At 39.2% G+C, this 72,089-nt stretch overlaps 1 protein-coding gene across 5 annotated transcripts; it reads right to left on the bottom strand.

Annotated features, from left to right (window-relative positions):
* Positions 1–16,899: 16,899 nt before the first annotated feature.
* Positions 16,900–54,618, bottom strand: LOC113092614 (deleted in malignant brain tumors 1 protein-like). Of its 5 annotated transcripts, XM_026258279.1 has the most exons (25): positions 54,509–54,618; positions 54,169–54,241; positions 52,467–52,493; positions 43,058–43,363; positions 39,750–40,055; positions 38,854–38,886; positions 38,636–38,695; positions 36,721–36,753; positions 36,515–36,559; positions 36,082–36,387; positions 35,186–35,218; positions 34,968–35,027; positions 32,653–32,685; positions 32,435–32,494; positions 30,121–30,153; positions 29,915–29,959; positions 29,482–29,787; positions 20,817–20,855; positions 19,969–20,088; positions 19,679–19,863; positions 19,252–19,412; positions 18,825–19,070; positions 18,511–18,673; positions 17,540–17,642; positions 16,900–17,413 (listed from the first exon to the last, which is right to left on the bottom strand). In XM_026258279.1, exons 2-25 carry the CDS (start codon positions 54,215–54,217, stop codon positions 17,406–17,408), a joined length of 2,760 nt encoding a protein of 919 aa, XP_026114064.1. In that variant the 5' UTR covers positions 54,218–54,241; positions 54,509–54,618; the 3' UTR covers positions 16,900–17,405. The 5 variants fall into 5 exon arrangements, with proteins under 5 accessions (XP_026114064.1, XP_026114065.1, XP_026114067.1 ...); XM_026258280.1 differs by lacking the exon at positions 20,817–20,855; XM_026258282.1 differs by lacking the exon at positions 39,750–40,055.
* Between the last annotated feature and the right edge of the window lie 17,471 nt (positions 54,619–72,089).

The raw sequence follows: 72,089 nt of genomic DNA, 5'->3' as shown, positions 1-72,089 counted from the left end.
AGTGTGAAAGTTGTTTGGTTTGATGAGTTATATATATGTACCACGTTTCATATGTATACGTGCAAGTATGCATGATATATGGCCCTCAGTACTACAGGGGGCGCTGTAGAGCCCCTGTGCCACGCCCGTGTATCAGACTCTGCCCGGCCCTAATGGCCGCAGGTTCCAAGGTGTGTGCCAATTTTCAAGAGTTTTTGAGTATGTTAAGGACCCCAAAAGCCCCCGAAACCTTGGAAAAAAATTAGAAGAATAAAGAAAAAAAAAAAATATATAGTTGCAAGCAGCGATGGCGGGCTCAAGCCACCAATGCCATCGCCACCCCGGTGGCATCAGGTAAACTGTGCCCAGCGGGCACATGCCTTCACAATATCCCTCTGGCAGTGAAGTTTTAAAGGAAAAGGCGATTAAAGGGTTAATCCGAATCATCTAGACTTTAAAATTGCATTCACAGAACAATATATATATATATATATATATATATATATATATATATATATATATATATATATATATATATATATATATATAGTAACACTTTACAATAAGATTTCATGTATAAACATTATGTTAACATGAACAATATTTATATAGCATTCATTCATGTCAGTTAATATTCCAAACTTAAACATTAAAACATTGTTTTATTGTGATTTTTTTCCAAGCACATTTTACCAATTCCAAACCATATCAATCTTAATAACTACCATTTTTTTTTTTTTTATCATTTATGAGTGCTATACAATAGTCCAGGAAAGCCGGAAGAGAAAAACTCCTTATATTCATGTGCAGAAATATTAGGCATGTTTTCTTTTACAGATGAAATGCGCTAAAAAAGAGTTTTAACTCAAACTGTTTTAACTCAAAGTTGAAAATTATGAAATACCCATGAGAAATATCAAACACAAATGCAATACAGAAATGGATAAGTTAAGACTTGACCATTGTACAAAAATGCTGACTGGGTCATGAGGTCAGAAAAGAAGAAGAAAAAAAAAAAACAGGTCAAGAAGAACTGACAAAAATAATTGCAAAATAATTAGGAATTAATGTGAAGATTAATTTTTAGTCAATTCTGCAAGACAGACTTTCAGGAAAGGAGGTGGAATAAAAATGAGCTCCTAAATCTTAATCCTGGATTATGGAAGATATATTCCTCAAACCATCGGACAAGAGGAGGTGGTGCTGGTCCTTCACGAGTCACTCTAATCTGTTCATAAAGCCTATATATAAAGTCTTAATATATAGTATTTCACAATACTTCATGGTATTCTAATTAAATAATTTTTTGGAATCTTTGATTTCTCAGAACCTGACACATTGTAATTCTGAGACTCCAGGAAAGTGGCAGTTCTGTAAAATGTTGGCACTGGAGACTAAATGCTCCCTGATAGTTTCACACCTAATTCACTTAACACACACACACACACACACACACACACACACACACACACACATTACCCACAGTGACAGAGGGACAGAGTGACATCAGATGTATGATAGTTTTTTAATTTTCTATCATCCATATAGTGTTGTATAGTCATGAAACTATGCATATTTCCTTAGAATGACTTGTCTTCTATGTGTACATTTTTTTGAAGTGTTTAGAAGCTGCACTTAAAAAAATAAAAGACATTTACTGGTTACTTTTTTACTGTTATTTAAAAAAATCACCACGACAAAACCATTCAAGCTATTCAAAATTCATTCGTACCTGTACTGTAAGATACATTCTTTAAACAGTGGTAAAAGAGGATGTGGTGCTGATCCTTCAAGTCACTCAAAACGTATCTGTCCATAAAGCCTATAAAGAATTATTCTTAATATACGGTTCACAATACTTCAGCTTGTTATTCTAATTAAGTGAGGGTCATTTTATCAGTAAAATACATAAAATTCATATTATTTTTCTTTGAAAGATTTCTATAAATGATTTAAATCATACTTGTTTCTACAATCATTATTTAAAAGTAATCCTATATCTCCATCTGGTGGCCATTATTGGTACTAAGAATTGCAAGCTTGATTTATATGTTATGATAGTTTTAATTTTATGCTGGCTCTTGAAAATGATAAAGCTATGAAACTTAGTGTACTTCCTTCAAATGATGACTTCTACGTATATAAAAAAATATTAAGAGTTGGAATTAAAATTTTTAAATATATAGTAAAATAACTATTGTATTTTTTTTTTTTTTTTTTACTTTAATAAATTGCTATGGCCACACCATTTAAGGTGTCCTAAACCCATTCGAAATGTAACATCTTCAGTATATGGCTTCATGTTAAAAAAAGTTTGGTGTGAACTACTTGTGTTTTCTTGGAGGAGAATGAATTCATTTACAGGCTGAGTTTATCATAAATCCACAATAAAATTTCTGAGTTCTGTATCAATCTGTGTTGTTGTTTGTTTATTTTTATTTTTTTATTTTTCATAGGAAGATAACTGACCCTTTACTCTCCTTTTTAATAAATGTGCTTATAAAACCAAGAACAAGCTATTTATAGCTGTATTTATAAACTGCTTACTACTGACTATTAATATTGGGACAAGGCTTTATGAAGCATGAACTGACTATTTACTAATGAGTGCAGTTATTATAAAGTGTTATCAATGCATTTGCTAATGTTAACAAATTAGATATTATTTTACAGTGTTATCAAATCCCTTAAATGATTTGTAAGTGTTTTGTAATGATTTTATTGACCTACAAGCATTTGTGAAAGTTCTGCTTGCATTAGAGCTTAGTCTTGATCTGTGAGCTGAACAGATTTACTGTTACATCCATGAGATTATGTAAATTCAAATAAATATCATGTCACAGGATGTCAGAGGTCAGTATCAAATTAGTTTGAAATTATTATTTGCAGCACAAATAAGGTTTTTTAGGATTTTTAAAAATCCCTGAAACTGTCAGAAAAGGATAAGGCCTAAGATTTCTAAATTTATTTGTTTTTATAACTATAATGCATAAACTATGAAATTATACAAAATGTATAAAAAAAGTACAACAGTTATTCTTTTCCAATGTTTTTTATTTATTTAATTTTCTTTTCTTTTTTCTTTTTTTTTTTTTTGGATTTACATTTTTAAAAATTAGACTACGGCAATCATTCTAAACAGCTTGAATAAAACCTGTCAATGTTTATTATAGACCACTGTAACTGTGTATAATCTAACAAACAAGTTTATTATGAAAATAAAAGTGTGTACACCAGATAAATTGGACGATAAAGAAATTGCTAACAATAGTATAATAGAGCATGTTTTAGGTTTTTAGGCGTTTAGATGCAGAAATGGACAAATCAAATGTAAAATAAAATGTAATTGATTTAATTAAATATAGATTAAGTCTTGTTAGAGCAAAATAATAAATAAATACGTACACACATTAAAAAAGCAGCCAAGATGAATGAGTTTAATTTTTTATATAGATTAAAATTGAAGACCGAAGCAGCTGATATATGCGGTTACTTAATATTAATATCCAGTAGATCCACTTCAGATTTATTTCTCAACAGTTTATGTTCACGTGGCTGTTTTCGTTTATATTAGCCAAGCTATTATGTATTTTGAAATAATCTTGTCCGTGATGTGTTCGTTCGTACGACGAAAGGCGGAATCCTGCAGCTCGAGAGATCAATGTTATTCTGCCAGTCGCGCTTTCAAATAGCCTTGCGCACATAAACGGGTCACAAACACCTGCATTTAGCTCTTGGTGTGTTATAATGGATGTATTGTGTGCATTTATGGCAATCATTTATTTTAAAAAGCTCTTAAACAAGAATAAATTCGTTTGTTTTGAACTTGTAACACTGTGCGCGCTGATCGGAGGCAGTGATTTCAGATAGGCAGCCGCAAATATTTCATTTTCACACAAACAATTCAAAAACATCTTAATTTAGCTCTTGGTGTGTTCTAATTGGTGAATTGTGTGATATCGCTGCAAAACTTTATTTTTAATAGCTATAAAACAAGAATAAACTCGTTTTTTTCTGAGCTCATCATTCCACACGCTCCTGCTCAGAGCAGTGATTCATCTCTCATGTTTCTCACGTATCACTGACCACACATCAATTATTAATGAGCCCTGACCTGATAATAATCATATATGTTAGTTTAGCTTGTCAGTGTGAATTAAATCCAAGTATTTATTTGTATTTTAACCGATTTAAAAGTGAAACCAAAAGAGAGTCTCCTCCCTTTTTTAGTCCGGGAATTGAACCTGTAGGGGCGCATTTTCTCTCATACAAAGGAAGTCTAAGCACACACACTCAAACAGAGGGACAGAGTGATATGAGATGTCTGACAGTTTTTTTAATTTTCTGTTATCCATACAGTGTTGTAAAGTCATGAAACTATGCATATTTATTCAGAATAACTTTTTTTTCTGTATGAAAAAAGGTTTTGAAGTGTTTGGAATTGAAAAATGCAGGAAAATTAATAATTCCATCTTTACTGTAATTTAAAAAAATCACCAGGACAAAACCATCCAAGCTATCCAAAACCCATTCACAATTTAAGTTCCTCAATGTTTTTTCAACATTTAGACAAAGTTTGGTGTGTATAGTGTTACTCTCCTCTGAGCAGTATGCATTAATTCACAGCTAAATGTAAAAAACAATCCAGATTCAAATCAAAATAGCCGACTTCCTGTTGATCGTAGCTGATGACTGTGAATTAGAAAGTTGTCCGTCTTGATAAGAACAATTTTTGTACTGAGTTTGGTGTCTGTAACTAAAACTAACCCCCCCACTTTTGACAAAAGGTGGCGCTATAGAGTGCCTCTTCCACGCCCTCTTATGAACTTTTGCCATTGTCTAGCTATCACTAATACTGATATGTGTTTTGAGTTTCATGTAAATCTGAGGTTGTTATCTGCTTCAAACTCACCATAACAGAACATTCAAGTTTGACACGTTGCCATGGCAACACTATATCAGATATCAATATCCCCACAGCAGATTTACATCGGCCGTGTTTTGTCATTATTCTGATGAAGTTTGAAGCAAATCGAGTAAAAATAAGATGCTGAATTCAAAGCATTTGGAAAATGACACACTTCCTGCTGCCAGTTGGTGGCGCTATAACGTTGACTCTTAATAGTCACATATATACGATCGGTATCATACATCAAACAAACAAATGAAGTTTGATCAAATTCAGGAAATGTATGTGGATGTTATTAGACATTTCCCGTTTCTCATTTCTCGCCATAATTTCCACACCTCGCCACGGGCAAACCGTTCAAGATATCAAAAATCCCCTCGCAATTTTTCATACTCAATGTCTTGAGATCATGTTCACTGAGTTTCTTGGCGAATGGGATGAAAACCTCAGAGGAGTATTTCAAATTCCAGAGCATGCTTTTTTTAAACAGCCCTGAATAGCTGACTTCCTGTTGGGCGGAGCCTATGACATAAAGTGTGAAAGTTGTTCGGCTCAATGAGATCTATAAGTGTAGTGAGTTTCATATAAATATATGCAAGTGTGTGTGAGCTATGGTTCAAGATTTCTGACGGTGTTCCAGGGGGCGCTGTAGAGCCCCTGTGCCACGCCCGGGTCCCAGCCTCTGCAGCGTCCTGATGGCCGCAGATTCCAATGTGTGTGCCAATTTTCAAGAGTTTTTGAGCATGTTAAGGTCCCCAAAAATGCCCGGAAGGTTTAAAAAAAAATAAAAAAATAATAATAATTAAAGCTGCAAGCAGCGATGAACGGGCCCTCGCACCCGGGCTCACCGCCATCGTGTGGCTTTAGTAAAAAGGTGAACGTTGAGAAATATGCATTTAAACTCATAAACATAAGTGCAATATATCAAAGTTTATTCCATAAGTGTGCCAATCTTCCTGTTGCCAGCAGGTGGCGCTATCGTTATAATGGAATATTGGCCTTCAGATGTGTTCAAGCCAGGACCCTTATCACACATGTGAAGTTTGGGCAAGATCGGACATTTTATGCCTGAGTTATAACATCTTTTATTCCCATGGCGAGACATCGAACTTCGTCATGGCGCCATGGACACACCTTTTAACAAAAACTCAAGATCTTCACAACTAAACATCACACAGGTCTTTAGATTAGACTGACCACAAAAAAGACATTAATGTCATAAAATTTCTAGGAGTAGTTTGTCACAGTGTAAAATATGTCACTTCCTGTTGCCAATAGGTGGCGCTATGACTATAACTGAATATTGGCATGTAGATCTGTTCAGGTCAAGAGTCTTATCAAACATGTGAAGTTTGGGGCAGATTGGACATTGTATGTCTGAGTTATGGCACCATCATTTTTCATGGCGAATCATCGAAATTTGTCAGGCCGCCATGGACACGCCCTTTAACGAAACCTCAATTCCTTCGCAATTTAACATCGCAAAGGGCTTTAGATTACACTGACCAAGTTTGGTGTTGATCTGAATAAATCTCTAGGAGGAGTTCGTTAAAATACAACCCCTGAAAATGACAAAAACAACACCAATTTTGCAGGGAAAATTAAAAATAACCGACTTCCTGTTGGGATTCGGATTTCGTACCAAGAGACTTTTTTGTAGCTATTGGTGTGTTACATATGTTTACCGATTTTCGTACATGTACATGACATGTAGCTCGAGGCGCACTCCATTGAAAAGGTATAGGTGGCGCTATCGAGCCATTTTGCCACACCCAATGGAATATTAGCCTCCAGATGTGTGCAGGTCAGTACTCTTATCACACATGTGAAGTTTGGGCAAGATCTGATATTTTATGCCTGAGTTACAACAACTTCTACTCCCATGGCGAGACATCGAACTTTGACATGACGCCATGGACACGCCCTTTAACGAAAACTCAAGATCTTCACAATTTAACATCGTACAGGCCTTTAGATTAGACTGAACACAAAAAAGACATTGATGTCATAAAATTTCTAGGAGTAGTTCTTCGCAGCGTAAAATATGACACTTCCTGTTGCCAATAGGTGGCGCTATGAATATAACTAAATATGGGCATGTCAATCTATTCAGTTTCAGAGTCTTATCAACCATGTGAAGTTTGGGGCAGTTTGGACATTGTATGTCTGAGTTATAGCAACTTCATTTTTCATGGCGAATCATCGAAATTCGCCAGGCCGCCACTGACACGCCCTTCGACGAAAACTCAAAATCTTCGCAATTTAACATCGCAAAGGCCTTTAGATTAGGCATACCAAACTTGGTGTTGATCTGAATAAGTCTGTAGGAGGAGTTCGTTAAAATACAACGCATGGAAATGGCAAAAATGACACAAAATTTGCTCATAATATTAAAAATAACCAACTTCCTGTTGGGTTTAGAATTTTGTTCTAAGAGACTTTTTTGTAGGTGCTGGAGAGTTACACATGTGTACCGATTTTCATACATGTACGTGAAACATAGCTCGAGGCGCACACCGTTGAACGTGTATAGGTGGCGCTGTCGAGCCATTTTGCCACACCCACTTCTGAAACCCATATCAGATGTAAATTTTCGCCAGTTCTGAAGTGTGTGCAAAGTTTCATGACTTTTTGAGTATGTTTAGGCCCTCAAAAATGCGATTCATTTTGGAGAAGTATAATAATAATAATAATTAAAGCTGCAAGCAGCGATGAACGGGCCCTCGCACCCGGGCTCACCACCAGCGAGTTGCTTTAGTAAAAAGGTGAAAGGTGAGAGAATGCATTTAATGTCAAAAATATAAGTGGAATATATCAAAGTATATCCCATATAGGTGCCAATCTTACCGTTGCCAGCAGGTGGCGCTATCATTATAATGGAATATTGGCTTTCAGATGTGTTCAGGCCAGGACTCTTATCAAACATGTGAAGTTTGGGGAAGATTGAACATTTTATGCTTGAGTTACAACAACTTCTCTTGCTGTGGCAAGACATCAAATTTTGTCATGGCGCCATGGAAACGCCCTTTAACAAAAACTCAAGATCTCCAAAAGTTAACATTGCACAGGCCTTTAGATTAGACTGACCACAAAATATATGTTAATCTCAAAAAAATTATAGGAGTAGTTTGTCGCAGCGTAAAACATGTCACTTCCTGTTGCCAATAGGTGGCGCTATGATTATAACTGAACGTGGGCATGTAGATCTGTTAAGGGCAGAAGTTTTATCTAACATGTGAAGTTTGGGGCAGATTGGACATTGTATGTCTGAGTTACAGCAACTTCCTTTTTCATGGCGAAACATCGAAATTTGTCAGGCCGCCATGGACACGCCCTTTAACGAAATCTAAAGATCTTCGCAATTTAACATCGCAAAGGGCTTAAGATTACACTGACCAAGTTTGTTGTTGATTTGAATAAATCTCTAGGAGGAGTTCGTTAAAGTACAACCCCTGAAAATGGCAAAAACAACGCCAATTTTGCAGAGAAAATTCTAAATAACCGACTTCCTGTTGGGATTCGGATTTTGTGCCAAGAGACTTTTTTGTAGGTATTGCTGTGTTACATGTGTATACCGATTTTTGTACATGTACGTGAAACATAGCTCGAGGCGCACTCTGTTGAAAGTGTATAGGTGGCGCTATCGAGCCATTTTGCCACACCTGATGGAATTTTGGCCTTCAGATGTGTTCAGGCCAGGACTCTTATCACACATGTGCAGTTTGGGGAAGATCGGACATTTTATGCCTGAGTTATAACATCTTTTATTCCCATGGCGAGACATCGAACTTCGTGACGGCGCCATGGACACGCCTTTTAACGAAAACTCAAGATCTTCACAACTTAACATCGCACAGGCCTTTAGATTAGACTGACCACAAAAAATACATTGATGTCATAAAATTTCTAGGAGTAGTTCTTCGCAGCATAAAATATGAAACTTCCTGTTGCCAATAGGTGGCGCTATGACTATAACTGCATATGGGCATGTCAATCTATTCTGATCCAGAGTCTTATCAACCATGTGAAGTTTGAGGCGGATTGGACATTGTATGTCTGAGTTATAGCAACTTCATTTTTCATGGCGAGTCATCGAAATTCGCCAGGCCGCCACGGACACGCCCTTCAACGAAAACTCAAATTCTTCGCAATTTAACATCGCAAAGGCCTATAGATTAGGCATACCAAATTTGGAGTTGATTTGAAGAAATCTCTAGGAGGAGTTCGTTAAAATACAACGCATGGAAATGGCAAAAATGACACAAAATTTGCTAATAATATTAAAAATAACCGACTTCCTGTTGGGTTTAGAATTTTGCTCCAAGAGTCTTTTTTGTAGGTATTGATGTGTTATATGTGTGTACCGATTTTCATACATGTACGTGAAATGTAGCTCGAGGCGCACACCGCTGAACGTGCATAGGTGGCGCTGTCGAGCCATTTTACCATGCCCACTTCTGAAACCCATATCAGACGTAAATTTTCGCCAGTTCGGAGGCGTGTGCAAAATTTGGTGACTTTTTGAGCATGTTTAGGCCCTCAAAAATGCGATTCATTTTGGAGAAGCGGAATAATAATAATAATAAACGGAGCAATTCCAATAGGGTCCTCACACCATCGGTGCTCGGGCCCTAATAATAATAAACGGAGCAATTCCAAGAGGGTCCTCACACCATCGGTGCTCGGGCCCTAATAATAATAAGAATAATCCTTAGGGGAACAATAGGGCTCTTCGCCCCTTCGGGCTTGAGCCCTAATAATAATAATCCTAAGGAAAACAATAGGGCTCTCGCCCTCCAGGCTTGAGCCCTAATAATAATAATAACAAATAATCCTAAGGAAAACAATAGGGCTCTCGCCCTCCAGGCTTGAGCCCTAATAATAATAATAATAATAACAAATAATCCTAAGGAAAACAATAGGGCTCTCGCCCTCCAGGCTTGAGCCCTAATAAAAAATAATCCTAAGGAAAACAATAGGGCTCTCGCCCTCCAGGCTTGAGCCCTAATAATAATAATAATAATAATAAATAATCCTAAGGAAAACAATAGGGCTCTCGCCCTCCAGGCTTGAGCCCTAATAATAATAATCCTAAGGAAAACAATAGGGCTCTCGCCCTCCAGGCTTGAGCCCTAATAATCCTTAGAAGAACAATAGGGCTCTTCGCCCCATCGGGCTTGAGCCCTAATAATCCTTAGAAGAACAATAGGGCTCTTCGCCCCTTCGGGCTTGAGCCCTAATAATAAAAAATAATCCTAAAGAAAACAATAGGGCTCTCGCCCTCCAGGCTTGAGCCCTAATAATAATAATAATAATAATAATAATAATAAACGGAGCAATTCCAAGAGGGTCCTCACACCATCGGTGCTCGGGCCCTAATAAGTTGTTAATTAGGGCGATCCAATCTTCATTGTCAATTTCATGACCTAAGTCCTTTTCCCAAACGTTCTTCAAACTATCTAATGAGGAAGTACATGTATCAGAAAGGGCATCATATATCACTGAGATTATTCCCTTGGAAAAATTGTTTGTCACAATTTGTTCAATGGCAGTAAGTTTGAGTCTTAGTTTACAATTATCTTATAAAGGTTTTATAAAGTGACGCAACTGGAGATATTTGAAAAAGTTTGCTTGTGGTATATTATATTGACATGAAAGTTGTTGGAAAGATTTTAATGTATTCTCTAAAAAAAGGCAAGATATAGTTGAGATCCCTAATTTAAACCAGTCTGAAAGACCTATATTATGTAATGAAATAGGAAAATCTGGATTATAGGCAATAGGGGAAAGCAAAGAAAGGTTGGCTGGAATTTTAAGATATGTTCTGACATCTCTCCATACCAAAAGAGTGTTTAGAATAATAGGGTTTGTTGAAATGTTTTTGATTTTTCTAAAATTTTTAATGAAAGGCAGAAATTTTATTGGAAGGGGGGCACAAACCGTTGCTTCTATATTAACCCACATGGAGCCAGTCCGTTCATTATACCAACTGACCATATGTTTCACTTGTGCTGACCAATAATAAAATTGTAAATTTGGTAAAGCGATGCCTCCCTTCTCTTTTGGTTTTGTCAACTTATTAAAATTAATACGGGGCATTTTATTGTTCCAAATGAATTTAGATAAGTGTTTGTTAATGTCTTTGAAAAAAGGATTAGCTAAGTAACAGGGGAGGGACTGAAATAAATATAAAAACTTTGGAAGAATATTCATTCTAATTACATTTATTCTGCCTAAGAAGGATATAGGGAGAGAATGCCAAGTAATAAGATCTTTTTTAATTCTGCCAACAAGAGGCGTATAGTTTATATTAAATAAATCATCCAATTTTGGTGAAATGAAAATACCTAGGTATTTAAAACCAGATGTTGTTATTTTGAAAGGTGAAAGAGGCAAAAGGTCAGAGATATTAGAAATATTAATAGGGAGCGCCACGGATTTGGTAAGATTAATCTTGTATCCAGATAACATGCTGTAATCTGAAATACATTTTAATAATGCAGGGATTGATTTTACGGGTTCTGAAGAATACAGCAATACATCGTCTGCATACAGGGATATGCGCTGTTCATCATTTCCCACTTTTATTCCAAAAAAGTTTTGGCACTGTCTAACAGATTCAGCAAGAGGTTCAATTATGAGGGCAAAGAGCAGGGGTGAAAGGGGACAGCCCTGCCTCGTACCTCTTTGAATATCAAAAGGTTTTGAAATCAAACCATTTGTAGTCACTGTAGCTTGGGGATTAGAGTAAAGTAATTTTATTAATTTGATCAATTTTGAGCCCAAATTGAATTTCTTAAGGGTGGCAAATAGAAATTTCCATTCCACCCTGTCAAACGCTTTTTCTGCGTCCAGGGAAATAATAAGGGCGGGGAGTTTATGTTCGTAAATTACATTTATCAAATTTAGGAGCCGACGTATGTTATCTGTACCAAAGCGTGCTTTTATGAATCCCGTCTGGTCTGGTTTAATAATATGTGGTAAAACAGTTTCAAGTCTACGAGCAAGAATTTTAGCAAGAATTTTGTAATCTGTATTCAGAAGACTTATTGGCCGATAGGAAGCACACTCCTGGGGATCTTTGTCTTTTTTGGGTATTAAAAAAATTGATGCTGTTCTCCATGATTCAGGGGCTACTCCATTATCTAATAAATTTTGAAGGGCAGGCATTAGAATATGAGAAATTTCTGGCCAAAATGACTTATAAAACTCGCAGGGAAAACCGTCCGGACCTGGAGATTTGTTAGAAGGCATGGATTGAATAGCATTAAAGACTTCTTCTGGTGACAAAGGCAAATCTAAAAATATCTTGTCTTCTTCAGAGATGGCTGTAAGTGGAAGTTTATCTAAGAATTCAATGATATCCGATTGTTCAGCAGTGATTTGAGATTTATATAGTTCTTTATAAAAAAAATTAAATATGTTATTAATCAAATCAAGATTATACGTGACTGAGCCATCTGGAGTGCTTATTACTTCTAAAGCCCTGAATGGTTTAGCACCTCAGTATTTGAATGAGCTCCTTTTACATTATAATCCTCTACGTCCGCTACGTTCTCAAAACTCAGGCAATTTGATAATACCTAGAATATCAAAATCAACTGTGGGCGGCAGATCCTTTTCCTATTTGTCTGGTCAGAGGAGAACTGGCCCCCCAACTGAGCCTGGTTTCTCCCAAGGTTTTTTTCTCCATTCTGTCACCGATGGAGTTTCGGTTCCTTGCCGCTGTCGCCTCTGGCTTGCTTAGTTGGGGTCACTTCATCTACAGCGATATCGTTGACTTGATTGCAAATAAATGCACAGACACTATTTAACTGAACAGAGATGGCATCACTGAATTCAATGATGAAATGCCTTTAACTATCATTTTGCATTATTGACACACTGTTTTCCTAATGAAAGTTGTTCAGTTGCTTTGACACAATATATTTTGTTTAAAGCGCTATATAAATAAAGGTGACTTGACTTGACCTGACTTGCAGAGCGCAAACTTCTGGAGGACACATAAGATTTAACCAGTGAGCTTAGGTATGTTGGTGCCGTGTCAGTGGTCATCTTGTATGCAATCATCAGTACCTTGAATTTAATGCGAGCGGCTACTGGTAGCCAGTGGAACCTGATGAGGAGAGAGGTAACGTGTGCTTTTTTTGGCTCATTGAAGACAATCCTCACTGCTGCATTCTGGATCAATTGCAGATGCTTGACAGTACATGCAGGAAGGTCCGCCAAGAGAGCATTACAATAGTCCAGTCTGGAGAGAACAAGAGCTTGGACAAGAAGTTGGGTGGCTTGCTCTGACAGGAAGGGTCTAATCTTCCTAATGTTGTATAAGGCAAATCTGCAGGACCGGGTCATTGTAGTAATGTGGTCTGTGAAGCTTAACTGATGATCCATCACAACTCCTAGGTTTCTGGCTGTCCTCGAAGTAGTAATGGTTGAAGAACCCAGCTGTATAGAGAAGTTGTGATGAAGCAAAGGGTTAGCTGAAATCACCAGGAATTCTGTCTTTGTAAGGTTAAGCTGAAGGTGATGGTCATTCATCCAGTTCACCAGCACAATGGCAATTTGTTCCCAGAGAACTTAACCCAGCAGACCACGGATCTAGATCTGTACCTGCAGCTTTCTTAGGTTCCACTTCGTGGCTCACAGGCCCACGCTTCTTGCATAATTCCCAGTTTCGGTCTGAATCACAGGATTCATTTGAGCTTGTGGATCCAGTCTTAGATTCTGAGATACGCCCACAAGTGTGAACAAACCTTACTAAAGTTCCCAAGTTCACATGGAACTCTGAGAGATTCAGCAGATTGTCTAGCTTTAACACTCTCAGTAGATCGATAGCACGTCTGATTCACATTGCCAGTTCTTTCTCCTAATGCTCAAAAGATGATAGTTGTAGAGGGTGGCATATCCGCTGTAAAGGTCCTACTGAAGAAGAGCTGGAAAAAGCAAAAATTATTGTGTTGAAAAGTGCTCAAAATGAGAGTTATCCAACAGAGAATCATTGCCACCCATAATCATCCTTGTAAGAGTGTGTTGAGGAAACCTCCTGTCCTTGACGATAATGGCTTACTTCGTGTAGGTGGACGTATTGTGAGGTCAGATCTGGGAACTTGTGAAGTCAATCCTATCATCATCAAAGGTACACATCATGTGGCAACATGTAGCTTATTGTACGGCATTATCATGAGGCTGTGAAACGTCAGGGCAGACACTTCACGGAGGGTACTGTCAGAGCTGCTGGATTTTGGCTAATAGGAGGTAAGTGCATGCAAAAAGCTGCGAGGGATGACTGGACATTAGCAGATGTCTGATCTGCCTGTAGAACGGTTGACAATAGCTCCACCCTTTACCTATGTGGGTGTTGATGTTTTTGGACCATGGGAAGTGATTGCTCTTAAGACTGAATGTACAAGCAGTCTGACAACGGCAAAATGAATGTTTGGAAATGTAAACGGATATTTTTTACTGACACACTCTAGCAAAATATATAAATAACTGGCCAAACACCATTCTTTTGGGTGAAAATACTAATGTGACTAAGACTTTTGCACAGTAGTGTATGTATAAAGTAAACTGTATTTATGACAAAGAACTGCACAGATACAGATATTCTAACAATCTATCGATAAACACATACCTTGTGTCCTCTGTGTTTAAGTGCACTTGCGCTGCTCCGCCATGGTCTGCGGATTGAAGAGTGCGCTGTAACACGGAGAGGAGACAGGTCTGACGCCAGTTTCATATGAAATTTAAGGGGACTGACTCTGAGGCGATCGGATATCGGTTCCATACCCAACCCTACTAAAAAGTCAGCTAAAAAAAATTACTCGAATAAAGTATAGATACTCCAAATTTCTACTTAAGTAAGGTAACAAAGTATTTTGCTTGTGAAAGAGTCAGTCTTTTGTTTGTTATCTGGCTCGGCTCGGTGTTCATCTTCAGTTCTCTCTTCACAGCAGTTCAGTCCGTGTACTGTTTGAGTAAATGAATTACTCCGGGACATTGGTTTGTTTGAACTCTGAGGGAGTGTCAGCCACATAAAAAAAAATGTAACAGTTTAAGTAATTTGTGGATTAATGCGTAATAGAGACACGAACCGCTTAAACCAATTCAGTTCGATTTGGTGAACTGGTTCAAAAAAATCTGGTTACATTGAATGTTTCGTTCACGAACCGGATATCACAAACTGCTTTGTTTTGAACTCTCTCACAACAGACACGCCAGAGAAGACAGAATAAAGTCATAGTTTTTGCAGTATACCATACACACAGTTTCAATGGAGGGACTGAGAGCTCTCTGACTAAATATAAAATATCTTAAACTCTGTTCTAAAGATAAACTCATCGACATGAGGATGAGTTTTTAATGACATAATTTTGATTTTTGGGTGAACTTTCCCTTTAAGATTGCACTATATCTTGTTATTGTAAAATGCACATAGACAAGACAAACTTTAGGTTGCTGTGAGAAAGCCTTGCCTGAAAGTTTAAATTGGCTGTAAGAGCTTAAAATTAAAAAAAAGGTTTTAAAGTTTTTTCATGAGAGTTGACGGGAGGGTGGTGGGATTCTGCAAGCCTGTTTTAAAGCTGATGGAAAACACCAGAATGCATGGATGTTTTAATGATGTGAGTGAGTGCAGGTACAACTGCAGGAAAAATGGCTTGAAGGAGATGAGAAGGAATAGGATAAAGTGGACAAGTAGTAGGACGTTTGTAAAGGAAGAGATTGGATACTTCTGCCTCTGAGATTGGTGTATGTTTGTGTGTACGATGTGATTGCCACACTCTTCATTAATTAAATTACAACCATCAGTGAACATTTCTCCACGTCACACACTTATCAGCTATTAGAGTTTATGAAGGAGGAGGAGGACAAAGGAGGGAGGAAATTGCTTTAAAGCGCATACAAGAGTTGGACAAATTGTTAATTTTGTTGTGGTAGTATGTCCTTTTAGCATTGGAGAGAGATAGATAGATTAGAAATAATAGGTAGAATGGAAGCTTAAATGAGTAATTTTTGACAGGAGAATTTTACATTTTAATTTTTTTTTTAAACGTAGCTTCACCAGATTGGTATGAAACTATGGCACTCGGTTTGTGAACACATGAACAAACAAAAATAAGTTGAGGGCATGATTCGAAAAAGCTAAGTGGTCATAAAAAAACAGTCACACTCATGGTCTTTGGTCATAAATGACCGACCATATGAAATGAACGGAAAACTGGGAAAAAAATGTGAATATACAGAACATTTTTATGTGTATAATCTACAAATCCCCCACAATGCAGAAAAAACTGCACAGCAATAAAGGGATGAAACTCTAAAACATCTAGAGTGCAAAATCAACACACCAGCTCTCACACACCCTGACACACACATACACACCTATGAACTGCTGTGACTGTAAAACTGCAACTATGTAAAATAAAATCAATAATTCAACTACAATGTAGTAAAAAAAAAAATTGGACCGCAAGGAAGGGGTTGCACTATAAAATATCAAGAATGTAAAATGGATACATCCACTCTCACACGCTTACTTACACACACTTACAGAATTACACATACTCATATAACCATATAGCCAAAATGAGTCAGAAAGTAGTCTCTATTTCAATCTGAAATACTACATGAATTGATAAGTAATTATAAAAAAAAAGATAAAACCCTTCCGTACTATTTTCAATGGGAAAAACTGATCATAATTATTGCATAAATACTAATTAGTACCATGAAATTCTCTCAAAATACAAAATTATATTACATTGATTTTGCTGAAGAAAAAAAGATTTTCATTTCAGGTTTCCAGTCACTTTTGACCGCAAAGACCATGAGTGTGACTCAAATGAGGAGCGCACAAGGGTTATAATAGTTTAGACTTTAGGAATTTTTTCCAGTTTTGATCTTCATTTTTATGAAAACCATAATTCTGATCAGTTAGATAGGATATAGTTTGGTGCACCAACATTAATCAGGAGCATGGGGACAAAAGCATAAACCATAAACTCAGAGACAGTGGATTCTGTTTATTTATACTGCAGCAAAAACAAAAGCCATAACTACATAGAATAATATTATTTCTGTTCTTCCTAATGATTCTACCCCACACTATAATGACCAAAGAAAATGTAACCACTGGATGGATTTATTCAGTAACTTTGGTATATATCCCATAACAGTGCACTGAAGTTCTGCTAAATAATGAACAATCTACATGCTGGTTTTGGAAACATGTCAATCCATCATAAAAAAAAAAAAAAAAAACACAAAAAAATTTAGATGATCTTAAGAGTGTATTTTGCAATGAGAAACACAGCTTGTAGGAGTGTAGCATCAGTAAGACATTCATTTTGAAAGAGATGAGATTTGTATAAAACAATGAGTATTCTTGGCAGAAATATTTCAATCAGTGAAATATTCTGCAAAAAAAGATGAAAACACTTCATGCAGAGAAACAAATAATATCAAAGAACCACGCAGACACTTAAGCAGTGGATATGTTCTGCCGCTCTGGGGCTCAAATACCTGTGAACAATAAATATAATAAAAAGTGACATGTAATAGATTCAAAACAGACATTTATCATATTTAGAAAAAAATATGCATAAACAATACATAACAAAACATAAATAGATGAGAAAAAGCAAAAACCTTGGTTCCTTTCAGACATCATCAGGGGACCCATGGAAATGGAAGCACTGTCATGGAATTCTGCAGACCTGCCCTCTCTCAAGTGGGATCCAGAGTCACAGTGCTAAAAGAGAAGAAAATACAGGATACTTGAGCTGTGAACTGATTAATGCAATCAGATGATTCTATATTTAAAACTGAGAAATAAGAAACAGAGATATAAGAAATCATGTGTTTTGTTTTAGGAGATATTGCAATAAAACACGACGAGATACTAAAATATAAAATGTTTAGTCATTAAATTTAAAAATTTTGGATTCAGCATTTATTGACAGCTTTATTTAATTGATGTATATATATATATATATATATATATATATATATATATATATATATATATATATATATATATATGTATGTATATATATATATATATATATATATAAGTAATAACTGATGAAGGGTCGTTGAATTATTGAAAATAAATGCACACCCATTAGACTTTCAAACTAACAAGGATGGGCTGTATTTAAGCAGTCACTAAAGGACAAGGGCGAAAGAGATAACTTGTGTAGTTATCTTTTAAAATATTTGGTTGAGAGATAAAGTATGTTAACAAATGGTTTATTTATTAATTAAATGTAATTTATTTCTGTATTTGTTTAGGCAATATTTATTTATTTAAATTAAACTGCACAATTCTATTGTGAAGTTTGACAAGGAAAAAAACGCAGATCAAACACATGAAATGTCTTGATTGCAGACAATCAATTAAGGGCACGGTTCACCAAGGTATGTGTGTGTGAGTGTGTGTGTGTGTGGTGAAAGAGAAAGCGAAAGCTTGTGTAATAATCTGCAAAGTGATATGGAACTCTAATGCGGTCAAACCAGGAACTACTCCATAGCTGTGTAGTTGTTGAAAATTAATTAATACCTTGGAATGTCTTTCAACCATATTTATATGTATGCATCAGAGAGGGTTTGTGACTCACAGTTGAGCAGTGGTTTCCTGCCAGAAGGCAAATGTGAATAGTACAGTGCACGTAAACCTTAGTGGAGTTTTCAGTGAAGAAAAACATCCTGAAGGAGAAACGGCTAGATGTGGAGACTCCATTCTGCAGCAGCTCCACTGTCTCATCATTTGGACTGGGACACCTGAGAATATCAGTAGTGATAGTCATCCATTTTATAAAGGAATTGTATGAAAGGACCACTGTTAAAAATAATTATTTCAACCAAAAAACAAAGAAAAATTATTTGCAGATTATAGATTATTTACAGATTATTTGCAGAAGAAAACCCTTACTCTCCGCTGATGAGGTCCCAGCGGACAGAATGATTAGGATCGTTCTCAGGTGTAGCCCAACATGAGTCAATCACTGTAGCAAACTGACGACTGTCAACCCCGTCTACATGAACTTCCAGAAACATCTGCTGGTTCAGCTCCACATTGACACTCCCATTGAAGGGCTTGGAGAACTCAGCATCCTGATATGGAACCATCCTGACCTGATATCTCCCTTGACCAGCAGGAAGCTTCTTGTGGACAATGCTGTTAAAATAGATGTAAGGTTGATATGTGGAAAACTGCTGCATTCTGTATCAATTTAATGAATAATTTACAGATATACAGTAATAAATGTGCTCTCGGTTTACAGAAAATTACCAGATATAAAACTTTCTGTTTATTTTAAATAAATTGTCACAAACAGAGACAACACTTGAAGTCCCACCTCTCTAGTGGATTGATTTCCATATTCATAGAAAGTGATTGGGTTTGGGGGTATACACAACTGAAATTCAGCTTCAGAATTCCCTTCCTGCTGATGGGACCTTCAGTCGAGTCTGACGTTCCAAAAATAAAGTTCTCATAAATGAAGTGGGTGCCATTGGCCTGTGGACCAGATAAATAACATTTTGGTTTGAATTGAATTCAAGATTTTATCTACAAGGTTTTTAAATATATTTATAACACCAGATTTCATCAAAAGGTACTGTATTAAGAGCAAAACACATCAGTCGACTAGAAAATGGGGGGGGGGAATGTTTGATTAAAAAAAGCTTAGAAATCTATCCATAGTTGTACTTCAGCATTATTCATTAAGTGGTAAACTGAGACGTGAGAACCTAGTGTGTTTTAAATAGCATAATATTTCATACCAAAATACTTGTACCACAGATGTGGTCATTGTTGTCAAAATAGAACTCCACTCTGCCATTCCAGACTGTTCCTTTGCAGTTGGGGTCATTGAGGTGTAAGTTGTCAGCAGGAAAACCAGCCTCAAAGAGCTGACAGCGAGACAGGGAAATGGAACCAGAGCTGCTTTCACAAACCTCAGAGAAATCTGACAGAAAAAAAAGATTATGAACACCTAAGTAAGCTTTAAATAAAAAATTGATTGATTAATTAAAATGTAGATTTGAGTTGTAGTTGTGCAATGTTGTCCAACCAAAAGATTGTGGGTCTGGTCTGTGATGACTCTTGTTACAGAAACAGCCATAAACATCATTTTTCTCTCCACACCATTCATCCTCCGTGCAGTTGAGCTCAAAACAGGGATCATTTAAAGCTAAGACAAGAACCAAAGAATGAATGAAGCAGGTGGAACATTTTGTACGCTCATAGAAATTGAATTACATCACCAAGGTCATATGTACAAAGTTTTAGCTCTCTATTTAATTATGCACTTGGGTTATTTTGATTTATTTAATTTGATAGTTTTGTTAATAATAGCAAATTAATGATGAATGAATACTTTTATTTGCTTATATCTGTTTTACTCATTCAGTTTCTAATCTCTCTTTAAAGTAATGCAGCCAGGTATGTTTAATGTGTATGAGTTATACATGAAGCTAAATATACTAATATACTTTGAGCAAATTTTCCTAAAGTCACCCCTGGTGGTGCTATGACCAAACAATTCTAATCAACAGTACTGCATACCCCTGGAATTCACATCTTACCAGGAACCCAGCCAAAAATCTTGTATTTTACCCCCCAAAAAGCAACTGGGCTTTTGTGGTGAAAACCTGGCAACCCTGGCTGTTGGTGAGCTTGCCCCCGTAATTTAGGAATAAATGGTAAATAATTAAAAACTTTGTTGAGCCATTGGAAATTTGAAAAAAAACAAAGAATTAAATATTTGTATTATATATCGGTTCTTTAAAGTAGATGATGTTATTTGGATTATGAAATGCTGTTGTATTGCTATCAAGAAAATGTCCTGTGACTTTTATATTTTTGATGAGATAGCTAAGTGGTAATATAGTGGAGTTTCATCCTCCCAATCATCTTTACCTCCAACTCCTTGCTGTGGGGCAGTCGTGTTCAATTTCACTGTTGATGCAGAAACAAAAACTAACACAAATATACACAACATTATGTTTTGTTGATGATGTTGGCATGTCAGATTGATTGCATCTCCTCAAGTTTTGTTTGGCTCAATTTAATTGTTTAGGTAGTTTTACAGGTTATGAGAAAATCTGATCTGGTTCCAATTCAAAGGATAATTGAAGTTTATTACTGTTCGAGGATGGATTTCATTCACACAGTGAAAAGCTAAACAAGAAATTGTTATTCTCTATACCATTTGCCTTTTACATGCTAATAAATTCAGCCACAATGATGCCACGCCAGAAATGAGGCGGCACCTTTTCAAATTGGAACAAAGTTCACTGTCTTATATTGAGAACAAGCAAATCCTTTAGCTAGCCTTACCAACTGAGTAAAAGTTACAAAGTTACAAATTAAGCTTAATGTACTCATAGCCTTTGATCGACTTTTCCTAAAGTCACCACTGGGGGTGCTATGACCAAAAAATTCTAATCAACAGTACTGCATAGCCCCTGGAATGCACATTTAACCAGGAACCCAGCCAAAAATCTTCTATTTTACCCCCCAAAAAGCCCAACTGGGCTAGATTTGAACTTGTTTTGAGTAGCGACTTAGTTTTTGTTTTTTTTTGTCATAAAAACCTGGCAACCCTGGCTGTTGGTGAGCTTGACCCCGTTATTGAGGAATAAATGGTAAATAAAATCTGAGTTAGTTCTGGCTGCAGATAAGTTTTAATAGTTGGTGATTTTAATATCCATGTTGATAATGAAAAAGATGCATTGGGATCAGCATTTATAGACATTCTGAACTCTGGGGTTAGACAACACGTTTCAGGACCTACTCATTATTGAAATCATACTCTAGATTTAATACTGTCACATGGAATTGATGTTGATAGTGTTGAAATGATGCAGCCAAGTGATGATATCTTTATTATCATTATTTAGTTTTGTGCAAACTTCATATAGCCAAAATTGTAAATTCTACTTCATGTTACAAGTATGGTAGAACCATCACTTCTACCACAAAAGACTGCTTTTTAGTTATCTTCCTGATGTATCCAAGTTCCTTAGCATATCCAAAACCCCAGAACAACTTGATGATGTAACAGAAAACTATGGACTCTCTCTTTTCTAGCATTTTAAATACAGTTGCTCCTTTACGCTTAAGGAAGGTTAAGGGAACCAGTATGACACCATGGTATAATGAGCATACTTGCTCCCTAAAGAGAGCAGCCCGAAAAATGGAGCGCAGCTGGAGGAAATTAAAACTAAAGGTATTTCGTATTGCTTGGCGTGAAAGTAACCTATCCTACAGAAAAGCATTCAAAACTGCTAGATCCGATTACTTTTCTTCTCTTTTAGAAGGAAACAAACATAACCCCAGGTATTTATTCAATACAGTGGCTAAATTAAAGAAAAATAAAGCCTCAACAAGTGTTGACATTTCCCAACATCACAGCAGTAATGACTTTATGATCTACTTTACTTCTAAAATCAATAATATTAGAGATAAAATTGTTACGATTCAGCCGTCAGCTACAGTATCACATCAGACAGTGCACTATGGACCCCCTGAGAAACAGTTCCACTCCTTCTCTACTATAGGAGAGGAAGAATTGTATAAACTTGTTAAATCAACTAAACCAACAACATGTATTTCAGACCCTATACCATCTAAGCTCCTAAAAGAGATGCTTCCAGAAGTCATATATACTTTTCTGACTATTATTAAATCCTCATTGTCATTAGGATATGTCCCCAAAACCTTAAAACTGGCTGTTATTAAGCCTCTCAACAAAAAACCACAACATGACCCCAAAGAACTAGTTAATTATAGACCAATCTCGAATCTCCCTTTTCTGTACAAGATACTAGAAAAGGTGGTATCCTCACAATTATATTCCTTCTTAGAGAAAAATGGTATATGTGAGGATTTCCAGTCAGGATTTAGACCGTATTATAGTACTGAGACTGCTCACCTTAGAGTTACAAATGATCTGCTCTTATCATCTGATCGTGGTTGTATCTCTCTTTTAGTTCCATTGGATCTTAGTGCTGTGTTTGACACAATTGACCACAACATTATTTTGCATAGACTTGAACACTTTTTTGGCAGAGTGCATTAGCATGGTTTAAATCGTACTTATATGACCACCATCAATTCGTAGCAGTGAATGAAGAGGTATCATATCAATCACAAGTGCAGTATGGAGTACCTCAAGACTCAGTACTAGGGCCGCTACTCTTCAGGCTCTATATGTTACCCTTGGGAGATATCATCAGGGAACATGGTGTTAGCTTTCACTGTTATGGTGATGATACTCAGCTCTATATTTCTTCACGGCCCGGTGAAATACACCAATTTGAAAAACTAATGGAATGCATAGTCGATATGAAAAACTGGATGACGAGTAATTTCTTACTGCTAAATTCTGAAAAAACAGGGGTGTTAATTATAGGACCTAAAAACTCTGCATGTAATAACCTAGAACACTGTCTGAAACTTGATGGCTGCTCTGTCAATTCTTCGTCGTCAATTAGGAACCTAGGTGTGCTATTTGATCACAATCTTTCCTTAGAAAGCAACGCTTCTAACATTTGTAGAACTGCACTTTTCCATCTCAAAAATATATCTAAATTACGGCCTATGCTCTCAATGTGAAATGCAAAAATGTTAATCCATACATTTATGACCTCAAAGGTTAGATTATTGTAATGCTTTATTGGGTGGTTGTTCTGCACGCTTAGTAAACAAACTACAGCTAGTCCAAAATGCAACAGCAAGACTTCTTACTAGAACCAGGAAGTATGATGTTATGGAAATTTTTAGTTTTGTTAATTTGGCATTGATTGCATTTATCTAATTTAGGTATCTTTTTAAACATACACTGAATAAGGTAGTATATATAGTCCATAGGGACATTTGAATTTGAATTTATTTTTATTTGATCAGGGACAATGCACAGAAAAAACATTAGTCTAAAAAAGAAGAGATGTCACGTGCCAGGTTATAGCAAAAAATGCTAATTTCCACCTGCAGTCCCTGGACAGGTAGATGTTATAGGCCCTACGTACAAAAGTTCATAAAACATATACAGAACAATACATAAAATCATTACTCACATCATAAAAACACACTCCACTTCAGGAATCTATCACTCACTCACTCACTTACTCACTCACTCAGAATTTACATCGTTCATATCACAGTCAATTTAGTGCGTACAGGTTTGCTTTAATAATAACCACTGTTTGGACAGGCGTGTAAATGTACTATAGTTTGTGCATGAGATAATTTAATTTGGAAGAATATTCCAAAGGTTCGCTGCTTTATAAAAGAATGATTGTTGACCATATGTGGTTCTACGTTTTGGAACACTGCACTCTCCTCTGACTGTCGACCGTGTGGCTCTAGAAATTCTCTCCGAATTTAATGTGACAAATTTTCTCAAGGGGGGAGCAGCAATGTTGTGGATAATTTTAAATAAAGCAGAAATTTGATTATATTTAATGAGGTTTTCAAAACTCAAAATGTTATATTTACTTCGTACTTTACAGTGATGGTACTGGCGAGGCTTTTTATCATGGATTTTTATGGCCCTTTTATATAATGATTCAAGTAATTTTAACGATGTTTTACACGCCTGAGACCAACTAGACATGCAATACAGAAGATGTGGGACAATCATAGTGTTGAGGTATATATTTGAGGCTTCCGTAGTTAATGAATTTCTAATATGTTTATAGTTCATCAAATTAAATTTCAATTTATTACTAAGATTTTTTATGTGACTTTTAAAACCAAGGTTCGAATCGAGTATTAGACCTAAATATTTTGTTTCATTTACATTTTTAATTGTTTGTCCATTTACTTGAATTTCTTGAGTTACTTGTAATTTACGTTTATTTGAAAAAAACATTGAGACCGTTTTATCAACGTTTAAGGTCAGACAAGACGTATGTAACCATTGTGCAAATTTTTGCATCTCTTTTGATAATTTGTCAGCAACCTCCAGCTCATTTTCCCCAGAAGTGAAGATAACCGTATCATCAGCGTACATGATTATATCAACGTCCGAACACACTGTAGGGAGGTCATTTATATAGATGCTAAAAAGCAAGGGTCCCAAAATAGACCCTTGCGGCACTCCCATCGAAGTGGCTCTGAACACAGATTGGATGTTATTCACTTGCACACACTGATGTCGGTCGCTCAAATAAGATCTTATCCAATTTTGGGTGTGCTCAGAGAGACTGTATTGATTTAATTTACTGTAAAGTATCTGGTGATTGACAGTATCAAAAGCTTTACGCAGATCAAGGAAGACTGCTCCCACCACCCTTCCCCGATCCACATATGCCCTGATAGTTTCCAGGAAGTAACAACAGGCAGAGTCTGTTGAGTATTTCCGTCTGAAACCAAATTGCATTGGATTTAAAAGAGCTTGTGATTCAAAGTGGGTAGTAAGTTGCTCTGCCACTGTCTTCTCAAGCACTTTTGACGCAGCTGGGAGGATACTTATTGGACGATAATTGTTCATGTCTTGTTTGTTCCCAGACTTAAATATTGGAGTGACAATCGCAGGTTTTAAGGCTGCTGGAAAAATACCCTCACTAATCGATTGATTGATCATTATTGTTAACGGATCAGAGAAGATGTCCTTATATTGTTTAAGAAAAGAAGTATCAAGTCCATAAATATCTTTTGCTTTGCTGTTGTTTAGCACAGTAATAATTTTTTCAACTTTAGTTTTAGTTATTGAGCTAAGATTAAAACCAGATTTGTCACTGATTGTGAGAAGGGGGTGAGCAATGTGAAAATTCTGAGCCATTTTTTGGACATTGTTTAAAAAATAATCATTAAAATTTGTTGCTATTGCAAAAGAGTCATCAATAATTTTTCCCTCTATATTTAGACAAATATTCTCACATTTTGACTTTTCCTTTCCAATCAGTTTATCAATAGTTTTCCATATTAATCTACTATTACCTTGTGCATTTCTAATGATTTCAAGAAAAAACTGGCTTTGGCCTTTCTAAGCTCAGCTGTAACTTTATTTCTTTGATTTGTAAAGGCGAATCGATCCGTTGTTAGTCCTGATTTGAGAAATTTTTTTAGCGCCATATCTGGCTTTTTCATCATATCCTCAATAATTTTGTTGAACCATGGCAAATTTCGTTTTGCACGTCGCTTTCTTTGATTCTTTTTTGTATATTTGATTAAAATGTCATTTACAGCCAACATAAGATCATGACAGCCCTGTTCACAAGATTTTTTCTCCAGGATGTCTGCCCACTTTGTTTGTATTAAATCTTTTTCCACCAGTTGTAAATCTTTCTTTGGAATGAATGTGATATACATTTTACTATTCGTTTGATTTTCATTCTTGCACTTTGTTTTTATCAATTTTCTAGCTACTAGAGTTAAATTGTGATCAGACATGCCTGTAATTAAATTATAAGTTTTAATTATTCTCTCGGGTTTATTTGTCAATATTAAATCTATTAAAGTTTGAGAGGATCTTGTTATACGAGTTGGTTTACTTAATAGTTGTGACATTTGAAAAGGTTTTGTTATTTCTTTGAGTTTGTTTCTACATGATTTCTCAAACCAATTTAAATTAAGGTCACCCAGAAGAATGACTTCTTTTCCATCACACTGTTTAAGTAAATTACCAAGAGAAATAAAGAAATCATTAGTAGCTTTAGGAGGTCGATAAATTGCTAATACACAAAAAGTCATTTGAGGAGATAAAGTAATAGTAGTCCCCACACACTCCAAGTTACAGTCACTGATATCCAGTTGTTTACTTTGGATGTGATCTCTTACATAAATCAGCACACCGCCGCCTTTACCTTTGTTTCTGTCGCGTCTATACAAGGTGTATCCCGACACTTTCACTATAGAAGAGGGAGTATTAGGAGTTAACCAAGTTTCCGTTAAGCACAGATAATCCAGATTTGAATCTGTCAACAAATGTTGAATTTGCTCAGTCTTCGAAACGATGCTGCGGATGTTTAAGTGTCCTCCGAAAATACCCTTCGGCTTTGTTTTCGGGTTCCAAAGTACGCTCGCATGATTCACAGTCTGAAACAGTTTCATTTGCTACTGTTTAAGTAAGGCGGCCGTATTTGCAGTTGCTGCTGGCTTTGCGTGGATCACTGCTTTTAATATGTTCTCAGGAATTAATTTAGGAGCAGAGTTTGTCAGGGGGTTACCTTGTTTTCCCACGCTAGAGTCTTGGATATGGGTCAGCGACGCCGGCGATTGCACCACATGAGCGGAAACAGCTGATTTTAGAATGTTCACACGATCTTGATGATCCATAGGCCCAGGGTTTAGATGAATATCCCCACATAGAAGCAGAACCATGCAGAGAAAGACAGAATATCCTCGAGTCCGACTCGCTGGTACCGTCGGTCTGGAGCAGCGCCGCTCGCGCAGCGCGCTACGAGCACACGCTCTTCCATCATTTAAAACGTTTGAGTATATGGTTTATTGGCACCATGAAGCAAGTGGCATTGGCACGGCCAAGTCTGCGAACGCCGTGGCCTGCAACAAAGTATGGCGTTCGCGTTCACGAGTTCCCCACAGCTGAGTCAGTAGGAGAAACATCACACATAGAATTACCCAGAGATGCAATGAGTTTTCCGTTCCACTGTATTTGATGCGTGAGTTCCAAGATGCATAAATTCCCTTAACAAAAAAATGATCTCGCGGTCTCCCAGTTTGTTTTGGGAAGGGTGCAGCAGCACCTGTCGAGCGACTGCCTTCCTCCGCCATTTTTTCCAATTTGTTGGGTGGTGGTGGTAGGAGCTGTTAGAGAGGTATGTGCTGGTTCTCGGTATCATAGAGTTATTTTGTATAACTTGTGCACGTAACTGTTTTAGGCTGAAAACAACTTATAAAGAGGAACCATGTACCAGGAACAATTAGTTTTGAGACAGTCCGTACCAGGGAGAGGTGCATGAGATGTACATGTGTTATGGGGTGATGTGCACTGAGCAACATGATTGGCTCAAAGGTCCTAGTCTGTCCTTCAATGTATCTTTTACATTCTATAAAAAGTGGACTGAGTCTGCGTGTTATCTCTTTGCACACAGACTCAGAAGCTGTGTGTAAACCAGATCATTCTCTGCAGAGAATTAAAGCAATACAAAGACAAAACTGTTTGGTTTTTCATTCTCAGTCTCTACAAATTGTAATTGAATTAGAATTTCCACAACGTGACCATATTAGCCCAGTCCTCTCAACACTGCACTGGCTCCCTATCAAACATTGAATAAACTTTAAAATATTGCTTATTACTTATAAAGCCCTTAATAGTTTAGCACCTCAGTATTTGAGTGAGCTCCTTTTACTTTATAATCCTTTACATCCGCTGTGTTCTCAAAATTCAGGCAAATGATAATACCTAGAATAGCAAAATCAACTGCAGGCGGCAGAATCCTTTTCCTATTTGGTGCCTAAACTCTAGAATAACCTACCTCACATTGATTGGGAGGCAGACACACTCTTGCAGTTTAAATGTAGATTAAAGACCCATCTTTTTAACCGGGCTTACACATAACATACTAATATGATTTTAATATCCAAATCCATTAAAGGATTTTTAGACTGCACTAATCAGGTAAACTGGAACCGGGATCACTTCCCATATCACCCGATGTACTTGCTATATCATTAGAAGAATGGCATCTATGCTAACATTAGTCTGTTTCTCTCTTATTCCGAGGTCACCGTAGCCACCAGATCCAGTCTGTATCAGTCAGATCAGGGTCACAGAAGTCACCCGAATCCAGTACGTATCCAGACCAGATGGTGGATCGGCACCTAGAAAGGACCTCTACAGCCCTGAAAGACAGCAGAGACCAGGACAACTAGAGCCCAATCATTTGCCTTTTACATGGTAATAAATTCCGCCATAACGATGCCACGCCAGAAATGAGGCGGCACCTTTTCAAATTGGAACAAAGTTCACTGTCTTATATTGAGAACATGAAACTCCTTTAGCTAAAGTTACCAACTGAGTAAAAGTTACAAAGTTACAAATGAAGCTTAATGTACTCATAGCCTTTGATCGTCATTTTCTAAAGTCACCACTTGGGATGCTATGACCAAACAAATTTACTCGACAGTATTGTGTGAATGCTGTTGGCAGTGTTGGGGGGGGGTCTGTGGTTTTCCCTAGGAATTTGGCTACTTTAACATTGTTGCCACGGTTGAAGCGATTCCAATAACATGATACTTAGCCCCTGGAATGCAGATTTACCAGGAAGGCCACCAAAAAAATTATATTTTTACCCCCAGAATGGACAGGGCGAGATTTGGGCTATTTTTGAGTTGCAATTTGGTGGGTTTTGTTGTGACAACTTGGCAACCCTGGCTGTTGGTGAGCTTGACCACGTAATTGAGGAATAAACAGTACATAATTGGAAAACTTGATTGTGCTGTTGAAAATGTGAAAAACACACAAAAAGAATGAAATATTTAAATTGTATTTTGGTTCTTTAAAATAGATCATGTTATTTGGATCATGAAAGGCTGTTTTATTGCTAATGAGAAAATGTCCTAGACAACATCATAGCTGCTGTATACAAACGTAGTATAAATGTGTTTGACTCACCTTGGCAGATGACTCCAGCATCTTCATTGTGCCCACAGTTATGGTTTCCCCATCCATTTGATGGACAGTTTGTCAGTGTAGATTCATTTCCACGGCAATGAAAATCATCCAACCATATTTGTCCAGAGCCTTGTCCAAAATAAGCAGAGCTCTTTGCCTCTGTGACATTCCCGCAGCCCAGTTCTCTACACACCACTGCCGCGTCTGTTGAATCCCACAGATCATCACACACTGTTCCCCAGACTCCATTGTGAAGAACCTCCACTCTTCCGGAACAGAGGTTGTATCCATTCACCAACCTGACAGCTAATAATCATCAAGAATAAAAAGATAGAAGAACGGGTCATTGGATTTGTTAACTTGTTTTTTTTTGTAATTTTGACGAGGGAAAGTGGTAATAATAATGAAGTTTCATCCTCCCCAAAGTCTTTACTTCTGACTCCTGGCTGTGGAGCATTCGTGTTCAATGTCACTGCAACTGGAGAAAAAAAAATACACAACATAAAATTTGGATGATGATGTTGGCATGTCAGATTGATTGCAGTGCTTCAAGTTTGTTCAGTTCAATCAAATGTTTACGGCAGTTTTACAGGTTATGAGAAAATCTGATCTGGTTCTAATTCAAAGGTGTATAATTACCTGTCGGTGCTGCTGCGCTAGTTTGTGCCAGGCCTATCACAGAAGAAGAGAGATATTTGAAGTTTATTACTGTTCGAGGATGGATTTCTTTCTTTGCGTGATAATTCCCACAGTGAAAATGATATTCAAACAGACGCTAAACAAGAAATTGTTATTCTCTTTACCATTTGCCTTTTACATGCTAATAAATTCAGCCACAATGATGCCACGCCAGAAATGAGGCGGCACCTTTTCAAATTGGAACAAAGTTCACTGTCTTATGTTGAGAACAGGTAATTCCCTTAACTAAATTTACCAACTGAGTAAAAGTTCCAAAGTTACAAATGAAGCTTAATGCACTCATAGCCTTTGATCGTCATTTTCTCAAGTCACCACTTGGGATGCTATGACCAAACAAATTTACTCGACAGTATTGTGTGAATGCTGTTGGCAGTGTTGGGGTCTGTGGTTTTCCCTAGGAATTTGGCTAGTTTAACATTGTTTCCACGGGTTGAAGCGATTCCAATAACATGATACTTAGCCCCTGGAATACAGATTTTACCAGGAAGCCCACCAAAAAAACTTATATTTTAACCCCAAGAATGGACAGGGCGAGATTTGGGATATTTTTTAAAAAGCGATTTGGTGGGTTTTGTTATGAAAACTTTTAGGCTGAAAACAACTTATAAAGAGGAACCATGTACCAGGAACAATTAGTTTTGAGACAGTCCGTACCAGGGAGAGGTGCATGAGATGTACATGTGTTATGGGGTGATGTGCACTGAGCAACATGATTGGCTCAAAGGTCCTAGTCTCTCCTTCAATGTATCTTTTACATTCTATAAAAAGTGGACTGAGTCTGTGTGTTATCTCTTTGCACACAGACTCAGAAGCTGTGTGTAAACCAGATCATTCTCTGCAGAGAATTAAAGCAATTCAAAGACAAAACTCTGTTTGGTTTTTCATTCTCAGTCTCTACAAATTGTAATTGAATTAGAATTTCCACAACGTGACCATATTAGCCCAGTCCTCTCAACACTGCACTGGCTCCCTATCAAACATTGAATAAACTTTAAAATATTGCTTATTACTTACAAAGCCCTTAATAGTTTAGCACCTCAGTATTTGAGTGAGCTCCTTTTACTTTATAATCCTTTACATCCGCTGTGTTCTCAAAACTCAGGCAAATGATAATACCTAGAATAGCAAAATCAACTGCAGGCGGCAGAATCCTTTTCCTATTTGGTGCCTAAACTCTAGAATAACCTACCTCACATTGATTGGGAGGCAGACACACTCTTGCAGTTTAAATGTAGATTAAAGACCCATCTTTTTAACCGGGCTTACACATAACATACTAATATGATTTTAATATCCAAATCCATTAAAGGATTTTTAGACTGCACTAATCAGGTAAACTGGAACCGGGATCACTTCCCATATCACCCGATGTACTTGCTATATCATTAGAAGAATGGCATCTATGCTAACATTAGTCTGTTTCTCTCTTATTCCGAGGTCACCGTAGCCACCAGATCCAGTCTGTATCAGTCAGATCAGGGTCACAGAAGTCACCCGAATCCAGTACGTATCCAGACCAGATGGTGGATCGGCACCTTGAAAGGACCTCTACAGCCCTGAAAGACAGCAGAGACCACAGGACAACTAGAGCCCAAAATACAGATCCCCTGTAAAAACCTTGTCTCAGATGACCACCAGGACAAGACCACAGGAAACAGATGATTCTTCTGCACAATCTGACTTTGCTGCAGCCTGGAATTGAACTACTGGTTTCATATGTACAGGAGAGATGGCCCCCCAACTGAGCTTGGTTTCTCTTAAGGTTTTTTTTTCCATTCTGTCACCGATGGAGTTTCGGTTCCTTGCTGCTTTCGCCTCTGGCTTGCTTAGTTGGGGTCACTTCATCTACAGCGATATCGTTGACTTGATTGCAAATGAATGCACAGACACTATTTAAACTGAACAGAGATGGTATCACTGAATTCAATGATGAACTGCCTTTAACTGTCATTCTGCATTATTGACACACTGATTTCCTAATGAATGTTGTTCAGTGCTTTGACACAATGTATCTTGTTAAAAGTGCTATATAAACAAAGGTGACTTGACTTGACATAATAAAAAACTTTGTAAATGGAAAAAAACAAAGAATGAAATATTTTAATTATATATCGGTCCTTTAAAGTAGATGATGTTATTTGGATTATGAAATGCTGTTGTATTGCCATCAAGATAATGTCCTGTGACTTTTATATTTTTTATGAGATAGCTAAGTGGTAATATAGTGGAGTTTCATCCTTCCGATCATCTTTACCTCCAACTCCTTGCTGTGGGGCAGTCGTGTTCAATTTCACTGTTGCTGCAGAAACAAAAACTAACACAAAAATACACAACATTATGTTTTGTTGATGATGTTGGCATGTCCGATTGATTGCAGTGCCTCAAGTTTGTTTGGCTCAATTTAATGGTTTAGACAGTTTTACAGGTTATGAGAAAATCTGATCTGGTTTTAATTCAAAGGTTTATAATTACCTGTTGGTGGTGCTGCACTAGTTTGTGCCTGGCCTATCACAGAAAAAGAGAGATAATTGAAGTTTATTACTGTTCGAGGATGGATTTCTTTTTTTTGCGTGATCATTCCCACAGTGAAAATTATATTCACAGACGCTTAACAAGAAATTATGATTCTCTATATCATTTGCCTTTTACATGGTAATAAATTCAACCATAACGATGCCACGCCAGAAATGAGGCGGCACCTTTTCAAATTGGAACAAAGTTCACTGTCTTATATTGAGAACATGAAACTCCTTTAGCTAAAGTTACCAACTGAGTAAAAGTTACAAAGTTACAAATGAAGCTTAATGTACTCATAGCCTTTGATCGTCATTTTCTAAAGTCACCACTTGGGATGCTATGACCAAACAAATTTACTCGACAGTATTGTGTGAATGCTGTTGGCAGTGTTGGGGGGGGTCTGTGGTTTTCCCTAGGAATTTGGCTACTTTAACATTGTTGCCACGGGTTGAAGCGATTCCAATAACATGATACTTAGCCCCTGGAATGCAGATTTACCAGGAAGGCCACCAAAAAAATTATATTTTTACCCCAAGAATGGACAGGGCGAGATTTGGGATATTTTTGAGAAGCGATTTGGTGGGTTTTGTTATGAAAACTTTTAGGCTGAAAACAACTTATAAAGAGGAACCATGTACCAGGAACAATTAGTTTTGAGACAGTCCGTACCAGGGAGAGGTGCATGAGATGTACATGTGTTATGGGGTGATGTGCACTGAGCAACATGATTGGCTCAAAGGTCCTAGTCTCTGCTTCAATGTATCTTTTACATTCTATAAAAAGTGGACTGAGTCTGTGTGTTATCTCTTTGCACACAGACTCAGAAGCTGTGTGTAAACCAGATCATTCTCTGCAGAGAATTAAAGCAATTCAAAGACAAAACTCTGTTTGGTTTTTCATTCTCAGTCTCTACAAATTGTAATTGAATTAGAATTTCCACAACGTGACCATATTAGCCCAGTCCTCTCAACACTGCACTGGCTCCCTATCAAACACTGAATAAACTTTAAAATATTGCTTATTACTTACAAAGCCCTTAATAGTTTAGCACCTCAGTATTTGAGTGAGCTCCTTTTACTTTATAATCCTTTACATCCGCTGTGTTCTCAAAACTCAGGCAAATGATAATACCTAGAATAGCAAAATCAACTGCAGGCGGCTGAATCCTTTTCCTATTTGGCGCCTAAACTCTAGAATAACCTACCTCACATTGATTGGGAGGCAGACACACTCTTGCAGTTTAAATGTAGATTAAAGACCCATCTTTTTAACCGGGCTTACACATAACATACTAATATGATTTTAATATCCAAATCCATTAAAGGATTTTTAGACTGCACTAATCAGGTAAACTGGAACCGGGATCACTTCCCATATCACCCGATGTACTTGCTATATCATTAGAAGAATGGCATCTATGCTAACATTAGTCTGTTTCTCTCTTATTCCGAGGTCACCGTAGCCACCAGATCCAGTCTGTATCAGTCAGATCAGGGTCACAGAAGTCACCCGAATCCAGTACGTATCCAGACCAGATGGTGGATCGGCACCTTGAAAGGACCTCTACAGCCCTGAAAGACAGCAGAGACCACAGGACAACTAGAGCCCAAAATACAGATCCCCTGTAAAAACCTTGTCTCAGATGACCACCAGGACAAGACCACAGGAAACAGATGATTCTTCTGCACAATCTGACTTTGCTGCAGCCTGGAATTGAACTACTGGTTTCATATGTACAGGAGAGATGGCCCCCCAACTGAGCTTGGTTTCTCTTAAGGTTTTTTTTTCCATTCTGTCACCGATGGAGTTTCGGTTCCTTGCTGCTTTCGCCTCTGGCTTGCTTAGTTGGGGTCACTTCATCTACAGCGATATCGTTGACTTGATTGCAAATGAATGCACAGACACTATTTAAACTGAACAGAGATGGTATCACTGAATTCAATGATGAACTGCCTTTAACTGTCATTCTGCATTATTGACACACTGTTTTCCTAATGAATGTTGTTCAGTTGCTTTGACACAATGTATCTTGTTAAAAGTGCTATATAAACAAAGGTGACTTGACTTGACATAATAAAAAACTTTGTAAATGGAAAAAAACAAAGAATGAAATATTTTAATTATATATCGGTCCTTTAAAGTAGATGATGTTATTTGGATTATGAAATGCTGTTGTATTGCCATCAAGATAATGTCCTGTGACTTTTATATTTTTTATGAGATAGCTAAGTGGTAACATAGTGGAGTTTCATCCTTCCGATCATCTTTACCTCCAACTCCTTGCTGTGGGGCAGTCGTGTTCAATTTCACTGTTGCTGCAGAAACAAAAACTAACACAAAAATACACAACATTATGTTTTGTTGATGATGTTGGCATGTCCGATTGATTGCTGTGCCTCAAGTTTGTTTGGCTCAATTTAATGGTTTAGACAGTTTTACAGGTTATGAGAAAATCTGATCTGGTTTTAATTCAAAGGTTTATAATTACCTGTTGGTGGTGCTGCACTAGTTTGTGCCTGGCCTATCACAGAAAAAGAGAGATAATTGAAGTTTATTACTGTTCGAGGATGGATTTCTTTTTTTTGCGTGATCATTCCCACAGTGAAAATTATATTCACAGACGCTTAACAAGAAATTATGATTCTCTATATCATTTGCCTTTTACATGGTAATAAATTCAACCATAACGATGCCACGCCAGAAATGAGGCGGCACCTTTTCAAATTGGAACAAAGTTCACTGTCTTATATTGAGAACATGAAACTCCTTTAGCTAAAGTTACCAACTGAGTAAAAGTTACAAAGTTACAAATGAAGCTTAATGTACTCATAGCCTTTGATCGTCATTTTCTAAAGTCACCACTTGGGATGCTATGACCAAACAAATTTACTCGACAGTATTGTGTGAATGCTGTTGGCAGTGTTGGGGGGGGGTCTGTGGTTTTCCCTAGGAATTTGGCTACTTTAACATTGTTGCCACGGTTGAAGCGATTCCAATAACATGATACTTAGCCCCTGGAATGCAGATTTACCAGGAAGGCCACCAAAAAAATTATATTTTTACCCCCAGAATGGACAGGGCGAGATTTGGGCTATTTTTGAGTTGCGTTTGGTGGGTTTTGTTGTGACAACTTGGCAACCCTGGCTGTTGGTGAGCTTGACCACGTAATTGAGGAATAAACAGTACATAATTGGAAAACTTGATTGTGCTGTTGGAAACGTAAAAAACACACAAAAAGAATGAAATATTTAAATTGTATTTTGGTTCTTTAAAATAGATCATGTTATTTGGATCATGAAAGGCTGTTTTATTGCTAATGAGAAAATGTCCTAGACAACATCATAGCTGCTGTATACAAACGTAGTATAAATGTGTTTGACTCACCTTGGCAGATGACTCCAGCATCTTCATTGTGCCCACAGTTATGGGTTCCCCATCCATTTGATGGACAGTTTGTCAGTGTAGATTCATTTCCACGGCAATGAAAATCATCCAACCATATTTGTCCAGAACCTTGTCCAAAATAAGCAGAGCTCTTTGCCTCTGTGACATTCCCGCAGCCCAGTTCTCTACACACCACTGCCGCTCTTGTTGAATCCCACAGATCATCACACACTGTTCCCCAGACTCCATTGTGAAGAACCTCCACTCTTCCGGAACAGAGGTTGTATCCATTCACCAACCTGACAGCTAATAATCATCAAGAATAAAAAGATAGAAGAACGGGTCATTGGATTTGTTAACTTGTTTTTTTTTGTAATTTTGACGAGGGAAAGTGGTAATAATAATGAAGTTTCATCCTCCCCAAAGTCTATACTTCTGACTCCTGGCTGTGGAGCATTCGTGTTCAATGTCACTGCAACTGGAGAAAAAAAAATACACAACATAAAATTTTGATGATGATGTTGGCATGTCAGATTGATTGCAGTGCTTCAAGTTTGTTCAGTTCAATCAAATGTTTACGGCAGTTTTACAGGTTATGAGAAAATCTGATCTGGTTCTAATTCAAAGGTGTATAATTACCTGTCGGTGCTGCTGCGCTAGTTTGTGCCAGGCCTATCACAGAAGAAGAGAGATATTTGAAGTTTATTACTGTTCGAGGCTGGATTTCTTTCTTTGCGTGATAATTCCCACAGTGAAAATGATATTCAAACAGACGCTAAACAAGAAATTGTTATTCTCTTTACCATTTGCCTTTTACATGCTAATAAATTCAGCCACAATGATGCCACGCCAGAAATGAGGCGGCACCTTTTCAAATTGGAACAAAGTTCACTGTCTTATGTTGAGAACAGGTAATTCCCTTAACTAAATTTACCAACTGAGTAAAAGTTCCAAAGTTACAAATGAAGCTTAATGCACTCATAGCCTTTGGTTGACATTTTCTCAAGTCACCACTCGGGATGCTATGACCAAACAAATTTACTCGACAGTATTGTGTGAATGCTATAAAAAGTGGACTGAGTCTGTGTGTTATCTCTTTGCACACAGACTCAGAAGCTGTGTGTAAACCAGATCATTCTCTGCAGAGAATTAAACCAATACAAAGACAAAACTCTGTTTGGTTTTTCATTCTCAGTCTCTACAAATTGTAATTGAATTAGAATTTCCACAACGTGACCATATTAGCCCAGTCCTCTCAACACTGCACTGGCTCCCTATCAAACATTGAATAAACTTTAAAATATTGCTTATTACTTACAAAGCCCTTAATAGTTTAGCACCTCAGTATTTGAGTGAGCTCCTTTTACTTTATAATCCTTTACATCCGCTGTGTTCTCAAAACTCAGGCAAATGATAATACCTAGAATAGCAAAATCAACTGCAGGCGGCAGAATCCTTTTCCTATTTGGCGCCTAAACTCTAGAATAACCTACCTCACATTGATTGGGAGGCAGACACACTCTTGCAGTTTAAATGTAGATTAAAGACCCATCTTTTTAACCTGGCTTACACATAACATACTAATATGATTTTAATATCCAAATCCATTAAAGGATTTTTAGACTGCACTAATCAGGTAAACTGGAACCGGGATCACTTCCCATATCACCCGATGTACTTGCTATATCATTAGAAGAATGGCATCTATGCTAACATTAGTCTGTTTCTCTCTTATTCCGAGGTCACCGTAGCCACCAGATCCAGTCTGTATCCAGATCAGGGTCACAGAAGTCACCCGAATCCAGTACGTATCCAGACCAGATGGTGGATCGGCACCTTGAAAGGACCTCTACAGCCCTGAAAGACAGCAGAGACCAGGACAACTAGAGCCCAAAATACAGATCCCCTGTAAAAACCTTGTCTCAGATGACCACCAGGACAAGACCACAGGAAACAGATGATTCTTCTGCACAATCTGACTTTGCTGCAGCCTGGAATTGAACTACTGGTTTCATATGTACAGGAGAGATGGCCCCCCAACTGAGCTTGGTTTCTCCCAAGGTTTTTTTCTCCATTCTGTCACCGATGGAGTTTCGGTTCCTTGCTGCTTTCGCCTCTGGCTTGCTTAGTTGGGGTCACTTCATCTACAGCGATATCGTTGACTTGATTGCAAATGAATGCACAGACACTATTTAAACTGAACAGAGATGGTATCACTGAATTCAATGATGAACTGCCTTTAACTGTCATTCTGCATTATTGACACACTGTTTTCCTAATGAATGTTGTTCAGTTGCTTTGACACAATGTATCTTGTTAAAAGTGCTATATAAACAAAGGTGACTTGACTTGACATAATAAAAAACTTTGTAAATGGAAAAAAACAAAGAATGAAATATTTTAATTATATATCGGTCCTTTAAAGTAGATGATGTTATTTGGATTATGAAATGCTGTTGTATTGCCATCAAGATAATGTCCTGTGACTTTTATATTTTTTATGAGATAGCTAAGTGGTAACATAGTGGAGTTTCATCCTTCCGATCATCTTTACCTCCAACTCCTTGCTGTGGGGCAGTCGTGTTCAATTTCACTGTTGCTGCAGAAACAAAAACTAACACAAAAATACACAACATTATGTTTTGTTGATGATGTTGGCATGTCCGATTGATTGCTGTGCCTCAAGTTTGTTTGGCTCAATTTAATGGTTTAGACAGTTTTACAGGTTATGAGAAAATCTGATCTGGTTTTAATTCAAAGGTTTATAATTACCTGTTGGTGGTGCTGCACTAGTTTGTGCCTGGCCTATCACAGAAAAAGAGAGATAATTGAAGTTTATTACTGTTCGAGGATGGATTTCTTTTTTTTGCGTGATCATTCCCACAGTGAAAATTATATTCACAGACGCTTAACAAGAAATTATGATTCTCTATATCATTTGCCTTTTACATGGTAATAAATTCAACCATAACGATGCCACGCCAGAAATGAGGCGGCACCTTTTCAAATTGGAACAAAATTCACTGTCTTATATTGAGAACATGAAACTCCTTTAGCTAAAGTTACCAACTGAGTAAAAGTTACAAAGTTACAAATGAAGCTTAATGTACTCATAGCCTTTGATCGTCATTTTCTAAAGTCACCACTTGGGATGCTATGACCAAACAAATTTACTCGACAGTATTGTGTGAATGCTGTTGGCAGTGTTGGGGGGGGGTCTGTGGTTTTCCCTAGGAATTTGGCTACTTTAACATTGTTGCCACGGTTGAAGCGATTCCAATAACATGATACTTAGCCCCTGGAATGCAGATTTACCAGGAAGGCCACCAAAAAAATTATATTTTTACCCCCAGAATGGACAGGGCGAGATTTGGGCTATTTTTGAGTTGCGTTTGGTGGGTTTTGTTGTGACAACTTGGCAACCCTGGCTGTTGGTGAGCTTGACCACGTAATTGAGGAATAAACAGTACATAATTGGAAAACTTGATTGTGCTGTTGGAAACGTAAAAAACACACAAAAAGAATGAAATATTTAAATTGTATTTTGGTTCTTTAAAATAGATCATGTTATTTGGATCATGAAAGGCTGTTTTATTGCTAATGAGAAAATGTCCTAGACAACATCATAGCTGCTGTATACAAACGTAGTATAAATGTGTTTGACTCACCTTGGCAGATGACTCCAGCATCTTCATTGTGTCCACAGTTATGGTTTCCCCATCCATTTGATGGACAGTTTGTCAGTGTAGATTCATGTCCACGGCAATGAAAATCATCCAACCATATTTGTCCAGAACCTTGTCCAAAATAAGCAGAGCTCTTTGCCTCTGTGACATTCCCACAGCCCAGTTCTCTACACACCACTGCCGCGTCTGTTGAATCCCACAGATCATCACACACTGTTCCCCAGACTCCATTGTGAAGAACCTCCACTCTTCCGGAACAGATGTTGGATCCATTCACCAACCTGACAGCTATTAATCACAAACAATATAAAGAATATAGAAGAACGGGTCATTAGATTTTTTTACTTTTTTTTTGTAAATTTGATGAGATAACAAAGCCAGCCAAAACAATGAGATGTGAGAAGTGAGGAAGTACCTTTGCAAATTGGAAGAAAATTCAGTGTCTTTCATTGATATCAGGCAAATTAATTTAGCAAACGCCACCAACTGGGCAAAAGTTACAAGTAAAGTTAAACGCAGTCATTGCCTTTAATTTACTTTTTCTCAGATTATCACTGGGGATGCTATGACCACACAGGCCTACTCAACAGTACTGCATGTATGCCATTGGAGAGCTTGCATTTTGTTTGTTTGTATTTTTGAAGAGGTTACCTCGCAGGTTACTCACATAACCATGGTTCACTGAGAGGAGGGAATGAAATATTGTTTGCAAATGTTTTTTTAAGACCATATTTACATAGTTAATGGGTTCTATTGTTTGTCCTCACAATGCTATTGGATAGATTAAGTGTTTATAAGGGTCCGGTCATCTGGCTATGAACTCACTCTATCAGCAAACTTTGCGTTGAGCTCATCTCCCTTTTTTTTGCATGACAAATAATTATTTATTTTGAAACTTCTAAATGATCCTGAGATGTTATATGAGTTTTAACCAAGTAGCAGTTTATAGCTTTAAGAGATAGAAAATCAGGCTCTGAATGGGTGGGGGGGGGTGGGGGGTTCACCCATACCCATGGGGGTTCAAACTGTAGTGACCCTGGAATCTGGAATCTCTGACATGTTGTGTGACTTTGATGTGTACCAGGGGTGTGTAGATGGAATACGACAAGCCAAATTTGAATTTGGACTGTCAGTTGATGTTGTGATGATGAGGTGATGAAGCTCGACTCCACACTTCCAGAGTGTCAAAACTACAAGTTCTATGCAGACAACTACTTCACCATTGTCCCATTGTAGTCAAGCTCCATTATTGATGTTGAGTGGCCTTACATTGTTGTTAGCTACAGCAAACACATGACTTATTTGGTGCTTGGTACAAGTTCCCCATGACCATCTTCAGGGATGATAAACTTATGTACACAGAAGGTGGATCCTCAGAAGAGACCATCCTCACGGATGTGAGTCCTCCAGCCAAGAGGTCATCTGACCACCCCCACTGGATTAATGCAAATACATGACTGCACATTTCCCAGTAAAGATGAAGAGAGGACGCTGAAGACACTGCAATAATGGATACACAAACAACACTGTGTAGCAAGTGCAATGTTCACCTGTGCTTCTCAGATGAAAAGAACTGTCTTAATCACTATCACTGCAAGTAAACACAGACTTCATTCAAACCACATTGAAAGTGATGGAAGTTATAAATACAATTTGTTTAAATATTTTTATTAATAAATGCTTATTCATAATAAAATATGATTGTTGTGTGATTGTTAGTCATGATATATACTGTTATGGGGCTAAGTAAGCAATCAACTCTGCAAATGCATGCTGAAATGCTCTGTATATCTGTTCAGACAAATTTAATACAAATACAGAAATTCTGCTCCTAACTAGGGCCAACATTGCAATATTATTTCCCTAAAAACGTTCTAAAATGTAAAAAATGCAAAATGCCAGCTCCAATCTATGGCCAGCACTTAGCACTGTTTCCTTTTGGATCTTTCTACTGATCTATATCAACAGGATTAGCCAGAAAGTTTTTACATGGCTGCTTTCACAATGTCTTGTTCACTCCTCTCAGGGAATCATGGTCATTTGAGTCATTCTCTTTTGGTGTCTGTCTCTTGACTCTATATAATTGTTTGCCCTGAACTCCATACAGGCAGCATTAACAAATAATGCCTGCATATCACCAACATGCTTACCATATATCAAAGTGATTGGTAGTGTTGTTTTAAATTAGAGAATCCTTAACTTGCTTGTAAGGTGTGGGCTCGACAACACTTTGAGCACTAAGCATAGGTCCCAAACTGTCATCAAGCGAGGACGGGGGATTCAGCCATCTTGCACCTTACACAAAGCTGGTTATCAACACATGCCTTCCAACCAAAAGCCCCTTTGTCAAGCTGCCTGTGTCAAGTCAGTCTTGCAAAAATGACAGGATGTTGGCTGTACACCAAGCTGAGAACACTCTCCATTTGCAGTTGGAGCAGTTGGGGGTTCGATGCCTTGCTCAAGGGCACCTAAGTCATGGTATTGAAGGTGGAGAGAGAACTGTACATGCATTCCCCCCACCCACAATTCCGTCCGGCCCGAGACTAAAACCCACAACCCTTCGATTGGGAGTCCAACCCTCTAACCATTAGGCCACGATTTCCCTTAATTACGATGCAAAATAACACAAATGTGCCAAAGTAAATAATCCACTCTCTCTATTCATATAGACGCGTTCACTTTGATAGCCGTGATCATTCAGTAATAGCGAGCTGATTTGGGCTGATTTGCACTCAAACAGATGGTAATCATGCAGATACATTCACATTCAACATAAAACACACTCTCACATATGTAAAAACTGTCGAAAATTAAAAAACAAAAAAAACAAAAACAAAGAAAAAGACGATCGCTGTAAGTTCCGCCTCCATCAGCTGACAGGTGCGTCAGAGCGCGTCACGAGCCCACAGGAGAAAGCGCCAAATTCAAATCAACTATCTTCTGCCTATTTTTCATTCATTCTTTTTTCCGGTGGATCGCCTCATTCTGTTTGTGACACTGTACGCTGCAAAACCATGCCGTGTTTTTACTACCAAGATGCAGTTTCTGACCGTGAGTTATTCCATAACGGACGCAAAACAATTCTGCAAAACAATGAAAACTGGTTGTTGGTGAGTTTTGACCCTGTAGTTGAGGAATTGGTACATTAAAAAAACGACATTGTGCCGTTTGAAACATAAAAAAAAAGGAATGAAATGTTTTAATTATATTTTTATTCTTTAAAGGAGATCATGTTATTTGGATCATGAAATGCTATTGTATTGCTATTGGGAAAATGTCCTGTGACTCACCTTGGCAGATGACTCCAGCATCTTCATGGTGCCCACAGTTATGGTTTCCCCATCCATTTGATGGACAGTTTCTCAGTGTAGATTCATGTCCACGGCAATGAAAATCATCCAACCATATTTGTCCAGAACCTTGTCCAAAATAAGCAGAGCTCTTTGCCTCTGTGACATTCCCACAGCCCAGTTCTCTACACACCACTGCCGCGTCTGTTGAATCCCACAGATCATCACACACTGTTCCCCAGACTCCATTGTGAAGAACCTCCACTCTTCCGGAACAGATGTTGGATCCATTCACCAACCTGACAGCTATTAATCACAAACAATATAAAGAATATAGAAGAACGGGTCATTAGATTTTTTTACTTTTTTTTTGTAAATTTGTGGGGAAAAAGTGAGGAAGTACCTTTGCAAATTGGAAGAAAATTCAGTGTCTTTCATTGATATCAGGCAAATTAATTTAGCAAACGCCACCAACTGGGCAAAAGTTACAAGTAAAGTTAAACGCAGTCATAGCCTTTAATTTACTTTTTCTCAGATTATCACTGGGGATGCTATGACCACACAGGCCTACTCAACAGTACTGCATGTATGCCATTGGAGAGCTTGCATTTTATTTGTTTGTATTTTTGAAGAGGTTACCTCGCAGGTTACTCACATAACCATGGTTCACTGAGAGGAGGGAATGAAATATTGTTTGCAAATGTTTTTTTAAGACCATATTTACATAGTTAATGGGTTCTATTGTTTGTCCTCACAATGCTATTGGATAGATTAAGTGTTTATAAGGGTCCGGTCATCTGGCTATGAACTCACTCTATCAGCAAACTTTGCGTTGAGCTCATCTCCCTTTTTTTTGCATGACAAAAAATTATTTATTTTTAAACTTCTAAATGATCCTGAGATTTTATATGAGTTTTACCCAAGTAGCAGTTTATAGGTCACCCATGGGGGTTCAAACTATGGGTGAAAACTGGAATCTCTGACATGTTGTGTGACTTTGATGTGTACCAGGGGTGTGTAGATGGAATACGACAAGCCAAATTTGAATTTGGACTGTCAGTTGATGTTGCGATGATGAGGTGATGAAGCTCGACTCCACACTTCCAGAGTGTCAAAACTACAAGTTCTATGCAGACAACTACTTCACCATTGTCCCATTGTAGTCAAGCTCCATTATTGATGTTGAGTGGCCTTACATTGTTGTTAGCTACAGCAAACACATGACTTATTTGGTGCTTGGTACAAGTTCCCCATGACCATCTTCAGGGATGATAAACTTATGTACACAGAAGGTGGATCCTCAGAAGAGACCATCCTCACGGATGTGAGTCCTCCAGCCGAGACCATACAAAGTTGCTCACTCTTCACTGATTTTCTATAGTAAAAGCAGCAGAATCTTGACTGGAGGAAAAAAAATATTTTTCATCTCTGCTGCTTTACAGTACAGTCTCCCTCAAGGAGAAAGCATGAGAGAGATAAGAACAGAGGGCAGTGATAATTGCTGAATCATCCACTCCCCATGAACTAGAGCATCTCTAGACAGCATGTCCGCTTCCATCACCACAGTGTTGTCCATTCAAATGAGAATATGGTCTCTAACAAGCTGCAGAAGTGTTGCAGAACCAAGTGGACAGCCTTTATTTCCAAGTTGTTTATGTGCCACTGTTTCTTAGATGTGAACCAATCCCTGAAAACTGGTCTGCTGTAGAATAGGGTTCCCCAGTCATGCAGAAATGCATCGGGACCGTCTTCTTTCTGATCACTCGGCCAATATTGATTCCTTGATCATACTTTATCCTGTCTCTCCAAGGGAGAAGAATGTTGTGAAACTCACTCATCACCACAATGTGCAACCTGCCATCTTTCTACATTCTGAACGTAACACGGGCATACAGAGGTTGCGGCTGTCATCAATTCTAGAGTCTCATAGATCTCACCATAGAGTGCATGTCCAGCATCATCTAGGTAATTCATAATTCACATCCTGTTGAGTCTCAGGGGGGCAAGTGCTGCATTCATGTACTTTGAGAACATGTAAGAGGTTAACTCCAATCCAGATGGCAAGACTCTGAATTGATACACAACTACTTTAATGCGAATCTCATTTGGATATGAAAATACATATCGCCACCTTGGAATTATAAGGTTCTATCTGCAATATGATTGGTTTTGAGATATTGAACTTCCTTGGGACCTATCGTTAGTTTTTAGTCTGACACAGTTCTAATTTTCCTGTCCTGCGCTGCATTGTTTAAATAGCAAATGCTTTTGTGCTGGTCTAACAAGATATGTATTCAGGCACATGGTTGGCGTGTCCATAGATCTCTTATGTTTAATATTGATCTGCCAGCTGTTATCTTGAATAATAGATCTGCTGACTGTTATTTCCATCATGTAAATGAGCTCACAGCAAAGTATTTTAGGCCTGCTTTCATTGGGGCTTCTGGATCCTCTCTAGATATAGAAGAACTGACTGCTGTTTTTAATTCTGTATGTGTGGACTTTAAAATATGTGTTACGTATAAATGTTTAAAATATTGCTTATTACTTATAAAGCCCTGAATGGTTTAGCAACACAGTATTTGAATTAGCTCCTTTTACATTATACTCCTCTACGTCCGCTACGTTCTCAAAACTCAGGCAATTTGATATTACCTAGAATATCAAAATCAACTGTGGGCGGCAGATCCTTTTCCTGTTTGGCACCTAAACTCTGGAATAACCTACCTAACATTGTTTGGGTAGCAGACACACTCTTGCAGTTTAAATCTATATTAAAGACCCATCTCTTTAACCTGGCTTACTCATAACATATTAATATGCTTGTAATATCCAAATCCGTTAAATGATTTTCAGGCTGCATTAATTATGTAAACCGGAACCGGAAACACTTCACATAACACCCTATGTACTTTCTACATCATTAGAAGAATGGCATCTACGCTAATATTTGTCTGTTTCTCTCTTGTTCCGAGGTCACCGTGGCCACCAGATCCAGTCTGTATCCAGATCAGAGGGTCACTGCAGTCACCCGGATCCAGTACGTATCCAGACCAGATGGTGGATCAGCACCTAGAAAGGACCTCTACATCCCTGAAAGACAGCGGAGACCAGGACAACTAGAGCCCCAGATACAGATCCCCTGTAAAAACCTTCTCCCTGACGACCACCAGGACAAGACCACAGGAAACAGATGATTCTTCTGCACAATCTGACTTTGCTGCAGCCTGGAATTGAACTACTGGTTTCGTCTGGTCAGAGGAGAACTGGCCCCCCAACTGAGCCTGGTTTCTCCCAAGGTTTTTTTCTCCATTCTGTCACCGATGGAGTTTCGGTTCCTTGCCGCTGTCGCCTCTGGCTTGCTTAGTTGGGGTCACTTCATCTACAGCGATATCATTGACTTGATTGCAAATAAATGCACAGACACTATTTAATGATGAACTGCCGTAACTATCATTTTTCATTATTGACACACTGTTTTCCTAATGAATGTTGTTTAGTGGTTTGACGCAATGTATTTTGTTTAAAGCACTATATAAATAAAGGTGATTGATTGATTGATTGGACAATATTAATGACGTGGCTTCGCTTAGGCTTAAAAGGTCTAAACTTCAGTCTCAGACATGGTTTAATGAGGAAACTCATGCTCTATGTTGTGACTGTAGGAACACTGGACGTAGATGGAGAAAAGACAGGTTGCAGATTTCTTATGAGATGATAAAAGATACTCTTGGCACATTCCAGCATGCAGACAAATTAGCAAGTTTGCCAATATAGAACATCCTGAGATTGCTAGAGATGCGATGCATCTTTTTCAATGAATTAAAAAAAAAAAAAAAGTGAAGTGACATTCAGCCAAGTATGGTGACCCATACTCAGAATTTGTGCTCTGCATTTAACCCATCCGAAATGCACACACACAGAGCAGTGAACACACACACACACACACACACACACACACACTGTGAGCACACACCCGGAGCAGTGGGCAGCCATTTATGCTGCGGCGCCCGGGGAGCAGTTGGGGGTTCGATGCCTTGCTCAAGGGCACCTAAGTCATGGTATTGAAGGTGGAGAGAGAACTGTACATGCATTCCCCCCACCCACAATTCCGTCCGGCCCGAGACTAAAACCCACAACCCTTCGTTTGGGAGTCCAACCCTCTAACCATTAGGCCACGATTTCCCTTAATTACGATGCAAAATAACACAAATGTGCCAAAGTAAATAGTCCACTCTCTCTATTCATATAGACGCGTTCACTTTGATAGCCGTGATCATTCAGTAATAGCGAGCTGATTTGGGCTGATTTGCACTCAAACAGATGGTAATCATGCAGATACATTCACATTCAACATAAAACACACTCTCACATATGTAAAAACTGTCGAAAATTAAAAAACAAAAAAAACAAAAACAAAGAAAAAGACGATCGCTGTAAGTTCCGCCTCCATCAGCTGACAGGTGCGTCAGAGCGCGTCACGAGCCCACAGGAGAAAGCGCCAAATTCAAATCAACTATCTTCTGCCTATTTTTCATTCATTCTTTTTTCCGGTGGATCGCCTCATTCTGTTTGTGACACTGTACGCTGCAAAACCATGCCGTGTTTTTACTACCAAGATGCAGTTTCTGACCGTGAGTTATTCCATAACGGACGCAAAACAATTCTGTCGCTGAAGAAATGAAATGTAAACAAAGGAATTATGATCCATATTACAACGTTATTGCTTCGTTAGACTAAATGTGCTTCATGAGATGTTGTTCAGTGGATTCTTACCTTCCTAACTAAACCGGGATTTACAGCTGTGGACGCACGCAAGACTCTCGGCACTTTCTGAAATCCTGTGCAGTAAGGGTCACTTTCTTTGAGTTGGTTAGACCTTTATTGTCTTTATTAATACACTTCAAGCTTCGCTTCCCTCAACATGAAAGGCTATTTGGGCGGTTCTCATAGTAGTTTAGCAGTGCTTCCCTCTACCAAAGTGCCCAAGGAACCAAGGTCTAACCAACTCAAAGAAAGTCCCAAAAAAAAGTAAAAAATAAATAAATAAAAAATAAATGTATATATATATATATATATATATATATATATATATATATATATATATTAGGGGTGTAACGATACGCGTATTCGTATTGAACTGTTCGGTACGAGGCTTTCGGTTCGGTACGCGGTACGCATTATGTACCGAACGGTTCGTTGGACTAATTAATTATATTTGGAAAATAAATAAAAAATTGTGAAATATAATGAGATGCGTTCAACAAGGGAGTCCAATAACCCAAACGACGTAACAGGCAATGCCCCTGACACCCCCGAAGAAGAAAAAAAACACCAACTTATATGTTTATGTTAGGCTACTCAGTCAGGCGCTCATTCAATCAGGACACGCTGAGTGAGCGAGCAGTTCATGCACGGTACGCGGTGGCCAATGCGTTTAACAGACCAGAAATAGAAGATCCTCCAGTAACCAACAGGTCTGGTGTTTGGGTGCACTTTACCAATCGATCGGGGCATCCAAACAAGCACGGAAATCAAAATGGACTAGTACTGTACTGTGTCGGAATTTCCTGAGCAGTACGATACAATTAACAGGCCTGCACGTTATTCGATAGAAGAACTGTTATAAATAGAACGTATGCACGGGCAGTTTTGAAAACTCCACCTACTTTGCTCTTGGCATAGTGCAGCGCAAATCGCGTTGTATCTGAAGGGCAATGCTTAGCCCAGGGTCCCGTGCCGCGCATACCGCGTCCTGTGTGAAAGACCCTTTAGCCATTTTGCAACGAGCCTTCAGCACGTACTGAGTGAGCGAGCGCACTCTGTAGTGTAAAAAACGCAGGTTTTAAGAACATGCTTAATGTAATTGAGCCCCGTTACAATATTCCTTCACGAGCCCATTTCAGCCAGACCGTAATTCCTGCTTTGTTCCAAAAAACATAAGCCCTATAGAGAACCAATTGAGTAAAAACACACTCAATATAAAGAGTTATAGAGTTCCATATAAAAAGTTACATCTTTGTATTTGTTCATAACTACAACAATATAACATTTTCATTTTTTTTTTATAAAGAGCTTTTTTTGTTTTATACAGTATGCTGCTAAGAAAACACCATAGAAAATGTGTAAAGAATAGCTCCATCGTTGTTCAATGTAAAAAAACAAAAAAAAACAAAAAACATACTTTGTTAGTTTTAATAAATAAAACATTTTTTAAAAATCAAGGAAATTTATCTGCCAATTATTTCTTCTTGCTGTATCTAAAACGTACCAAACCGAACCGTGACACCAGTGAATCGTATCGAACCGAACCGTGAATTTTGTGAACCGTTACACCCCTAATATATATATATATATATATTCAAGCCAGAGTGTAGCACAAACAAAATGAGATTACTGATAGGAATTTCTCATCAAATTGTTTCCATGTTCTCGCCGTGATGCAATGCGCAGCATGTATTCAGCTCCCGTGGGAGCTAAACATCCTCTGCCCACTCGCTAGATTACCAAATAAATCAAGTGCGAGCAAAACTGCTGCCACGAATGCATCGCCATTCCTGTAAGAGGCGAACGCACTCATGCAAATGTTGTCTACAAACTCAGGTAATTGGTGAAATACTGTACATCTCCTCAGTAGTCTCGCGAATGCATCACAATGAGCGAAGCAGAGTGCATCCAACTTGCGTTTGCTCTTTACTACACACACACACACCCACAGTTAGCGAGCCATGTGAACCGGTATCAGAGCAAAGACTTCCTAAGACAAACAAGAGAATGACGTGTTCTCCCAGTGCCTATTTATACTATAGTTGCACCGATAGTGACGTCAGGGGCAGTCACCAGCCAACATGTTGTTGGTGTTTTTTCAATGTATGCTTCAGAAAAGGGTCATGATTACGCTTTTCCCATAACAACCCCTAGAGGATTCAGTTAAAATTTCCCTTGGAAGGGAACTACTATGAAGGTATATTAAAGCCAAATAGATTTGCATACGCAGGGTAGGAGTTGTGGAAGTGTACATAAAACTGTAAGCGTAAATTAAATTTGCATGCGCAAGATAACTTTTGTGAAGGTGTAAATCGCGTTTTAAGCGTAAGAAAAAAAAATTCAGCATTTTATTGTTACTCATAAGTGTAATTCAAGTACTGTGATACTGCAGCTTCATGCTGAAGCAAAATAAATATGATATGCATTCTTCTGACTTCCAATTTTCTGTGTTTACACTTTTGGCACGTTGTTTTCGCTAAAATATGGTCAAAAGTACTACAAGCCTGTGAAAAGTGATGTGCAAGCATGAACAGTGATTTGCAAGCGAAAACAACAGTAAAAAAAAAAGCAAAATGTATTAACTGCATAGAACCAGTCTGTGTGTGTGAAAAAAACGTTCTGTTGCAAATGTCTAAATGAAGTGCACATAGGACAAAAAGTTAACCGATATGTACAGATCCATCTTTATTTTCTCTGTGTTTACAATTTTGGCATGATTCTCTCACTGACTGAGTTTTGCAAGGGTGAAGGAGAGGGCGAGTCCACCTTCTTCTTGTAGCCAATCAAATGAGGCTCTAGTTGACTCTCCATTTACTCTTATGTAATTGTTAAAATAAACATATCACATGCCAAAATATTCATCTTCATTTAGGTACGGATCGTTCTCGCTGCCAGAATGGTAATTTTAACATACACATATTCTACATTAAAAATAAATATATAACAAATTAATTAAAACATAATACTTAGAAAACTAATGGCCTGGTTTTACAGACTGGGCTTAGAATAAGCCAGGGTCATAGTTCAGTAAGGACATTTAAGTGATTTTCATTAACATGCCTTAGAAAAAACATTACTGGCTTGCATCTTGAGACAAAACAAAGGCACTGGTATTTTTAAAGATCAGACAGTGAAATTTTCTATCAGTTTAAACAACTCAGAATTACATTTCAGTCCGGGGCTGCTCTTAAGCCTTGTCTGTGAAACCAGGGGTAAAAGTAACCCACTTTGGTAATGTTTTACAATAAGGTCTCATTTGTTGTACATGGAATGATCATTTTATTTAACTATACTGAATTTCAAATTCATTACCACAGATATATGATAATGAAGTATATTTTAGTTTTTTAACTAAAATATACTTTAATTGCTTATTCAGAAGTGCATATTTACCTTATTACAAATTACATTTAAAATATACTAAAGTCACACTTAAGTGGTTCAAAAATATCACCCAAAAGTTCAACTAATTGCAATGAATGTAATTTTAAACTGTAATATATTTGAAAATAAGTACAAATAATATGCATTTATGTGGTAAAACATTTCATTTAATTCACACTTTAGTGTATTGTTAACTGACATTAAAGTGTATTTTAGTACACATTAATGGCTTGTCAGTACATTAGTAGTACACTTTAACTATATTTTAAAGACACTAGAAGCAATTATGAACATAACTGTACACATAAAGATGTACTAAAAAGTCCCACTTAAGTTGTTTAAACAAAATCACTCAAAAGTTCAACATATTGCATTTAATATAACTTTAAAATGTGTTATGTGTGTTCTTTTACAGTATATCACTTCCACAATAAGTACTGTACACTTTATAGAAGTATACTTAAGTGCACTTCTTTTTCACATGGGAAAAAACTTTCGATGCGGAGCGAAGGCAGAGCAAAGGTAATTCTAGTAACATTTTTCGTCAATTAATTTCTGAAATTATCCTTTGACTATTTTCTGGCCCGCCATCTAGTGGCAAAAATATTTTAGGCCCCATGCCAAACTTACTTGCAGACCCGTTTACTACTGCTGTCTTGAGAAAAGGCCAAAACATCAAGTCAAACATTTTCTGAGTTTCTGTGGATCACTTTGGATTTATATGATGGATTGTGGAGCAATCATTTCATGGACTTTGTGGAAACTGAACAAAATATATGCTTCATGCTTCACAGTGAGAAATGGGATTTGAATGAAAGATGCTGTGTAGTCGTTGCTCTCAATGGTTTGTTTGTTGAAGATTAGTTGTTTGAAGATTTGAAAGACAAGTAAAACAAAGAAAGAAAAAAAAGGTTAGTACTGAACTGGATGGCAGAAATGGAGTGGGTCAGACCACTTCTTACGTTTTGTTTTGTGGAAAGTACTTTTTTTAATTAATTTCATTGTATCATTTGTACTTTAATTTATGCTTTGTTGATTTAATTATTGAATCAAATAAATAAATAAATAACAAGATGTGTGTGATGAAATGCAAACCCACTACAGAACAGGATCATTTCTCCTGAAAAAATCTGGTGGTAATACTGAAATTTGAATTGACTGAAACACACTGGAAGTTTTTAGGAATTGCTAGTGGTGTGCAGTTCCAAACATGATAGGAAGATAATTACAATAATTAATGATATAGTGGAAAACTTACCTGGTGTTTGCCCATTAATTATTTCACCTGTCAAATATAGAATATACACATTATGCTTTTATAACTGGAAAGCATAGTTAGTTATTTAAATGTGTCATTCTAATGTCAGATTCTTTGTCACAACTCTGTTTTGCTAGAGCTGTAAACCCCTCATCTATGGAGGACCAATTCTGCAGAAATTAAAAATAAATTAATAAATATAGAGATATATAAATTAATGTAATAAAATGAAAATAAATAAATAAATGATGTGATAAAAACAAAAATAGTTCATTTGAAATCAAATGTAATCCAGAATTATTTTTAAAATGACTTTTTTCCTTTATGTATTTATTTTACATTTAATTTTATTCTTTTTAACATTTATTTACTTATACTTTCATTCATTTTTATATTTAACTAATTTATTTAATTTTAAATGTACTTATTCATGCATTTATTTATTTATTATATGTTTTTATTTATTCCCACGTGTATTTATTTCCAGATTTATTTATTCATGTAATTCTTTTTACTTTTCCGTGGGCATCATGGAAATGAGGGAGGCGGTCCTTGTGGAGAGCTTGATTGGAGTTTGATAGTTGAGTGTGCCAGATTGACTGGAGAGATCCAATATATTTTCACTGATTCCCATTTATTATTTTGAATTATAATATTGAATTCAGTTACTTATCCACATATTACATCATGAAGTCCGGAACCATTAACATCGTCAATGGTCTATGTTGATGACTCCTCTAGACAATCGGTGGAGGTTTCAACGGCGTGTTTTCATTTTGTAATCACAGAGAAAATCTTCCTCACAAAAGCATTGTGAGTTTATCATGAACCAGTTATACCTAAGGGCTCTACGGTCTACTCAATTCTCACAATGCTTTTTGCAAACGTGACACACTGGCATAAACTTGGCTTGATATTAGACGCTCAGTTTTCAGGGACCATCTCTAAAGTTAAATTCATTAGTATACATGTTTCTTATTGCAATAGCATTTTAAGAGAATAGCTTACAGTCACAAAACCAACTGTCAAGTGTTATTTTACGAGTCAGGTATATTCAGTAATATTTACATATGATTTGAGTTTATTTTATAAAGATTAAAAAAATCGAAAACACATATACCAATGTCGAATGTACCTAAACTTACTAATATCGAGCGTCTAGGGCAAAACCAACTTTATGCCAGTGGATCGCGTTTCCAAAAGCATTGACTGTAGAGACATTTAATGCAACTGGTTTTATGATAACCTTATGCTTGGGATTTTTTCCCCGGTGATTACAAAATGAAAACAAGCCTTAGAAACCTCCATCGAGTGTCTAGAGGCGTCGTCAACCTACAAACTCATCGACGATGTTGATGGTTCCGGGTTTAATGATTTAACTATGAGGATAAGTAACTGAATTCAGTTGCTATAAGATAGTTAGAAATAATGTCAATCTGTGAAAATATATCAGATCTCTCCAGTTATCTGGCACAACAATAGACTTAATAATATTACATATAAATTAATGACATATAACATATATTACATATAAAAATTAATGAAAGTATACATAAATAAAAGCTAAAAAGAATAAAAATAAATTTTATTTAACTTTTTTTAAAACACAATTTATTTATTTTCCTTTTATTACATGCATTTATTTTTCTATATATTAATTAATTAATTTTTAATTTCTGCAGGTTTAGTCTGCCATACTCACAATTATTAAGCAGCAGTAGAGACATGCTCAATGAGATTAAAAGCCTCATTTTGAGAAACTGCACCTCCAGCACCTGCACATTTATAAGTACACACACACACGTATAAACATTATAAATAAACTTTATAAAAAAAGATAAAAAGTCAATTAAGAAGCAAACATATTACAGACTGAATATTATTATATTCAATGTACATTATTAATGTACACACACATTTTGCTTGAAGTCCGAATTCATTCTCTGAAACAAGCATTTGTGTATTTACACACAGATAATTACTATTTTAGAAAAATACATTAAAAGCAGATGGGATGAATAACAGAAAAGTAATTATTTTACCAGAGAAAAAATGCAGAGCAGAGCAACCTCGGGGAGATTCTTTCTTCAACAGTTTAACCAGAATACAGTGATTCAGAACTGCAGGTGTCAGAATCTGATCAGCACCTTTTATTTATACATGTGGGCAGACCATGAATGAAGCTAAAAGTCAAAAATACCCTAAAACCAGTTTTTCCTTTCCACACCTATTTGTTCAATTAATCAGTGACCTTGTCACCTGTTATACAATAAAGATTGTTTCAAAGTGGCTTTACTGGAAAAAAACAGGAAAGACATGATTCAATGATGCAATCAGAGATGTGTCAAATTCTGCTTTAAAGCAGCTCTAAAAATAAAATACTGTCATTGTTCAGCTGAGGTCAGTTCAGTGTTGATTCAGTTTATTTCAAAAACTGTGTAAAGATCACCAAAAATGAAATGACTTCTGAATGGAATTATACCCCCTCAAAACTAGGCTTAGTTGGGGGGCAGAGTTTCCTCTTCCTCTTCCGCTTCCAAAATGCAACTGACCTCTGCTCACCTCAACCCTCTCCAAGCCAAATGACCAGAATAAAAAATATGTTGTTCCTTACTCACCCTCTCTCTACTTGTTCAAAACCTGCATGAGTTTCTTTTTTCTGTTGAACACAGAAGAATATATTTTGAAAAATGTTATTATCTGAACAGTCGATGGGCACCTTTGACTTCCATCAAATTTTGTTTCCTACTATGGAACTATGGGTATTGTAATCATACTGGTGTTTTTGGTAAGCACTGTAGAACTGCATTCACAAAACCCTGTTCCACCAACAAGTATTTATGAGGTCCATGTAAATCAGAAAGCATTAACTCTGCACTATATTCACTAAACCTTGCAAATTAGATACTAGTTCTGGAAATGTTTGCTTTGTGTAATATAATTCATTAGAGAAGACTTTCAGCAAAACTAGACCAATATGTAATACATGTCATTATAAATGTCTTTTGTTGATTATTGAGGTCATGGTCCTTGTAAGAAAGAATGTTGTGGTGTAAAATCAGAAGGTTATTTTAACCCTTAAAAAAGGGTTAAAAATGCAAAAAGTATTACAAATTACCTATGTAATGTATTAAACAGGGTATCCTAATATATGTATGAGTCAAGGGATGTGTTGTCTTCTCTTAACATTTGTAGGCCAACTTACATTAAACATATAAAAACATATTCTGTGTATAATTCTGGGTATTCTGTTGTTCATACAGTAAATGCTTAATAAAATTCTGATGGTGCTTTAAACACCAGCTTTAATGACTAAACTAGCTGCATCCCATTAAATGCACCCCTTGTTCTACACATCATTTATGTCCTCTATTACATAAACTAACACTATATGTTCATTCTTTTGTAATCAGACTGGTGTTTCCTTTAAGCACTTTAGAACTGCATTCACGCGTTAAATATTCAACAAGTATTTATGAAATCAATGTAAATCAGAAAGCATTAAGTATTCACTAGCCACTAAGTACATTTTTGCTTTGTGTATTATAGCTAATAAGAGAAGACTTCCTGCAGAACTATACTAATCTGTTATACTGTAATAAAAAAAAAAAAAATCTATTGTCCTCTATTTGAGGTCATGTCCCTTATCAGGAAGAATGTTGTGGAGTAAAATCAGAAGGTTATTTTAACACTTATCAAAAGTTCCTTACAGTGGCGGCGTTTCACAAAACCATTATGGAAGTGGCATAAATTGCTAAGCACTGGAGTTTTCATTTATATAATTAAAAACTGCATCGCCAGAGTTGGTATGTGGCTTATCGGACACTTGCACTTAACATGAAAATCAAGCTCAAATGGAGTTGATGGAGATGTGGCCGCATTCTCTGCTATTTAAACACACACACACACACACACACACACACTACAATGGCCGCATTCTCTGCTATTTAAACACACACACACACACAAACTAGTGTATTAGTGAAGATAACGCTGTAATTGTTCAAACATCAGTTATTTATTATTTATGTTTGCGTTGCAAACAAGCTGAGATCTGTCTCCAAGCTGTGTAAAAAATACCCATGTACCCATTTTTTCTAAATCAAGGGATGTGCTCTGTTCTCTCTGTGCTGCATGATTTAAGTACTGGTGCTAAAAGAATCATTTAATCTTAAGAAAAATACATTCTAAATACCTATCTCTCCCACTTAATCATGTATGCATTCTTGCATTATACTTTTGATTTACATATTTTATTCCCAGATATAAGTATTCAGCATTGCATTCATGTTGTATTTCACAAGTTCGCACTTACATATAATCAGATTGAGCAAACAGTAAGCATATTTGGCGCACTGTCCAAGGGGAGGTCTCAGAGCTCGAAATTGTGACGATCAGAGACCCAGTGAAACGCAGGAGACGATAGATCCAATCGCAGTATGGGTTTATTGGGTAATCCAAAGAGAAATTAACAAGCAGGGGTCAAAACCAAAAATCCATCCAAACAAACAAACAAATAAATAAACCGAAATAGGAACAGGAACGGGAACAGGAACTCAGAAGACGAGGACTCGGAAGACAAGGAAAATGGGTGACAGAATGAAAGGACTCCATGAAGACAAACAGGAAAAGACTGGTTAATATAGGGAGGATAATGACTAATAAGTGAAGATACCTGAGTGCAATTAACAGGAGTGCAATTACTGTGATGAAGGGACAAGGCTTTGTGGGGATTGTAGTGCCTACGGTGAGGTGCTTATGGTGAAGTGAGACCACTAGTGGAGACTCAGGGAAACAGAGACCAGACAGTGTGACATTACCCCCTCCTCCACGGAGCAGCTACTAGATGCTCCACCCGAACCCAAGAAGAGACCAAGGAACTCAGAGACCAGGAGGGAGGTGGACTGGCGGAGGATCAGGAGGAGGGACAGAGGGTCCAGGTCCATAGAGGGAAACAGAGAGAAAAACAAAGACAAGGAGCCCAGGAGGGAGGTGGACAGGCAAAGGATCAGGGGGAGGGATGGAGGGCCAGGTCCATAGATGGAAACAGAGAGAAAGACAAAGACAAGGAACCCAGGAGGGAGGTGGACCGGCGGAGGATCAGGGGGAGGGACGGAGGGCCAGGTCCATAGATGGAAACAGAGAGAAGAGGAGCAAAAACAAAAACAAAACACAAGTCCAGGAAGGACATTACGTTCAGTCCCCAGGGCCGAACCGACAGGGCAGGAATCCAGAGAGGAGCAAGGTGGAATTGGAGCCCTGCAGTCGAGACAGAAGCCCACCAGGGCGGTGCAGAAGACCACCACATCCATGCGGTCGAGACAGAAGCCCACCAAGGCAGCACAGAAGACAACCACATCCGTGCGATCGAGACAGAAGCCCACCCGGGTGGCGCAGAAGACCACCGCATCCGTGCGATCGAGACAGAAGCCCACCAGGGCGGCACAGAAGACCAGCAAATCCATGCGGTCAAGACAGAAGCCCACCAAGGCGGCGCAGAAGACCACCACATCCGTGCGGTCGAGACAGAAGCCCACCAGCCCTCCGTGGCCACGACAGGATCAGTCGAGAGCTCGGCTGAGATGTGACGAGGCTCTGGAAGTTCCGCAGAGGTGAGGAGAGACTCTGGTAGTGCAGCCGAGATGAGGAGAGGCTCTAGTAGTTCAGCAGAGATGTGGAGAGGCTCTGGTAGTTCAGGAGAGGTGTGGAGAGGCTCTGGTAGTTCAGCAGAGACGTGGGGAGGCTCTGGTAGTTCCACAGAGACGTGGAGAGACTTTTAATTCAATGGTGTTTAGACTGGATTCAATAAGATCAATGCTGACTTTACTCTGCTCATGAAGATCATTGGTGGCCTGACTCTGCTCATTAAGATCATTGGTGACTTGCATTTGTTTATGAAGATCAATGGTGACTTGCCTTTGCCCATTAAGAACACTGGTGACAGGACTTTGCCCATGAAGATCATTGGTGACTTGCCTTTGTCCATGAATATCACCGGTGACTTGACTTGACTCCAAAGTGTCAACAGTAACTTGCCTTGACTCTGGAAGGTCAACGGTGACTAGCCCTGACTCTGGAAGGTCAACGGTGACTAGCCCTGACTCTGGAGGGTCACCGAGCACCTGACTTGACTATGGAGGGTCCACGAGCACCTGACATGACTCTGGTGGGTCAACGGGAACCTGACTCGACTCTGGAGGGTCAACGGGAACCTGACTCGACTCTGGAAGGTATATGAATAGTTTGGAGTGTGGAGTTGGGGCAGAGGAGGGATGCCAGAAAAACTGTTGTGGGACAGAGGTAAATTGGCTGTATTTATATATTTATTATGCCAATTAATTTTATTACCTGAATGAGCTTCACCTTTGCTGAAATAGTTGATTATCTGAATGTGCTCCTACCAAACTTTGTTAGTAAAAAATTATTTAATGGAGATTAACCCCATCCCCAGCAACAGGTTTGGCAACAGTTTTAAGGAAGTAAAAGAACACAAACCTTCCTTGTAACTAATGGAATGGATCTCATCAGAAGTACAGTTTGTTCTACTTTGTTTAAATACTCTTTTGTTTAAATCCCTCTGCCATGGTGCTCCTGTTTCTAGATAGACATAACTGATTAATTTTGTTCGGGACTCGGGAGAAAAGATAAAAGCCCTCCCACACTGACAATTGATTGGTTGATTTGCAGAAACAGGCCAATCAGGATGCTCTCTGTCTGACATGCGCTTCGCACACACGCACATTAGCACACACACGCAAGGTCTCTCACTCCCTCTCCCTCTCTGCCGTGTGTGCGCTACACGGTTTGAAACACAGTATCTGTTTTGCATGCGCGCTTTTGCTCGCTGGGTTTAGATTCCGGGAGATTTTAACTAATTTGCGGGTCTCAGGGAGCCGCTTTCAATATGCGAGAGACTCCCGGAACTTCCGGGAGACTTGGGATGTCTGAAATGCAATCGCTAGAGACTGAAAGACAGTCTTCTGTGATCCAGTTTGAACACAGTGAGTAGCTGGTCATATGCATTAATTCTCAGGCTAGAACAAGCCCTCCTCAAGAGGGGCTTCAATGATGCACTCCCCCAGAGCTCCCAGCTCCAAGACTGCTTTGAGTACATTATATAATTGAATGAAACCTTGGATATTTGTTATTCACTTTTTATGAAAACCAGCCAAATTACTTTCATTTGGAACTGAAATAATTAATATGTTTTACCATTTTGAATCAGACACAAATCAACAGGCCTGTTATGAATAGCACTAAGGTAATAAAAGATGCAAAGAAAATATTACATACATAGTATATGACTTGTATCATAGTATCATGACCTTCATCTTCAACAGCCATGTAATATGACTTAAATGTATTGGCTTTACTAAACCAGGCTTGTAAGATACCCTCAAAATATAAACTTAAAGAAAGGTTTGGCTTAACGTTCATAAGCCAATTCCTACTGTAATAATAATAATAAATAAATAAAACGTGTTTCATTTTGTGTATTCTGTTGTTCATACTAAATAACATTCTGATGGTCCTTTAAAAACCATCTTGAATGACTAAGCTAGCTGCATCCCATTAAATTCACCCTCTGTTCAACACATCATTTATCTTCTTCTAATACAGGAACTAACACTATTGTCATACAAGAATACCAACTGTGGCGGGGAGAGTGTTCACACTCAACTACCTCTCCTTTTCCTCTGCTTAAAAGCTGTTCTGCTGATGAGGTTCAGGTGTCTGTGATCACCATGCACTCCCCAGTGTTTGCAGTGTGAGCGCTGTTTCCTGGACGACGCTAATCCCTCGTTAGCTGGCTCGACACCCCCCCCCCCCCAAAGCGGCGTCCTGCTACTGCGTGAACATCTGTGGAGAGACAAGGGAGATTGGGGGGTGGGAGGGAAGTGGCCTGACCATAGTGACCATATCCTGGAGAGCCCGTCGGCATTGACAGGAGCCGCCCCAGCCCGATACTGGACCTTAAAGTGGAAATCCTGGAGGGCCAGGAACCATCTGGTGACCCTGGCATTAGTATCTTTGGCCCGGGCCATCCACTGGAGCATGGTCTGTGATAAGAGTGAAGGTTCGGCCCAACAAGTACTACCTCAACTCTAGGATGGCCTACTTGATGGAAAGCGCTTCTTTATCCACGGCTGCATATCGAGTCTCTGCTGGGGTGAGCTTCCGACTGATGTATAGGACTGGGTGCTCCTCTCCTCCTTTCTCTTGGGAAAGGACTGCCCCCAGGCCAGTGTCAGAAGCATCTGTCTGTAGGATGAATGGGCAGCTGAAGTCCGAGGCATGTAGGACGGGCGAATACGAGAGCGCCTCCTTGAGGGTTTGGAATGCGGCTTCCGCTGCCGCTGTCCACTTCAGCTTTTCTGGCTTCCCTTTTCTGGTCAGGTCTGTCAAAGGGCTGGCTATTGAGGAGAAATTCGGTATGAAGCAGCGATAATATCCGGCTAATCCCAAAAAGGTACGCACCTGAGTTTTGTTGGTGGGCCGCGCCGCTTGCTGAACCGCCTCTATCTTTCTGCTCTGAGGTCGGATTAGCCCCCGGCCAATCTGGTAGCCCTGATTGTGCCTCTGCAAGCCCTGATTGTGCCTCTGCAAGCCCTAAGTGGCACTTCTTTGGGTTAACAGTAAGTCCAGCTCGCCGCAACTCCGTTAGTACTCTCTGTAACCGATCAAGATGTTCCTCCCAGCTCACCGAGTGGATGACCACATCATCCAGGTACGCAGCGGCATAGGATTGGTGTGGTCGCAAAATGATATCCATCATTAACTGGAATGTGGCAGGAGCCCCGTGAAGGCCAAAACGGAGAACCCGGTAATGCCAGTGGCCACCAGGGGTACTGAAGGCAGTCTTCTCCTTTGAGTCGGGGGTGAGGGGCACCTGCCAATAGCCCTTGGTCAAATCGAGCGTAGAGATGTAACGGGCCCTGCCTAACCTCACCAAAAGCTCATCCACACGGGGCATGGGGTCTTGAGATCAAAGCTTGAGATTTCATTCAGCCGTCTGAAATCGTTACAAAACCAGAGAGTTCCATCTTTTTTGGGACCATTACAATGGGACTGTACCAGGGGCTGCGGGATGGCTCGATGATTCCCAGCTGCTGCATCCGGGCTACTTCCTCCTCAATAGCCTGCCGGCGAGCCTCCGGGATTCGGTAGGGCCTCTGCCGAACGATCTCACCAGGGGGCGTGCAGATCTCATGTTGTATAATCCAGGTTTGCCCGGGTAGCGTATTGAACACATCTTTGAATTGTCTGACCAGGGTGGTTATCTCCGCCTTCTGCATCGGAGAGAGTTGTTCCCCTACCGCGACCACTGGGGTCTCCTCCTGGGCAAAAGCTGCCAGTTGCTCCCGGGGAGCCACCCACCTCTTGAACAAGTTGATGTGGTAGATTTGCTGCTCCTTCTGGCGTCCCACCTGGCGAACACGGCACATTACTGGCCCCACTTTCTCTATAATGGTATAGGTCCCCTGCCATGAAGCTAGGAATTTGGAAGTCACAGTCGGCACAAGAACCAGCACTCGGTCCCCAGGTTGGAATTCCCTTGGCTGGGCTGGCCGGTCATACAGCCGTTTCTGGGCGCGCTGGGACTCTGCAAGGTGTTCTCGGACAAGGGACATCACCCGTTCAATCCTCTCACGCATCTCTCGCACATGTTCGATAACGGATCTATGGGGTGCCAGCTGTTGCTCCCATGCCTCTCTTGCCACATCCAACAGCCCACGGGGCTGTCGGCCGAACAGCAACTCAAAAGGTGTGAACCCAGTGGACGCCTGATGGACCTCTCAGATGCCGAATAACACATAGGGGAGCATCAGGTTCCAGTCGCGCCCATCTTCCGCCACTACCCATCGCAACATCTGTTTCAGTGTCTGGTTGAATCTTTCAATCCATCTGTCTGGGGGTGGTATACTGAAGTGTGGAGCTGCTTCACCTTAAGGAGCTGGCAGAGCTCCGCCATGAACTGAGACATGAAGGGGGTTCCCTGGTCAGTCAATATTTCCTGTGGTATTCCCACTCGGCTGAATAGCATGAACAACTCACGGGCAATGGCTCTGGAAGTGGCCTTCCTGAGGGGCACGGCTTCGGGGTACTGGGTTGCATAGTCCAGTATGACTAAGATGTGTTCATGACCCCGGGCGGATTTTGGCAGAGACCCAACTAGGTCCATAACGATGCGGCTAAAGGGCACCTCAATGATGGGTAGTGGCACAAGTGGGCTGGGTGGAGGCTGACGAGGGGCGGTGCACTGGCAGGTTGGACAGCTTTGGCAAAATCGCTTCACTTCCGCCTCCAATCCTGGCCAGTGAAACCGGTCTCAAATCTGCTGTGTGGTGTTAACCACGCCCAAGTGTCCAGACATCGGGTGCGAGTGTGCTAGCTCGATTACCTTCTCAGTCTTGGTCCTTGGCACCACTAAGAGCAGTCCCCCCCCCCGCCGCTGGGAAACACATTAAAGCAGGACATTCTTGATTATGAAGTAAGGGGGCTGGCGCACCTCCTCCTCTATTACACAAACCTGAGTCCAGCTACTCTTCAAGCATGTGTCCTCCCGCTGCTCTCGGCCAAACGACCCCCCTGCTGTGATCTGTTGGAACAAGTTCATATACATATTAGTAGAATTAGCACACTCACCATTCCCCTCGCTGTGGGTGTCCAGAAGGGCTGGTCAGTGGCCTTCATTACGTTCTGCTCATTTTTTGTGGCAAGCCTGGGGGTTGGGTCCTGGCTGCATCGTGGTGGCCATTAGCTGATCAAAACCTAGCCAGTCTCTTCCCAGCAGCACCGGTACTGGGAGGTCTTTAACCACCCCCACCTCCAGTTGCCATGTCCCGGGGCTGGCTGAGATGGTAACCGCTGTGCGGGAACGTTGCGGGTGTTTCCATACACACAGTTTATGGGTATCATAGCTTTTCCACTCTGTCGGGGTCGCAGTACCCCAGGCTGGACCAACGTGATCAAGCTGCCCGAGTCTAGGACAGCTTGTACGGTTCCCCCATCCAGTTAGACGGTTCGCTCACGGGCACCTTGTGGGACTGCTCTATGGACAATACAACCAGCTTTCCACACGCAACCTCCTGGGGATGGCAGCTCAGTGGGCATGGGTTCATCGGTTTGTCCTGGCGCGGGTACCACTGGTCCATTAACTGGCCTTGAGGTGCCCTCTGCCTGTCGTCGGTCAAGCTTGGTCTTCTGTGGCGGTGCCACCGCTCTGTCTCCTGCCTCGGGTGCAAAGGATGCCTCTGCCAGCTCCACCGCTTCCATCAGTTCCGCCAGACTGGAGGGGTTGCACATGTTCACGAGCCTTCGGTAGTGACGTGGCAGGGCCCGAAGCAAGCGATCGATTACCATCCTCTAAGCAACCTGGGCCGCCGCTGGGCCGTCGTGTAAAAGCCAAAGGTGGGTGGGGCGAGTCAGTCAGGCAGCTTGAGCTCGGATGGAGAGGTGTTCGTCATAGGTCCACTGCTGGAAGTGTCGAGCGGCACACATTGGGGACAGCCACACCCTGGCAAAGATTTCTTTCTTCAGTGCATCATAATCCTCATTTCGGGGTTGTGGGAGGGAGTAATATGCTCACTGGGCTTCTCCTGTCAGGAACGGAGCGAGCAACTGTGCCCACTGCTCTTTCTCCCATGCCTCTCTGGTCGCAATGACCTCGGAGGTGTGTAAATATGCCTCCACGTCATCCTGGTCATTGAGTTTAGTGAGGTGTTGATGGGCTTGCCATCGTGGCACAGGGAGTGGGGTTCGCTGGCCCGTGGCACCGCGCAGCTGCTCTAGCACCTGCTCCGTCCTCTCTTGCCGAGCTGCCAGCTGCTCAGAGAATTGCTGCTGTCAGACCATTATTTCTGGGAGTCTGGGAATAATCTCCTCTATTTCCAGCCCCAGAGGTACACCGAGCCGAGAGAGAGAGAGCAGGGTTCTACGGGGACAATTACGCTACATGTCAATCCGGGTTTGTGGGGAAGGGATCACTCTCTTACTGACCGCATTCTCCACCAATGTGGCGGGGAAAGTGATCACACGGACGACAGTAATGCAGTGAAGTCTCCAGAGGGGCGATTTATTGAGCAGTGGGTGCAAGTAGATTGTGCAGTGCTGGGGTGCTCTGGTGTATGAGTCTTGGTTGTGCAGCACAAAGTATCAGTAGGTGCGGCGTGACGTGCTGTTCCTCAGACACCTGAATCTGAAAGAGAGCCAGAACACAGTGTTAGTCTAGTTCTGGAGTCGAAGCTCAACTACCTCTCCTTTTCCTCTGCTTAAAAGCTGTTCTGCTGATAAGGTTCAGGTGTCTGTGATCACCATGCACTCCCGAGTGTCCTGGGCGACGCTAATCACTCGTTAGCTGGCTCGCCACACAACATTCTGCCCTAAGTGAAATTACATCAACAGTAATGAATTAAATGACTGTAGCTTGGGTAATGGAACACGTTGACACCTCTTTAAAACCTTAGGTATGTGGATGCAAGTCAGGTAGAATTAGGACGTGTTGATAAATAAAGCAGTGATGATAGACTCTTATTTACTGCCACACAAGGATGAACTACTCTTTGTTATAAAGGTTCCTACTGTTTTCACTACCATTGACCTGGCTTATGCTTACTACCAAGGATAGCTGTGACTTTTTGGCCTTTATTACTCACAATGAACCATTTTTGGCATGTTCCTTATGGACTGGCTTTAGCATTTGTGGCATTTCAGAAGATGACCGTAATCCTGACTGGTTGCCAGTGGTTGAAAATTACCTGGACGACATTATCATCCATGGACATGTCATGTCCGAATTCAATTCAACACAATGCAATTCGATGCAATGGGAAAAATATGATCACTTCTAATGCCTCGGGTCCTGTTTCATTAAACCAGTTTACCAAGTAATTCAGGCTTATTTCAGTTAGTCTGACCCATTGTCAAATGATTTGGTACCATAAACCATACATTTAACGTGTTTACTGTAGATCAAACTCTCTCTCACATATTATAATTTGACTTATTTTATTGGGGTCTAATAGTGGCCTAATAGTTAGAAACTTGACCTAGTTACCAGAAGGTTGCTGGTTCGAGTCTTGGTGCTGGCAGGAGTTGTAGGTGGGGGGAGTGAATGAACAGTGCTCTCTTCTACCCTCAATACCCATTGCACTGCTCCCCAGGCGCTGGGTTTATAGTTGCCCACTGCTCCGGGGGTGTGTTCACTATGCACTTGGATGGGTTTAAATGCAGAGCACCAATTCCGAGTATGGGCTACCATACTTGGCAAGTGTCACGACTTTCACTTTATTTACAAATTCTAGCCATGCAGTATTCCTCTCTGGTTTTATTACAGCTGTACCTTTAATAGTTAGCAGAACAGATAGCAGAACATTACAATCTAAAAAAGCTATTTAAAACATTATAACAACTAAATTCAAAGTTAAAATCACTGATTTAAAAATTAAGATAAATAATAAAGAAAATTATTATATTTGAAATGGTATTAGAAACACACATTAATTTATTTGAGCTTAGTCCCTTTAGTGTTAGCCTACTGCTGTCATAAACATATTCATATGTAGGCTTAAAATTCTACAAAAGTCCAATGTCCAACAACAAATATTTTAGACAAATGTATTTTTTACTCAGAATTATTATACTACTGTTCGATTGCATTCCGTTCCGGGAGGTTAGAAAGCAGGGTAGGTCAAGCCCGTTTCTGAAAGAGAACGAGTCAATGTTTTGTTCGTTATCTGGCTCGGCTCAGTGTTCATCTTCAGTTCTGTCTTCACAGCATTTCAGTCAGTGTACTGTTTGAGTACATGAATTACTCCGGGATATTGGTTTGTTTTAACTCGGAGGGAGGGTCAGCCACATTAAAAAAGTTAATGGAGATGCAAACCGTTTTAAACGATTCAGTTCGATTTGGTGAACTGGTTCAAGAAGATCTGGTTACATTGAATGATCCGTTCGCGAACCGGATATCACTAAACTGTTGAGTTTTGAACTCTCTCACAACAGACAGGGAAGAGAAGACAATGATGAATAAAGTCGTAGTTTTTGCTGTTTTTGGACCAAAATGTATTTTCGATGCTCCAAAAAATTCTAACTGACCCTCTGATGTCACATGGACTACTTTGATGATGTTTTTCTTACCTTTCTGGACATGGACAGTATACCGTGCACACAGTTTCAATAGAGGGACTGACAGCTCTAGGACTAAATCAAAAATATCTTAAACTGTGTTCCGAAGATAAACGGAGGTCTTGCGGGTTTGGAACGACATGAGGGTAAATTATTAATGACATAATTTTGATTATTGGGTGAACTAACTCTTTAAATAGAGAGTAAAAAAACTACACTCTCTACGTGTTCTTTCATTGAAAAGTATGCATTTTGTTTATTCACAGGCTATGTAATGATCCGGCCCAGGATCATTCCACCCTTCAACCACCCTCCCTCCCGCCCTCCCCCTGTTCCGCCTCTGCTCCACCACCCTCCTGTAGTTATGCTAGCATCTGGAAGCCGCTCCTTGGGGAGGGGCTATGTAATGATCTGGCCCAGGATCATTCCACCCTTCAACCACCAGATGTCACCATATCATCACTTGGACACCAGTACCTTTCATACTGTTGCACCACACCCAAACTGCATTCCCCATGGGTCAGTGCATCACAAATCACCTTGCCACACCTGCACCTCATTCATCAGGCAATCTCCTTGCCACACCTGCACCTCATTTACACACACATATAAGCACCACTCACAGCCAGACACTTTGTGAAGTCTTGATTTGGTAGTCAGTCATTTCCGAGCGATTTTCCCCATGTCTCCTGGTTCCCCTTCTAGTTTCCTGTTTGGCTCCCCAACCTTGGACTGTGTACTCGTTTATGATCGTCCTCTATGATCGTCTTATGATCATGCCTGCCTCAACCCTAGCCTAGATATTGTTTCAGCCTCAGCCTAAGCCCTGTGTTTTGATATTTCTTTTTGTTTCTAATAAAAACCTGCGAATCGATTCGTATGCCTCTGACTCAAACATTGCAGGAGTCTTTGCCAAACAAGGATCCTGGGATCCAGGATTTCTGAGAAACTAAGGCCAGGTATGGACCCAGCTGAGCAGCTGCTTGATCTGCGGCAATTAAATTCTTCCATTGAGGATTTGGTTGCCCAGTTTTGTGAGCTGTACTACCAGGTATCCTTTGGGGACAAGGGATATTTTTTTTGGGATTAAACAAACCGATTATGTCCTGCTACCTTAGGGGAAGTTTGAGTGCAAAGGGATTTCTTGGAATATGCTTTGCTGGTGGCGGATTCCAAATTTACTGTGGATGTTGTGGAGGAGTGCGAAGCTGCACTCCCTCACATAATGGTTGCCGCACCAGAGCACATCCACAAAATGGCTGCTGCTCCAGAGTCTTATCACAACATGGCCGGCATTGCAGAGTTTGCTTTCAACAGGCCTATCAAGCCGAAGCCACTACATAAGATGGCCACCGATCCGGCACCACTGCATAAGATGGCTTCCAATCTGTCACTCCAGCATGAAATGGCAGCCACAGGTGATACTCCAGAGTCAAGTAATGTCCCCATTGATCTTAACAAGTCCAGTCAAGTCACTGTTGATCTTCCAGAATAAAAATCCAGTCAAGCCACATCTACATCACAGCCTTCAGACTTGCCGGAAATCCACTACACAAGTCTTCAGCCACCACATTTGTCTCTGTGTTCCAAAGCATCATGAAGATTGCACATGATGACGTTAGGAGGATTCAAAGGGACATAAGACTAGTAGCAAGTTTGGCGGATCCTCCTCTGATGTTGGTACGTACAGCTGGTGATCTTAGGACCTTGACGCAAGCCATACCAGAGGTGGTGCCCTTGTCCTCAGTGCTCCCCGTAATTGCTTGGGCTCTGTTGAGTGTATGGGCTGCACACTGCTCCACAGGGGTCTCGTCAGTCCACAAGTCTGTTCCAAAGGCCACTTCGGCCAATTCACGGCTAAGAGGGCGCCTATGAATCTTCATCCAGTCAATTCTCAGTCCTTTGGGCCATGAATCTTCTGTCTATGTTGTCTGTCTTTACTTCCTGGCTCCAGTCCCAAGCATGCTGTCCTGGCCAGTTCAGTCTACCCTGGGGGCCATCCACTCTGCCTGTCTTTTGTATCTCACCCTCTCTTAGATTCCGGTTACTACCCAGGGTCTCTGTTCTGCCTGATTTGCCCTGGAGGGCGTCCGAGTCGCCTTATCTGCCCTGGTGGGCTCCAGCTCCGTCCAATCTGCCCTGGTGGCCATCTGTTCCACTCCCTGCTCTACCCTCTCCTCCATGGTTTCCAGTTCTGCCAGTTCCTCTCGGGTGCCCTGCCCTGCTTCAATCCCGTTTCTCCACCCCATCATGGACCTGGCCCTCCCTCCCCCTGTTCCGCCTCTGCTCCACCACCCTCCTGTAGTTATGTTAGCGTCTGGAAACCACTCCTTGGGGAGGGGTTATGTAATGATCTGGCCCTGGATCATTCCACCCTTCAACCACTAGATGTCACCATTTCATCACTTGGACACCAGTACCTTTCATACTGTTGCACCACACCCAAACAACACCGCCCCCCCCATTGGTCACTGCATCACAAATCACATTGCCACACCTGCACCTTATTCATTAGCCAATCTCCTTGTCACACCTGCACTTTATTTACACACACATATAAGCAGCTCTCACACCCAGACACTTTGTGAAGTCTTGATTTGCTAGTCATTGATTTCAAAGCGATTTCTACCTGTCTCATGGTTCTCCTTCTAGTTTCCTGTTTGGCTCCCCGACATTGGACTGTTTATGATCATTTTCTGCCTGCCTTGACCCTAGCCTAGTTATTGTTTCTGCCTAAGCCCTGTGTTTTGACATTGCTTTTTGTTTCTAATAAAAACCTGCGAATGGATTCGTATGCCTCTGTCTCATACGTTACAGGCTATTTGGTTTGACCGCCATCAGTCCGTAGCAGTGAATGAAGAGGTATCATATCGATCACAAGTGCAGTATGGAGTACCTCAAGGTTCAGTACTAGGGCCAATACTCTTCACGCTTTACATGTTACCCTTGGGAGATATCATTAGGAAACATGGTGTTAGTTAGAATTCAATGATGAACTGCCTTTAACTGTAATTTGGCACACTTTTTTCCTAATGAATGTTGTTCAGTTGCTTTGAAGCAATATATTTTGTCTAAAGCGCTATATCAATAAAGGTGACTTGACTTGACTTGGTTGAAACAATACTTTAGGTAAACATTAAGTGCCATTGTTTAAAAGAAAATGCTTTATTGACTAATGTTTCATAGACCTTCAGTTGTTATGCTTTAAAATCCCATGCCATTTATAATTTCACAGTACCCCCCCCCCCCAAATTAGTACCCCAATTCTATAATGGTACAATTTACTCATGCCAATGGCATTTTTTATAACACTATTTAATTTTATTAGATTTTTTTTTTATAATTGTAGCCAACATAAATGGGTGAAGCAAAACTAATATGATAACTTTTTAACTGCATGCAGATATAGGCCTATATTATTAAAAAAATATATTATCATTACAAATATTTGGATCGTCCCTTATTCTGTACCTTATTTTCTTAAAGAATAAACACTTATTTTCTACAAGAATAAACGAAAAAACCTCAATTAGCCCTTATTTTCCATTTGTGAAGTTAACTGGCAACTCTGAGGATGTAATTATCTTTTGATTCCCCTGACAGTAGAACCTTCTTCACAGTTGTATGAGATATACGAACGAATAATCATAATATCATAATCATTATGAGCAAAAATATGCCAAAGTAGACCGCTGCTCGCACCGAATAGCAAAGTGAATGACTGCATTGTTTCCAATTTATAATTTTATAAATTATACCCATTTTAATAATTATACCCATTCTGGTTGTTCACCCACTGTATCACCCTGCAGCCCAATACTGGTTGTCCACTGAAGCTAAGCAAGGTTGAGCCTGGTCAGTACTTGGATGGGAGTCCTCCTGGGAAAACTAGGTTGCTGCTAGAAGAGGTTTTAAAGAGGCCAGCAGGGGGTGCTCACCCTGTGGTCTGTGTGGGTCCTAACACCCCAGTATATTGACAGGGACACTATACTGTCAACAAGCACCATCATCATGATGAGAACAGAATAGGCTCATCAGTTTATGAACAGAATAGGCTCATTCTCCAACTCGCCCAGAGTTAATAAGTTGAGTTTTAACTTTTCTGAATGCATTCAGCTGATCCCTGGGTCTGGAGATAGCACTTTTAGCATAGCTTAGCATAGGTCATTGAATCCAATCAGACCAGTAGCATCGCATTCAAAAATGACCAAAGAGTTTCAATATTTTTCCTATTCAAAAATTTTCTACGGCGATATGATTAGGAACTATACTCATTCCGGTGGAACAATCCAGGAAGTTTGCTGCCGTAACATGAGTGCGTCATCTGTAATCACTCCCCTCCAACTGTCAGTGTTAATTTCAGAATGAAATTCTTACTTTACAACATCTAATCAGTTCGAATTAGAAATAAAAAAGCCGCACCCTTTTCTTTTTTATCATTCAGTATTCTGTTTCTCTCGGAAGTACGTCAAAATAGGGAAATAAAATTGATCGCAAACTTCTGTTTCATCCGGACTTTAAATGCAGGTTTGTTCCTTCACATCTCTGCTTCTTGTGTGTCAATTATAACTGCATGTTGTGTTTTGTTCTATTTAGCAGCATTTCTATGATGCACAAAGTGGATCAGGCTTCCTGGCTTGGAGACTGAAGACTATACAAAGAAAGACAAAGCTTCATCCCTCCTCATCTAGTACTTCTAGCTCAGCAATGGTGACAGGAGGTGGTCTGACACTCATCAGGAGTATGAACAACAAACATCAACTTAAGGATGAGCATTGCAAGCAGGCTATTTCTTTGATGACCCATACCAATGATCAGGAGACAATTTTCAAGAAGATGCGAGAGACATTTGAGTATCGACAGAAACTGATCCACAACACTGAAACCTCATCTACAGTTCTTTCAGTGTTCCCAAGACTGTTGGACACAAAATGATCAGTAAGTTTACAATTATTGTGTGTATATTACTTTTAATAAAGTGTCGGTAAGAAAGCATAAAATTAATTCACACAATGTAACTGGTAAGTTTTTTATTTTTATTTTGGGTGAACTTTCCCTTAAATAATGCTCCTTGCTTGCTTTTTTTCCCCTACCCTATGTATCTTAATATTTTAGGTTCTTCAAGACTTCAGCCTTCTCTTTTGAAACAGCGAATCCCTTGGGATCAAAGCTGGGAGTGCATAAGCTTGGATGTTTGTATTTCACACTTAGAAATCTTCCACCTCATCTCAATTTCTCTCTAATGAACATACATCTTGTTTCAATCAGAAGAAGCTAAAAAGAATGGTTTGGATAAAATACTGAGTCCTTTTATAGAAGACGTGAAGAAGCTGGAAATGTTTGTGATAAAAGTGTCATTTTCTGAAGAACCACTTTATGGAACCATATGTCAGATCACAAGCGACAACTTTGGTTTGAACAGTGTACAGTACTTGGTATGTTGAGCCTTTCAATGCCCATTACTTTAGCAGGTTGTGTTAAACCGCTAAGACCACA

The sequence above is a fragment of the Carassius auratus genome, unplaced genomic scaffold (assembly GCF_003368295.1).
Source record: "Carassius auratus strain Wakin unplaced genomic scaffold, ASM336829v1 scaf_tig00214672, whole genome shotgun sequence".
Lineage (NCBI taxonomy): Eukaryota > Metazoa > Chordata > Actinopteri > Cypriniformes > Cyprinidae > Carassius > Carassius auratus.
Note: the sequence above shows the minus strand (reverse complement) of the source record. Positions and strands in the feature narration are given on the sequence as shown.

What these genes read in the sequence shown, in the direction of transcription:
- LOC113092614 (XM_026258279.1), bottom strand. Translation starts at nt 54,217, where the DNA reads ATGAGGCTTTTAATCTCATTGAGCATGTCTCTACTGCTGCTTAATAAT. An exon ending in TAGTGCAGCACCACCAACAG is followed by an intron (nt 38,696 to 38,853) that starts GTAATTATAAAC and finishes TTTTTGTGTTAG; the next exon opens with TTTTTGTTTCTGCAGCAACA. An exon ending in TGGGACCTCATCAGCGGAGA is followed by an intron (nt 18,674 to 18,824) that starts GTAAGGGTTTTC and finishes TGATATTCTCAG; the next exon opens with GTGTCCCAGTCCAAATGATG.